This window comes from Myotis nattereri (assembly GCF_964212035.1).
Source record: "Myotis nattereri genome assembly, chromosome: 11".
NCBI lineage: Eukaryota > Metazoa > Chordata > Mammalia > Chiroptera > Vespertilionidae > Myotis > Myotis nattereri.
In genome coordinates, this window is record NC_138086.1 from 8,978,463 (window position 1) to 9,050,551 (window position 72,089).

Genomic DNA, 72,089 nt, shown 5'->3' on the forward strand with positions numbered 1-72,089 from the left:
TACAGAAGTATACTTAAAATAAACCGTCCTGGACTCTAACGTCCCTGGGTAGATTCAGTCACAAAATCCATTAGGTTATTGCATAGTTTTCAAATTGGACATTCACATTTTAGAGAATTTGTGAGACTTCATACTACACATGCCAATATTAGCAGGCATTTGGACAACGGCTTTATTAATGCCATAAAGCTATTGAAAGAAACATGGCTGACCCCTTGTAATTTCACTAGTTCAGGTTGCAATGAAAGGTTGTTTTTTTTTGTCCATGAACACTTGGCAGATCTTACCTAACAACAACAAAAAAGAAGGATGTACATTTTCCTACAGAATTAATGTATGAACAGTGTGTCACTGCTCTTGGATGTAAAAATGTATATGAAATCATTTCATTCACTTGATTACATTTCTGAAGTATAAATAAAAATCTAATTCGTTTTGACCTATTTACAACCCCTAGGATTTTATTTTTTCAGAGACACCATTCTTCACTACCAGAGCCAACTCATATATTTGTGTGCACATGTCCCACATTTGTTTAAATCATTTTCTTAGGAATTGTGGATTCATAAACCAATACTCCCATTAAGTCAATAAAAGTAGGGGTTGCTTGTCAAATACATTCCATTAAAACAGGGGTGGGGAACCTTTATTCTGCCAAGGGCCATTTGGATATGTATAACATCATTCATGGGCCATACAAAATTATCAACTTAAAAAAATTAGCCTGCTATATTTGGTCAAACATTTCATTAACTCACCCCTAATGCCTTGGCAGGGCCAGACCAAATGATCTTGCTGATGCTATACGGGCCCATGGGCTGGACATTCCCCACCCCTGCATTAGAAACTATTTTCAGGTTCAAAATTGGCATGCTCACATAATCATTTCATGTTTTCATGCTTTTATCCTAATAGAAATTGACACCATACATCTGATCCTAAAAAAAACAGAACAAAATAAAACACACACAAGGGAAAACATGATTACTCTATTTAACTTTATGATTTTTCTTTATCTTTTTTTTTTTTTTTTTTTTTTTTGCCTCCAAATATCAGTTACACCCATGGCATTCTGCTATGGTTTAGGAGGACGTGCAGGGAACAGGGATGAGGAAATAGCTCTCTAAGTTAATGCTTCTTTGCCTATACCAACCAATCCTAAACCATTATTAGTATCCAAAACAGGCCAGATGGGGACTCTGCACAAGAAAACTTCACCTTTTGAACTTCAGTATACATTCCAAAATTTGTCATGATTAGAAATAAAAGGAAAATGAATATGTTGAGTAGAGATTTATTCTATGCATAGTTTAAAGTTTTATGTCACGCTAGTGAAAAACTACCTTGATTAAAAAGGTTTCCACAGAATAATAAATTATTTTAAAAGAAGCATGAACATGAAATTAATTTTCTTGGACCTTAGAATTCATTTTTCATTATTAATTAGTTGAAAGTAAATGAATGCCAACTGATCCCCACCCAGTGTGTTTATTTGGTTAACTTATCAAAGGCTGTATAACAAGATGTGAATACAATCCTCTCACACACTATGCTCTAATATAGGAAGAATAATTTAGAGATTAAAACTAACAATGTAAGAAATTTGGCAAATGTTTTGTACTTATACCTAAGATCAAGCTTATGTCACTCTGTAGTTTAAAATACTGTGTTGCTCAGATACATTGTGTTGGGTCAAGGAAGGTTTCAACTGCTTTGTAAAAAGCTGGTTACTAAATTATTTTAAATTAAAAAATTAAAACCAACATGGCGACTTAAAATTTAACTAGCTAGACTAAAAGTACAGATGGGAAATCACATTCTAACCATTTCTTCAGGCAGGAGTAATGAAAGTTAAGTATGCAACTCTACTGTTGCAAATATTTCACAAAATGAGATTCAGACAACTTCTATCATTTAAATGCTGATGAAGGAAAAGAACGTAAACTCTATCTTTTCATTATTAATCAGTTTTTGAATTGCATACAAAACTTTTAAACGGCAAAGCATAAGATTACTGCATGAGAATGTGTAACTTGAGAAAATCGTGTGGCTTCACCCATCGTTTGGCACATTATTTCCTCTACTAGCTCTTCCTCTATGCTCAGTCGCCATCACGCAGACTAAAAGGAGCCATGTGATACCTGAATAACTGGAAAGATGAGTAGTTGTCAGTAAAAAGTTTACAATTTTCTGGGGAATTTGAATCTTACATGTGAGAGGATATAGAAATAAGAAAGGCCTTAAGGGTAGGGTCCATGGGAAAGGAATGCGTACCTGCAGGGGCGGAGCCAGCACCAAAGCAACAGAATGCTTCTCTCACAAACACGGAGAGCAGCAGAACGTTGTGGGAGGAGGCGGGTGGGGGTGGGGGTGGGGGTGGGGGTGGGGGTGGGGGTGGGGGTGGGGCTGGGGCTGGGGCTGGGGGTGGGGCTGGGGCTGGGGCTGGGGCTGGGGCTGGGGCTGGGGCTGGGGCTGGGGCTGGGGCTGGGGCTGGGGCGCCAGGTATGCTTTCAGACTTTGAAACTGGTACCAGGCAGGGAAGGGGGAAATCGCCCAATTAGGAAAAAACACGAGGGGACATAAAAAGAGGAAGGATCCAATTAGAGAGTAGCATGTACAGACCAAGAAGCTGCCAGCATTTATAAACCCTTAGACAAAGAGACTTCACTGGTTACCCATTTGGGAGCCTTCCCCAGGCGGGAGTTTGTAACGGCTTGCAATAAATGTCCACGCTTTTGCTTAAAATCTTCCAGTCCACGATTTTTATTCTTCAAACTTCGTAGAACAAGAACCCGGAATAAGAACTCCACCTTGCCAAACCGGTTTGGCTCAGTGGATAGAGCATTGGCCTGTGGACTGAAAGGTCCCAGGTTCGATTCCGGTCAAGGGCATGTACCTGGGTTGCGGGCACATCCCCAGAGGGGGATGTGCAGGAGGCAGCTGGTTGGTGTTTCTCTCTCATCGATGTTTATAACTCTCTATCCCTCTCCCTTCCTCTCTGTCAAAAATCAATAAAATTATATATATATATATATATATATATATATATATATATATGAACGCCACCTTGCCATCTGGTTAACACATTGATTCTAATGCATTACTTCAGCCAATATATGTGTGTGTGTGTGTACATGAATCTGATAAAACACACATACTTCAAAAATAAAAGAAAATCATACCTTTAAACCTTAAATATATATTGTTGATTTAACACTTTGCTGTGAAGGTTTACTTGATAGCCTTTGAAATAAACATCAGCCAATCCATTTCCTAAAGTTGAAGCTGATCTTATCCCTTAAATTCATGGTTCTGTTTTCACTTCTCCTGTGGAAAATACAAACATCTACATATTAAAAATGATCATCTCTCTCTTTTTATTTGAGGATTATTGAGATTAAAAGTTTTGACAATAAACACATGCAGAGGTGAGTGAGGATGAGTAAAAAGTAGAAAAAAAAAGAAGAGTTATTAAAATGTGTGGGCTATGACCAGACATGAATGTATTTTTTTCAACACTTCATGCCATTATTAAAAAACTGAAGAGGTAATGCTTATAATACTGGAAAGGTAAAGTCAATTATCTATCTATGCTAATAAAAGGGTAACATGCTAATTAGACCAGACGTCTTCTGGATGACCTTCCAGACAAATCCATGGTGTCAGGGCTGAGTCAGAGGTGGTTCGGGGCGATCAGGCCAGCAGGGGAGAGCAGTTAGGAGGATCAAGCTGGCAGGGGAGAGCAGTTAGGGGGATCAGGCCTGCAGGCAGGTGAGAGTGGTTAGGAGCCAGTGGTCCAGGATTGTGAGAGGGATGTTCAACTGCCGGTTTAGGCCTGATTCCTGCAGCAGTTGGACATCCCCCGAGGGGTCCTGGATTGGAGAAGGTGCAGGCCTGGCTGAGGGACACTCTCCTTCTCCCCTGACCCCTTCCCCACCCCGTGCACAAATTGTGTGCACTGGGCCTCTAGTATGATTATAATACAGAAAAGGTAAACTCAACTATATGATTCTCTTCTCAATCACTTTCAGTGTAGATCCCCCTTGTGTTCAATAACAAGTTGCTATTGCCCTGGGAGATGGTGCAGAGCAGGTTCCCATAGCACCCATTCAGGGATGTTGATATGAGGCAAAGCTCCTAAGCCATTCTCTTCATCCCTTGAGCGGCAGCCCAAAGTTCTTGGGGCATTGGACATGCAGGGGGGAACACCTGACTGACCTGCCCTGCTTAATTCTCCTTTACATGTACTTATATAGTTTCTCCTTTAAATCTATTTAAATGATATTATAGAAAATGCAACATCTAAAATTTACCAATCCTCTTTGACCAAAAAAATTACAAGTCTCAGGGGAAACTTATAAAATTTTAAAATGACATTTCTCCCAGTATAGAGTTACTATGATCATGTATTCATTCACATATCTTCCATTAGCCAAACAATTAAGCTTTTCAGAAAAAGCCAAAAAATTAAGCTTTTCAGAAAAAAAAAAAAAACTTAGAAAAATTTGTGTGAGCACCAAGCTGGAAGTCCTTGTAATTAAACTCTACACCAACATTTAAGTGTTTTATTTAGTGCCTTTCCTAGGAGAGAGAGCTTTGGACAGCTAATCTACAAGAAACCAAATCAACAGAACCGCAACAGAAATGTTTCAACCAGAGACAATAAACTTAGATATTAAAAGTCTTGTCATAACATCAAAAGCTTGCAACCAATGCCACACATTTATTTACAGTTTTGGCCTCTTTGGTCATAGAGATTAGGCCAGCATTAATAAAAAAAGAATAAGATTTCAAAAAAATTAAACAAATGCATCAAATTAGTCTCTCCTTAGCCATGATAATCTGTGTGAGATTTATAAAATAATCCAACATTTTGGTTGTCTCTAGTCTCTGACTCCTGATGATTCTCACATACAATCTCCTTATATGGCACATTGGAATGTTGATTTAATACTCATTATGATGCATAATCAGTTATGCCTGTTATTCGATGGTATTTATTCCACATTTAATTTTCCCACCATCTTAGAAATAATTTTATAGTAACCTCCACCACAAAATGGAAAAATGTCATTAATTTTCTTCTCTGCATAAATTTAAAGCTGTTATTGAATAACATGTGCATTAGTAGTTGTCATTTTGCTAAAGGAGCAGTCTTAGGCAGATAAGCATTACTCTCCTAATTTTCCATGGGGGACATACTAGCCCTACAATTGTTATTTCCATCATTTAGAAAAATTATTGGGTCGCCTGAAGAGCACATATAATGCATAAAATTTGAGAGATAGTCAGACATTGAGACCAAGTATCTAAAAAGAAGATTCAAGCCCCTTGACAGAAGTTAAGTGATGTACCAGGGTATATTTCTAAGAAACCTAATCAAAACCAGGAGGAAAATGTTTCTATATTTTGTGCCAAAGAACTCAGAAATGATGGCTTGAACAAAAGAGAATTTACTGTGTATAACTCAGATCTCGCATGAGCAACGGTATTGAAACCCATCAGAAGAATAATACGTAGTAACTTCATCTTTAGTGATCACTTCAACTCTATTCAAAGGATGGATATCGCGTCAATAGCTTTACTCTTCCACGGGGCCACAAAACTATTCGCTTACCTATTGACTTTTAGGAAAACGCTGGTGATACTGTATAATCCAAAATTTTCTTGAGTGAGCTATCATAGAGCCCTTATTAGGGCAAGGGGCTTCCAGTTCCAAGCCATTAGAAAGAGAAGGCATTGATCGGCGCTAACCAGCTGACAGGTATTGCCCCTTACCCTGTGGAAGGGGCTGGGACTGAATGTAGTTTCTGGGCTTGAAACGGAAAACAGCTGCATGTGATTTGACAACTCTGATTGATTCACAGTGGCTATTGGAATGGCTGGCACAATGTACAGGTTTAATACATACCTGATGATGGATTATAAGGCCATTTCTTCACTTTATAAGAAAATGTATCATCATCTACTAGTGACTTCGCCATGAGAACAGGAAAGGGAGTAGGACATAAGGTCCACTACTTTCCAATGTGTGTTTGGTCCCTCAATGGCAATGAGATCTGAGAAGTATTCATACTGTGGTCCCAAATTGGCAGGGTTATCAGTGGATGAGAGCTATGAGTTGAGAATAATTTCAAATTGAGGTGTTTGATTTTAAATCAGGATAAGTGGAAAGTATAACTGGTGAGACTATTACATTGGATAAATTCCTGTTAGACATAAAACCCTAAACATTGATAACTATGCTTAGTAGGCACTCAGGGACTATTCAAAATGATTCCCATGCCTTGGGAGTTGAGATCCATGCTCACTTTCACATGAGAGAGGCTTTCACAGAAGACTGAAATTTGGCCTTTTGGGGTTGCAAGACAATTTCCTTATTCTCTCATCTCTAACCAAGCTCTGAAATCTATGTTTGCCCTATAGACGTGAGTTTTTGTATAAAGCTGTAATCTTTCTCAAAATCCACAACGTAATAGTTCTAACTCAAACGACAGAAGACCTACAGGCATGAAGACCCCTGAAGCCCCACTTTAATGAAAGGTCTCAGTTGGAACGTGGCCGTGTTTCTCAGACTCCGTCTGGATGGAAATGCAGTTTGACATGAGTCCATGTCTTACCAGTGACCTCTGGAAACAATCCCTGCTATTCCAGTCTTTGCAATTCTGGGTCCTGAGGCCCTAGCTCTTGCATCAAGTCAATTCCCCAGAAGGCCTGAATCTCACTCTGGCAACTGCCCCATCAGTAGTTGAGTCTGCCTTTATTTCTGAAGTTCCCTGCCTTTGCCCCACGTTGTGGCTGTCCTTACATCTGCAGTAACCTTATTGGTGGTTTTCATCCTTGGCTGTAGTTTTCCCACCATGCCTCTGGTTGTGGGAGGAGGTCTTGCCTCTGCTTTCCCTACAAATGAGCTTCTGGGCTCCAGATTACCCTCTAGACCAGGGGTGGGCAAACTTTTTGACTCGAGGGCCACAATGGGTTCTTAAAGTGGACCGGAGGGCCGGAACAAAAGCATGGATGGAGTGTTTGTGTGAACTAATATAAATTCAAAGTAAACATCATTACATAAAAGGGTACGGTCTTTTTGTTTTTTAGTTTTATTCATTTCAAGCGGGCCGTAGTTTGCCCACGGCTGCCCTAGACCAGTGGTTCTCAACCTTGGCTGCACATTAGAATCACCTGGGAATCTTTTTAAAATCCTGATTTCTGGGCCTCAGGCTCCGGAAATTCTGTTTCTTTGTTACTAATGTTGTGGCCTCACCCCCTAACAAAGAAACAGAATTTCTGGAGGGTGAGGCCCAGAAGTCAGGATTTTAAAAAGATTCCCAGGTGATTCTAATGTGCAGCCAAGGTTGAGAACCACTGCTCTAGACTCATAGTAGCTGTCCATAACTAGATCCCCAGCCACTAGACAGGTCACCTGTCAGCCCCTGGTGTATCCTGGGCCTCTACCGCTGGATAGTCCCCATAAAACCCAAAATGCCTCTGCCCAAGCCCTGATGATCCCTCTCATTGCTTTGACTCAAAAGGAAAGAGCATGATATGAGAAGGCCACCAAGAAAATCACCTGCAGTTTGTGGCATTGGAAATAAGAAATAAGTCTACATGAGCACTTACTCTGGTGATTATATGTGGCAAAATTTATGGGTGATTCCCAGGAGACTGAGAACACTGTAGAGGTTAAGAATTTGGTGTTAATTTTTATGACCAATAACTGACTATGCTGAGGAGAATTTCAGAAAAAGTAAAACATCTAAGCTCATTGGATGAGTTCATTTGCAAATTGTGACAGTGAATGTTAAATGTTATATTATTCTTTTCTTCATTACTTCAAACTTCAACGTTATGCATATATAAAAAGTGTCAGGATGGTCATACAAAGTCAAGTAAGGGGACATCATCAGTTCTCAATAAGGTAGTTCTCAAACTACCCTTTACAATGCTGACACCAGAGGAATTAAGAATACAATCCTCTTGCCCAGCTGGTGCTGCTCAGTGGTTAAGCATTGACTCATGAACCAAGAGATCAGGGTTGGGTTCTTGGTCAGGGCACATGCCCGGGTTGCAGGCTTGATCCCCAGTAGGGTACATGTAGGAGGCAGCTACACTGATTCTCTCTCATCATTGCTGTTTCTATCTCTCTCACCCTCTCCCTTACTCTCTGAAAGCAATAAAAATATATGTAGGAAAAAAAAAAGAATTCCATTATCTTTATGAAGAGACAAAAATCTCCTTGGCAGTGTTTACAAATATATTTTTAAAATCTCACTATCAGAACTGATTTCAACTCTTTCAATAAAGCCAACAGATAAAACTCACAAACGGTGGCACCTGCAGACTGGAGCAAGACAAGGTGATAGTAGAAGATGGTGCCCACCATCCTTCCTCCCAGAGAACACTCAGCAGGCCTCCAGGTGCCGGCCAAACAAGACGCGTGCATCTCTGGTGCTTCTACTCGGGGCCCTGGGCCAGACCAGACTGCAAGCAGGGCACCAGCCCGTCAAGGCCATCCCAGTGTGCCATAGCCCGTAGGACTCCAGTAGCTGTTGGTTTTCGAAGCTAGATGTTTTGAGTGATTATCTTTCAGGTGCAGGCCTTAAAAGATTCTCTCTATGCCCCGGTACTGCCCTATGAAAATTCTCACATGTCATCTTATTTGAGGCAAATAACCATTCTATGACATGAGGCATTTCCCCAGGTACCAGATGGGAAAACTGAGAGTTGGCAATAGTTATGGTGACCTCACTAAGGCCACAGAGTGAGCAAAGAACTGGGGTGTAAATGTAGGGCACCTATTTTCCCACAACTGCTTACATGTGAAGTGCGAGTTTGATTTTGTACATGGATACATCTTAATGATGGAAGGTTAAGTAAATTCGCATTGAAGGTGAAATTCTGAAGCACGAAATCTACCTGAATTACAGAACCTTTGTGTGCAATATCTGTAGGAAGTGGTTCCAAGAACTAGTGGCTCTACAGACTTAAATTTCATGTTTCCGTGACAGATGTGGTAGCAGTTTTTAAATTTATTTCTCTGTGGTCTGTTTAATTTCCCAGATGGTTTGAGGCAACATCATGACTGCTGTTTTTAGGGCCCCCAGTGAGGCAATGCATATTATTTTTTAAATTAACTAGCAACATAATGTGTTAGGTGCTCTATGGAAATTTTATTGGAGGCTGTGATAGGACTGGTTATTGGAAAGCAAAATATTCAAAGGCGATGGTCTATAGTTATCGTTCTTTTGGAAATGAAGTGTCTTATCTCATGAAACTTCAGAATCAGATATTGAGCCAACCTCTGCCAAAGGCCTATTTGAAGAGATGTTTCTTGAAGACAGGAACCACATGTTTTCCTCGTTCACAATACTTAGAACTAACTCGGTGGCTAGTACAGAGAAGAACTCAATATATTTAATCCCATTTAAATGATTGGTTTAATGCAAATAAGTAGGTTTTTTTTCATCACAAGTTGTTTTATTGCTAAAACAACTTTTATTATCTACTGTCTCTTTTTCTCTTTGCTATCTATTTTATGTGGTGTCAGGAGGTATAATAAACCGTGCATCAGTTGGCCAGCTTAATTGAAAAATGTTTTGAAAGTTAAAAAGCAAACCAAACCACATTGAAAATCATTTCCATATCAGTTTCTTTACTCTGTTAGTTCAGTTGTAAGGAATGGAGAACAAAAGCATTATCAACCAAGGCTTTTAGAGGAAACTTAATTGCTTACACATCCAAATACATCAACCGAGTTTGCAACAAGCGATTAGGCAGCCAATTGTGTTGGAAATGTACTTGCTCATTCAGAAGAGACCACTCCCCAGGGCTCACCCACTTCTCTTCAATCCTGAAGTTCAGTTAGCACCAGTCCATTTACATTAGCCAGTTGTTGAAAATATAATGAGGCCACAGGTAGTAAGAATGTGTCTTCAAAACACCCCACACTCGTCAAGCCAAGAATATGTTTCTGCAGAATTTTTCTAATAACCCTAGTAGTCTTTTTATCCAAGAACTAGAGGCCCAGTGCACGAATTCATGCACTGGTAGGGTCTGGCCGGCCCAGCCCCAATCGGCGAATTGGGGCCGGACCTATGCGGAGGAGGAGACAGTGGGAGGTTGGCTGGTTGGCCCACCCCTTCCCCCGCCATCAGGCTGGTTCGCTGGCCGGAGTGGGCGTCATAGTGACTGGCTTTCTATATATATAGATGATGGTAATTAATGAATAGTTATGTTCTAAGTGCTGTGAACAGTATATTATTTAAAACATAATGTCACATCCTAACTTTTTTGGTGTACATGTTACATGAACAGTCACTCAATTTAAAAGAATAGCAGGGTTGCCCAGCCATTGTGTTTCAGTGGTTGAGCTTCAACCTATGAACCAGGAGGTCACAGTTTGATTCCTAGTCAGGGCACATGCCTGAATTGTGCCCTTGTTCCCTAGTAGGGGGCATGAAGGAGGCACCCGGTCAATGATTCTCTCTCAATCACTGATGTTTTTCTCTCTCTCTCTCTCTCTCTCTCTCTCTCTCTCTCTCTCTCTTCCTTCCTCTCTGAAATCTATGAAATCATATTTTTAAAAAAGCAGGGTCATATTGTGTATTTAGTTTCAGATAACTGTCCTCATTCTCTTTTCTCCACCTGAAGTTAATTTAGTTTTCAAATCTCAGGTGAATGTGATAGAAACCAAATGTTCCATGTCCTGGATTTATTTTCTAATTATACTACTGATTTTTTGAATGACTTTGCATGTGGCACAAGTACTGTCCATTCCTCAGTCTCATCCTAAATATCAAAGTAAAACAGGACCATATTTTTTCCCCTGGGAGCACAGAGAGAAATATTTTGCAACAGCTGGACTTCAAGTATTCAGAAAACACAAGTACCATCCTTTGGTCAAATAGTCTTTTACTATATGGCTGATTACTTAACACGTCATCCTTCAGGATCAACCCTGCAGGGTTGGTTTCAACTATGTATTGGAAATTAGTTCCCCTGGGATAGTAAGTGCTAAATGTTGTGCACCTTCCAGCAGGCTACCACATATAGTACAGGTGATGAAACGAGGATGCTAGCTAGTCAACCCAGCAGAAAGAGTGGTGTGCCTTACATTTAAGCAACAAATTTAGTTTCTTTTCCCTAAATGTTGATTTCCTGGCAATCCTCACCATAGACACAGCTTAATGCAAAATTTACACATTTACATGTCAAGCTGACTGTTGAACTCTGTATTAGTTTCCCATGGTTGCTCCAATAAATTATCACCAACTCAGTGGCTTAAAACAACACGAATTTGTTACTTAGATTTGTTCATCACAGGTCTCAGTGAAATAAAATCAAGGTGTCCACAGTGTGGCCTTCTCTCCTGGGGGCATTAGGGGAGAGTCCAGTTGCTAGCCTGTACCAGCTTGTAGAGCCCCCCCCCCCCCAATCTTTGGCTCCTGGAAGATGGAGAAGATCCCTCCATCTTCAAAGCTAGAACAATGGGTCAAGTCCTTCTTACATCACTGATTTTCTTCTGCCTCCTTCTTTCACTTCTAAGAGCCCTTGTGATCATATTGTGCCCATGACAATAATCCAGGATAATCTCTCTATTTTAGATATAGTTGATTACCAACCTTAATTTTATTTGCATCCTTAATTTCCTTTTGCCATGTAACCAAACATACTCAGAGGTTCTTGGGATTAGGATGTAGACATATTGGGGGCGGGGGTGTCGTCATTCTGCTTACCACAGACTCACTTTCATTTTGACTGATAAAGATAAAAAGTGTTATTCAAACAGAATTTCCAAAAGCTACCCGTGGACAGCAAACAGGAAAACATACAGTCTTTGCTCTTTGCTTTGACCAATAACTTTAACTGCAGATTTTAAGATTCTACAGTCGCTTGTTCCATATTGTCTCTATTCTAACTTCACTGAGCCCATCCCGCCCCACTCGCCTTTGTGTGGGCAGTTAAGCTCTGCTCTCAGTAACGAGTCCTTCCGCCACACAGCCGACCTTTTGAAGAGTACCTACTTTTCATCATGCCAAAATATGAGTTCACACACGTTCACACTTGCCTTTGTTCCCTCCAGGACTCCCTAGCTCATGAGTTACCTCTTTGCATTCCGGGGGAATCAAGGTAGCAGACCTCAACAGCATCCTGTTTCAGGGGTTGAGGAGAGGCAGCAGAGAGGGGGAGTTGGGCTATAGCCAATGACCACTGCTTTCCTGGGTTTGCCCTCTCAGCAGCTGGAGGGCTTAGAGGTGCTGAGCCCTCTGATTTAGAACTACACAAGTCTGAAGGCTGAGCATTTTCTATGATGGGCCTTCATCTTTGGAATTCCCTCTCTAAGATATTGACCTGCATGGCCTAAAGTAAATTCTATCTCACTAGTAAAGTCGATTGCACAGTTAATATGGCCAAATGGAATTGGATTATTTATTTTCAATATCAACCACTGTTTTAGAACTTTCAGATAGGTGCAGGAATTGAATGCGTCTTTAGAAATCTCCGGAACAAATAGCACGCCCTGAGACAGGAGAGGGTTTGGTAATAATCTTGTTTTTGTATCACCATTGACTTGCTCTAATACTGAATTATAGACTGTGCTCCATGGCTATTTCTTCCACGTTGTTTTGTGTCAAGCTAACCTTCTTGACCTGTTTCTGTGTTTGATTACTGAGGGTGTCTCTCTCTATATCTTGATAGCAAATGACTGACAAAAAATAAATGTAAATAAAGAGCACAATATTCCTGCATATCGAGTCAGCTGCACTAGCCTGTGTGGGGGGATTGGAGTAAGGCAAGCATGAAGGAAGTTATTAGCTCTCCAGCAGGGGAAAAGAGAAAAGGCAGTTCTGTCAAAAGTGAATGTTGAAACAAAAGAAAATAACCCTGTCCCAAATGTTCTGGGATGAATCGGCCTTCCTGTGGTCTTATTCTGGTTCAGACATAGCTCTGCCCTTGAAGTACTCTCTGTTGAGTGACACTAGTCCATGGTATCAAGGAGTGTTTAAAATACCTAGATTAAAAAAGCCCTCTCTATTTAATGTCTCAGCTCCAACAGGTATATACACCAAAATGGACTTGCAAATTTCATTGAAGCTTTATTCTCTAGCCCAGGCTAGTCCCTAATGTCACAATTCCCACGTTCCTGACAAAGAATCGTTTACTCTAACCAAGTTCCCGTTCACAGTCGGCAGCTGGCCCATCCAGCAGGGGAAGGTGACTTCAGTAGTGTCCTCACTCTTGCAGGGGTGGAGGTTAACATCCTCCTTGGGTAGTGAAGGGACTAATATTCTGTTCTTTGTTCAAAGCTCTGAAGAATCAATGTGTGAGATGTGATAACCGAGCTGATGCTGTTCTTGTCCTGAAAGCATTAACTCCACTTCCCTTCCCAGTAGAAGGGGTGAGAGGATGTGACTCTTGGTTTAGCACTGCCCAAGTAAATACTTTTTAATCAAATGTCAGCCTGATATGTATTGCTTTTTCGATTAGAACAGATAGATAACAGATATTAGATATTCATACTAATGCAAAATAGGCTAGGTATGGATTTCAAGTACATTCACATTCAGACTAAACAGTGTAGCTATTTTTATAAACCCAAGGACTGTTCAATTAAGCATGGCCAATGTATCCCTTAGCCTGGACGCCATCTCGTGGGAGCCCATGTCTAGTCTAGCTGCTCTTGAAAATGCCCCAGAAAATCTTGCATCTGTAGCAGAATTTCTGCACTTAAGGGATGATATACTTACAGACCTCCATAATCCCTACCTACAGAGTAATGTTGGAAACATTGTTTCATTAGGTTTTTGACACAAGAAAAAGAAGTAATGGTATGAGTACACAGCTATATTCCTTTCTCCTAAGCCTTTTCATTAGTAAAAGGTGTGTCTAAGAGCATGATTGTGGGTGATGCAGTCAGAGAAGGATGAACTCAGAAGCAGGTGCAGGTTGGGCCTGCTGAAACAAATGAATCCGCTCAAGGACTAGCAGTGAGTCGGAAGTCCTCCTCTTGGTGAACAATTCTCTTCTTCATTTTAGCATATCCCAAGTCCTGAGAAACTTAATAATTGATGATTGCCTTGTGGGTTTTTTCCCAAGCTTTATTGAGATATAATTAACAAATAACACTGTAGTCCCATTTGTTTACTTTCTCAATAGTTTCCTTTGCCGTAGGAGATGTGTCAGTAAACATATTGCTACCAGGGATGTGTGAGATTTTGCTGACTATGGTTTCTCCTAAGATATTTATGGTTTTATAACTTTCATTTAGATTTTTTTTTTTATCCATTTTGAGTTTATTCTTGTGTATGGTGTAAGTTGGTGATCTACTTTCATTTTTTTGTGTGTACCTGTCCAATTTTCCCAACACCATTTATTGAAGAGACTATCATTCCTCCATTATATGCTCTTGTCAAATATTAATTGAGCATAATAGCATGGGTCAATTTCTGGGTTCTCTGCTCTGTTCCGTTGATCTATATGCCAGTTTATGTGTTTTGAGCATAGTGGCTTTGTAGTATAACTTAATATCTAGTATTGTGATTCCTCCAACTTTGTTTTTCTTTCTTTCAAGATTGCTGTGACTATTCAACATCTTTTTTTTTTTGTTCCATATAAATGTTTGGAGTGTTTGTTCTAGATCTGTGAAATATGCCATTGGAATTTTAATAGGGATTGCATTGAATCTATAGGTTGCATTGGGTAGTATGGACATTTTAATGATGTTGAACTCTACCTATCCATGAACACGGTACATTCTTCCACTTGCATATATCTTCCTCCATCTCTTTTTTTCAAGGTTCTGTGGTTTTCTGAGTATAGGACTTTTACCTGCTTGGTTAGGTTTATTCCTAAATATCTATTTTATGTATTTTTTTTGGTGCAATGGTAAATGGCATTACTTTTTTATTTTCTTTTCTTGAGAGTTCATTATTGGTACAAAAAATGCCATCAATATCTGGGTATTAATTTTGTATCCTGCTAGGTTGTCAAATTCACTTATTAAATCTAGTAGTTTTTTGCCGAAACCGGTTTGGCTCAGTGGATAGAGCGTCAGCCTGCGGACTGAAAGGCCCCAGGTTCGATTCCGGTCAAAGCCATGTACCTGGGTTGTGGGCACATCCCCAGTAGGAGATGTGCAGGAGGCAGCTGATCGATGTTTCTCTCTCATCGATGTTTCTAACTATCTCTCTCCCTTCCTCTCTGTAAAAAGTCAATAAAATATATTAAAAAAAAAATCTAGTAGTTTTTTAATGGAGTCTTTAGGATTTTTTATGTACAATATCATGTTGTTTGAGAATAATGACAATTTTACTTTTTCCTTTCCAGTGTAGATGACTTTTATTTCTACTTTTTATCTTATTGCCATGGTTAGCACTTATAGTAGTATCTATAATAATAAAAGCATGATATGCTAATTAGACCAGACATCTTTCTGGACGATGTTCAGGACAAAGCCGCAATGGTGGAGGGCCGAGGCAGAGGCAGCCACCATGGCGGCAGGGGCCGAGACGGCTGCAAAGCGGCGGGGGCCAAGCCCCTTGCACGAATTTTTTGCATCGGGCCTCTAGTATTGAATAATGGTGAAAGCAGACATCCCAGACTTGTACCTCTTCTTAAGGGAAATGGTTTTAATTTTTGCCCATTGAGAATGATGTTGACTGTAGGTTTATAATATACTAGAGCAGTGATGGTGAACCTTTTGAGCTCGGTGTGTCAGCATTTTGAAAAACCCTAACTTAACTCTGGTGCCATGTCACATATAGAAATTTTTTGATATTTGCAACCATAGTAAAACGAAGATTTATATTTTTGATATTTGTTTTGTATATTTAAATGCCATTTAACAAAGAAAAATCAACCAAAAAAATGAGTTCGCGTGTCACCTCTGACACACATGTCATAGGTTCGCTATCACTGTATTAGAGGCCCAATGCATGAATTCGTGCACCAGTGGAGTCCCTCGGCCTGGCCTTCAGGATTGGGCCAAAACTGGCTCTCCGACATCCCCTGAGGGGTCCCAGATTGCCAGAGGGTGCAGGCCAGGACAAGGGACCCCACCGGTGCACAATCAGGGACAGGGAGAAACAGGAGAGGTTGGCCAGTGGGAGAGGGATCACGGGAGGGGTCCAGGGTGTGTCCAGCCCATCTCATTCAGTCCTGATCAGCAGGACCCCAGCAGCAAGCTAACCTACCAGTTGGAGGGTCTGTCCCCGGTGGTCAGTGCACGTCATAGCAAGCTGTTGATCAGCCTTAACATATCATTAGCATATTATGCTTTGATTGGTTGAATGGCCAACCGGTTGACCAGACACTTAGCATATTCGGCTTTTATTATATAGGATGACCTTTATTATGTTGAGGTATGATCCCTCTGTTCCCACTTTGCTGAAAGTTTTTATTAGAAACAGGTGGTGAGTTTTGTCGAATGCTTTTTCTTCATTAATTGATATGATCATGTGATTTTTGTCTTGCAATTTGTTAATGTGCTGTATCACATTTATTGATTTACAGATATTGTACCAGCCTTGCATCCCCAGAATAAATCCCACTTTGGTCATGTATAATCCTTTTAATGTATTGCTGCATCCGATTTTCTAAAATTTTTTTGAGGAATTTAGCATCTATGTCATCAGGGATATTGGCTTGTAATTCTCTTTCTTTTAATGTCTTTATCTGGTTTTGGCATTATGATAATGTTGGCCTCATAGAAAGAGCTTAGAAGAGTTCCTTCCTCTTGAATTTTTTGGAATAATTTGAGGAGGATAGGTGTTAGTTCTTCTTTGAATGTTTAGTAAAACTCCCCTATGAAGCCATCTGGACCAGGGCTTTTGTTTGCTGGAAGATTTTTATTGTTTTTGTTTGTTTGTTTGTTTGCTTGTTTTTTGTTTTGTTTTGTTTTGTTTTTTATTACTGCCTCAATTTTATCAGTAGTTATTAGCCTTTTCAAGTTTTCTGATTCTTCCTGATTAAGTTTTGGAATATTGTATTTTTCTAGGAATATGTCCATTTCATCATTGTCCAATTTGTTGGAATAGAGTTGTTCCAACATATATAGTCTTTTTTATGATCCTTTGTATTTATATGGGTTCAGTTATTACTTCACCTCTTTTGTTTCTCTTTTTGTTTATTTGGGTCCTCTCTCTTTGTTTCTTGGTAAGTCTGTCTATAGGTTGATCAATCTTGTTTATCCTTTCAATGAACCAACTCTTGGTTTTATTGATCTTGTGTATGGTTGTTTTGGTCTCTATGTCATTTATTTCCATTCTGATATATATTATTTCATTCCTCCCACTTACTCTGGGCTTTTCTTGTTGCTCTCTTTCTAATTATTTAAGTTGTCGGGTTATATAACTTATTACAAGTTTTTCTTATTTCTTGAAGTAGGCAACGTTGCAATGAACTTCCCTCTCAGGATTGCTTTCACTGTGTCCCATAGATTTTGGATTGTTGTATTTTCATTGTCATTTGTTTGCAGGATTTTTTTTTTTTATTTCTTCTTTAATCTCCTTGGTGACCTGTTCATTTTTTAATAGCATGCTTTAGATTCCATTTATTTGATTGTTTTTTATTGCATTACTATCCATCTCCCCCTTGAAATCCTCCAGAATTTTTTTATATATATATTAGGGGCCCGGTGCACGAAATTAGTGCACTTGGTGTGTGTGTGTGTGGGGGGGGGGGAGTGTCCCTCAGCCCAGCCTGCCCCCTCTCACATACTGGGAGCCCTCAGGCATTGACCCCAGCCCAGGCCTGACGCCTGGGCCAGAGGCATCAGGCCTGGGCTGGGGGCAGAACCAGTGATGGGGGGAAATGAGGGTCCCCTGCTGGGCGGGAGAGCAGGTTGGGGGCGAGTCGCCCTGCCGGCCCGTGTGATCGGGTCCTGGGTGACCACCGGCACTCACACCCCCAAGCCGCTCTCCCGGGTTGAGGGCATGAGTGCAGGCAGACGCCGCAACCGCCCCGCCAGCTTGCGTCTTGGTTTGCCAGCCGGATCGGGTCCTGGGCGACCACCAGCACTCACGCCCCCAAGCCGCTCTCCCGGGTTGAGGGCGTGAGTGCGGGCGGACGCCGCAGCTGCCCTGCCGGCTCACGTCCAAGTCTGCCGGCCGGATCGGGTCCCGGGCGACCGCTGCAGCCGCCCCGCAAGCCCACGTGATCGGGTCCCGGGCGACCACCGGCACTCACACCCTCAACCCACTCTCTGATGGCGCTGTACCATCCTGCCTGCAATATGCAAATTAGCTGCCATCTTTTTTGGCGGTTAACTAAGATTGGCAGTTAATTTGCATATCTCACTGATTAGCCGATGAAAAAGGTATCGGTCGTACGCCAATTACCATTTTTCTTTTTTATTAGTATAGGATTTGGATGGTCCTGTATTGGGTACATATATGTTTATCAGAGTTATATCCTCTCATTGTATTGATCCCTTTAATATTGCAAAGTAGCCTTCATTGTCTCTTGTTATGGCCTTAACTTTGAAGTCTATTGTGTCAGCTTTTTTTCATTTCCATTTGCCTGGAAAATGTATTTCTATCTCTTCACTTTCATTCTATAGTCTTTTGTTGTGAGGTGTATTTATTGTAGATGGCATATATATGGGTCATGTTTTCTTATCCATTCAGCTACTCAATGCCTTTTGGTCAAAGCATTTATGCCATTTACATTTAAGGTTATTATTGATAGGTACTTATTTGTTGCCATTCTTACTCTTTATGCCTTTGTTCTTCTCTTTCTCTCTATTTTCTTCCTCTTATAACAGTCCCTTTAGCAAAATACAATACAACAAAATGTGAAACAAAAGAAAGAAACAAACAAAAAAAACCACATACAAGTCTACTACAGCAATAACAGGAGCAACTTCCGGAGGAAAGAGAATTAGGAAAGAGAAAACCGAGAAAGAATAAATATGAGGAGAAAAATAAAACAACCAACCAAAGAACAAGAACAACAACAAAAATCCACTAAAACAAAAAAACAAAACAAAAAAATACCAAAAAAGAAAAATGGGGCCGGGGGAGGGGAGGAAAATGAATATATGGGGGCAGAGCTCAAAGAAAGAAAATAAAAATAAAGAATTAGAGGAATAGGGGAAGAAAAATGGTTTAAAGTAAAGGATGAAGAAGAGAAAATTTAGAAAAAAAATTTAAAAGATAAATGGAGGAGAAACCAGATAGACCTAAAGTAAGAAAAGGAAAAAAGATGAGATGAAAAGGAAAAGAGTGAAAGAAAAACAAAATGATTGTGTAGGAAAAGGGAAGAGGAAAACTACATATATGAAGGAAACAATGGAGACTAGAATAATTAATTAATTAAGCATATAGATAAAGAAGATAAATTAAAAAAAGGAAAGATAAAATAACAAAAAAAGGAGAATAAAAGGAAAAAGAGAAGAAAAAAATGTAGTGCACTTTTAAGCTGAGTTTAATGCCCCATGGGAGCTCCCTTTGGATCCTACTCTCCTGACGGCTGTGGCTGACTATTCTCTCTGCCAATTCTGGGTTTTCCTTGAGGTCTTTAGATGCCGCCCACTGTCAGAAACTGTCCTCCTTTGGCTTTCAGCAACCTGCTTGAAGCTCCAATGATCGTAGTTTGTGTTTGTCTTCATAGGACTTGGCTGTATGCAGGAGGGGCCAATCTGCCCTCTAAAGCAGGATTGTTAGCGTGGGCCCAGGGCTGGGTCAGCTAACTTCCCCTGGTTCTCCGGGCTCCGCCTCTGCCCGCCTTTGCCTGCAAGGCAGCTGTCAATCTTAATCACTCAAAATTCAGTTTCTGAAAGGGCTTTAGGCAGGGGAAGTGTGGTTCAGATTTCAGGGAATATGGCTGGCGTGTTTCCCTGTCCCAGAGCTACTCTGCAAGTGGCCCAGAATATTACTGCACCCTCTGCTGGGCAGAGGTCCTTGTATGCAGTCCAGTGGGATTGGCTGGAAACCTGGCGTTTCTATTAGTTCTCCAGTGGGGGAAAGTCCAAGAGTAGACTGGTGGCCAGGATAGTTGGGTGGACAGTCCCTGCCCCAATCCAGTCACTGGGGGTTCCTCACTGTTCAATCCTGTAGGCTTGGCCTCTGCTTTTGTTTCCTCTGAAAAGGTCAAAATGCAGGGTGTATCACCTAGAGCAGGGTATTTTCTTAACCTGCCCTGTGGCAGCTGGGAGAGGCCAGCTCCTTTCAGGAAAATGGCCGTTCTGGTTTGGGGGCTTATGATAGACCAAATGCAGGACTGCTGGCTACTGCTTTTCCATGTCTCCCTGCCCTGTCTCCCACCCCAGCCTCTCTTTAGGCACTTTAAGTCCGTGGTTCCCTCCCTGCACCAAAACCGCAGGTGAGCAGCTGCAAATGAAAACTCCTGTGCTCTGGGTTTAGAGAAACAAACAAACAAACAAACAAAAGCACCCCAAACTGTGGCTTTCTCTCCTACCGGCTCCAATATGCTGGCTCCAGACTCCGCTGTGGCCGGCAGCCCTGCCGCCTTTCAGGGCTGGATGTGACATGGGCCGCGGTCTCGGCTCTGGAGCTCCGGGCTGTGGAGCCCAGCCTGGGCTCTGGGCTTCTGTCCTCTGAGGGAACAGACCCTCCTGTGGCCCAGAGCTCGCCCTCTCAGCCTGCCAGTCTGCCACCCCTGGGAGCTGGCTTAGCTCCTCTGGTGACCTCACACTTTCTACTGGTCTCGGTGCTTTCTGTCCTTCCTTGCGGTCCTTCTCAGCTGGACCTCAATTGGTGATTCTAGGTGAATATTCTCCAATTTAGTTGTATTTCTTGTCTGGCCCTGGGACGAGGTGCATGACAGGTCTGCCTATTCGACCACCATCCTCCCCTGCACCCGTCTCCCCAGATATATTCTTATTTATTTTTAAATTACATATCTGTATGAACATTATAACCTATTATGTACATTATAAAACATAAAATAGAAATTTTTTAAAAGGATGAGAAAAAAAGTCCAAATAGAAATTCTCATGCAGTCTTCTTTCAATGAACATTAGAACACAGCTCTGAAAAATTTGATGTGAGTAGATCTCCCTATTTAACTGAGAATCATTATAATGTGTCAACCCAAAATTCCCAACCAATTTCCTAAACTGTAACCAAAACATAGTAAACACTTAAAATGTAAAATGCTGAAATTCTCACTCACTGCTATCTGGAAACTCTAGTTACTAACAAATAGGTGCTTTGAGAACATAACATGTACTGTGAGCTTCAGTGTAGATACACATCCCTTTTGTTGACACTGTAAGGTCTTTAAAAACGTCTATCTGTGATTCTAAGATATTACCAATTTTATTTAAACTAGAGGCCCAATGCACAGAAATCATGCAAGAGTAGGCCTGCCTGCCCCCAACTACCAGCACTGGCTTCCCTCTGGCATCTGGGACCCTGGCTTCCCTCGCATCCCCGGCTTCATCTGCAAGGTAGTCTGGAAGGACGTCCGGTCTAATTAGCATATGATGCTTTTATTATTATAGATGTTTCTCAGGATATTTTTCATCATTTGGTTTACAATGTATTGAGTGTTGAGAATTTAAATGTATTTTTTCTGTAAAATATTAGCCAAAAAAGTTGGATTGAGTGATTGTTGGTTGTAAGTTCTTCCTTGCCCCTGCTTGCTGCACCAATTGTGGGAGTATGCACTCCTTCATCCTGCCTGACTGTGCCAACTGTCGGGTATGAGTCCCTCTTGCAGGGACTGGACCTCCTTGGATGCAGGGTGTTAGATGGAGAAGACATGAGGAGTCGCGGGCATAAGCCCAAGTGACCATTGCTAACAAGGACAATGCAGTTCTTCAAATCGGTCCCATAAAGTAGACAGCTGCACACGGGCTGGTGAATAATACATCTTTCCTACAAAAGTAGCCTCCAACATAAGAGCTATACCAATGTAGGAGCCCGACCAAGCAGGCACACACCGACTGGTCAGTAACATACATTGCTGTGTCCTTGCTTTTGCACTTGCCTCTGGGAAATTGGCCTTGGCCTGGAGCATCCGGCGTACTCTGATCAGGGTTCCCACAGTGATATAAATATTCTTTGAAGATTGGATACTGAAAACCAAGAGGCTTCTTACTGGGAAAATACTAATCAGTAAGACTTTCCTCAGTGGTGTGCCCATATTTTCTTCCATTACCCCAACAAAACAACTTGTGTACTCTGCGGTGAAATGATCACCTTTGGCAGCTGTGGAGAGCGTGGAGTTGGCATGACTTGCCTGGCTCCATCCTGAAGCTGACATGCCCGACTTCATCTTTACAGCTACCAGGTGCCAAGTGCAGCCACTGCGACTGCCTGGGAAGGCTGCCTAAACATCTCGTCAGACGAACACAGAAGCTGAAGGGTGTGGGCCCTTGCAGCAGATGTTGACAAATATTTACAAGTTACAAGTTTGTTTGTCAGATTCACTGTGACAGGTTGTCACAGGCAGGCAAGGGCCCTACAAAAGCTGACAGCAGAGCAAGCAAGCTGCTACTCGCCCTCCCGTGAATGCGCCATGCTGGCTGCTCCTGTGTCTGCCTTGGTGGCCGCTGAGTATTCTGGGCCTTGCTGCTCAGCAGTTTTCCTTGTGAGACGTGGACCCCCCGGGATGCCGAGGCTTCTGTGACTCGCCCATTGGGATGACTCCAAGCGACCAGCGATCGCCACTCTGTGAGCAGCTGGCCTTGGAGGACATCTGAGACACTTGGACTTTCCGTTTGTTAACCACCAATGCTTGTGTGTGTACTCTGATGTGTTTGTGATTTGGTTTAATCCTGCAAGTAATCAAAGCTATGTTGGCAGTATAGTCACCTGTGTTGGTTCACTGTTGTTCCTCGGTGTCAGGAACTTAGAGCGCCAAGTGACTACCTCGGGTCCTGGCCTCGATCAGGCTCCCCTGATACTATCCTAGGTCAGGACATCGAGTGACTATAGGAAAGACAATGCTCACACCCAGGGTGCTCTAGATATAAGCTACTGTTTTCTAAAGACAGCAAGTGGCCTACCAAAGAGGCCAGTGTTAGAATTGGCATCTTAGGTCTGGGTCTCCCTCATATTAGCAATAGCTACACCCTCAGGTGAAGTCCGCAGGTTCCCACACCTTGCCTGTGCACCCAGAACTGGCAGTCATTTCTTTCTTTCAGGGAAGAGCTTGAGTCAGACATAGAAACCCTGTGACAATAACTTAGCTTGTCATCCACTTCTTCATTCAGGTGTATGAAGGCAAAACAACGTTTTAGAAATTACTTGAGGACAATTGGCAGCATAAAAAGGAAAAATATAGATGAATAAGCAGAAACAACAGTCACTCAAAAATGGTTAATTTAGGAAAGAAAATGTAGTCTTTTAAAAAATTACTATTGTACAGTATCCATATAACAAGAACAGACTGCTTAAAAAAAAGGATGAATCTGAGAATAAGAAAGAGTTGATGAAAATTTAAAACACAAATTGCAAAAACAAATCAGCAAAAAGGTGAAAATAAAAAGTTGAACAAATCACCCAGAACAAAGACAAGAGAGAGAGACAGATAAAGATGCGTAAAATGTAAAGAAATAAAATAAAATAAATCAAGGTCATAGAAAGTAATCCAAGACTTGTATATTAACTTGTAAATTAAAGTGACAATATAAAATTACTCAGAAGATGAAATAATAGTTTAGAACTGGTTTTTTGTTTGTTTAAACCAGGAGGGGAAGAAAAGTTTCCTTTTCTTAAGATGATAAATCTTCCAGGACAAAACCCTAAGGATCTTTATAATTGACATTTAAATGTTGGAGGAGAAATTAGGAAAGAAAACAAACAGCTTTCCACTCTTTCCATTGTTTCTATACCTGCTGTCCACCCTCACGTTAGTGAGCAATTCTCTGACTAACTTTTGGAGAAAGTTATCCCCTTTCAGAGTAGGAGGAATGAAGAGAGCTCTTAAGGAAAAACCTAGCAACCTGTGCAGGAATTTCATTTGCTGCTAAGAAACAAAGATTTATTGGCCCCGGTGAAAGCCAAAGGCATTTTATGGTGGATATATGTAATCACACTGTTCTCACTAACGTTCCAGGTGCCCATTTGACTCTAGGCATGATCACCTTGCCATCTCAGTCTTAAATCTCTATTATTCAGGAAGGATGGGTTAGCTATCTGAATGGAAAAACAAAACAGAACAAAACAAAACAAATTAAAACTCTCTGGCTTTGACAAAACCGGGTAGGGTCTGCAGGAAGTGTTCTGCAAAAAACGGGTGGTGGGGGGGGTGGTGGTGTGGAGTTATCAGCTCCAAAAGCCTGGTGCAATGAGAAATTTGAGGGAAGTCAAGCGGGAGAGAGGCGGAGGAGTCTGTACTCTTTCAGAACAGTTGCAGGCAGGCAGCCAGAGCTGGATCTTGTCCAGGAAGGAGGAGTGTCACAGGGGAGGCCCGATCAATCCTGGGACAGGCCTGGGAGTGTTAGTGGGCAGGACGCCACCCAATGTTGTTTATACTCATTGCAAATCACGGGTAGCTCCAATTTAATCTGAGCCCCCCACCCTGCCCCCTTCCCCAATAAAGCCACACCTGACTGAGCGTCAGTAGTCCACAGGGAAAGGCAATGTTCACCTATGGCTACATATCATCGATTTCAGAAGCTCTGCCACCTTATTTCTTCAGTTTTCACAACATCCCAGGAAGTGAAATACACATTGGAATAAAAAATTGTTAAGTATTTATACTCTGGTCATGAGTATATTCATACACGTTATAATGAATTAATAAAAGGTACCAGTTTTTCCACATAAACAGTGTCCTACATTGTGCTGCCTAGGTTTGCTGGTGTTTTATGATTTGTCACACAATGATGAGATTTTATCACCCTTATAATGGCAATGTTTAACATTTTAAGTAAACAACATAGCATTTGGAACTAATTTTTGGTTTTAAAGCAACAGGTCTTATCAAAACATTCTAACACCATAGTCTACTTACTCTGTAATTCATAAATATAATGCTATACAGAAAATAGAGGTCATATTAGAACACTTCCCTGAGTATGTAAAGATGAAAACATACAAGAATGGCATGAAATAGATTGAACTGAGAAAAAAAATATATTCTGAACACTACTTAATTAAAAGAAATTTATAACAGATTAGCTTTGCCATTACTTTCAGTAATTTTCAAAAACTACATTAGTGCTTGATGCTCTCCTTTATCTTCAAATACATTACTTTGTTAATTACTTTACATAAATCAGTGGAAAACAGCTTAATTTGTCTAAGCATGGTGGAATTTTTAAGCCTACAAAGAACCCCTCCCTAGGTTTATTTAATTTATCTGTGGCTCCTAAAAACAATTTCACCAATAAAACCAATACAGAAAAAAATACATATTTTTATTTAGCAGGACAATGCCCAAATAAAAGGAAGTTTTCAGATACATAGCTTCTGAGTACAGTCGGAGCAAAAAATCATGTTTATAAATAAGAAAAACTATCAAAAATAGATTTTTGTCTCAGATCTGAATTAAGTTATGCCAATGTCAGGTCCATACTTGTTTATTAATTACCATTTGCATACTCTTACACAAGATAATTTTAGGTCATCTAAAAATAATACATTTATATTACATATGCACGAAAATATTTTAGGGGCTGATTTTCACCTGAGGTAAAATTTTAAACTCATTTTAAATTCTGAGGCTGTTATAGTAACTCAACAGTGTTATTCTCTATATTAATCCCCACCCCCCACCCCCAGAACCTCAAAATGTAACCTTATTTGGAAATAGTGTCGTTGCAAATACAATTAGATAATTTAAGATAAGGTTATACTGATTTAGGATGGACTCTAAATCCAGTAACTTGTGTCCTTATTATTGAGTCATATCTGAGGTACTGAACATAAGTGCTTTGACATATAAATTTTGGGGAACACAATTCAACCAATAACACTATTTTAGCATTAATGACCAATCACATATTGACACTTGGAAAAAAAGATGAACATTTTCTCTCATGAGTTAAGACTAACAATGACTATCACTAGCAACAGCATCCCTATTTCTTCAGGACTACCTGCACTAAAGCCCTGTCTTATCTCCTCATTTCTCCTCTGCCCAATCCCTCTAGAGCTTTCCACCACTGATTCCTGTATCAGAAAGCTGCTCCACTTTATTATCACACAGAAGCCTTCCACAACCTACATCATTGCTAAATGCTGGAATCTCCCCTGATCGATAAACTCTGCTGATATGGAATTCTACTCACAGACATTTTAATTGCTATGAGGAAGAGTTGTAAGAGTACCGCAGGTGATTCCAATTAGAGCAAAGTTTGTGAACCACTGTATAGAGCAGTGGTTCTCAACCTTGGCTGCACATTAGAATCACCTGGGAATCTTTTTAAAATCCTGATTTCTGAGCCTCATCCTCAGGAAATTCTTTTTCTTTGTTACTAATGTTGTGGCCCCACCCCATAACAAAGAAACAGAATTTCCGGAGGATGAGGCCCAGAAATCAGGATTTTTAAAAAGATTGCCACGTGATTCTAATGTGCAGCCAAGGTTGAGAACCACTGGTATAGAGGAAAGGAAAAGCTACCTTACCTTCTAGGGACAGTGATTTGGGTGTGAATGTAATGAGTTTACAACCAATGTGCTGGTCCTAATAGAGTATATTTTATAATCCTAAGAAATAAGTCTACTCAAATAAATAGCATTGAACCAAAGGAGATAGTTCAGAATATCTGACATTCAAAAGGCACCAAGTATATGCTGTTACTTTCTTCCTTTTTTAAAACTTGTTTCGTTTAATCTTTATCATTGAGAGTATTACAGACGTCCCTCTTTTTTCCCTCCATTGCTCCCCTTCACCTGGTTTCCCCCACCCCAGGCTTTCACCATCCTATTGCTTGTGTCCATAGGTAATGTGTATCCTATATTATAAAAATCCTGTGATCGTGATGCCCTCACGCCATAATGACCGATTACCATAAGGCTGCGTTCGCGGTAGGCACATATGTGTGGGCAGGGACTTGATGCTGCATCCCCACGGGCTCCAGCAGGGACTTGACACTGTGCCCCCGCAGGTGCCAGCAGGGACTTGACCAGAAGGTGCATCAGGTGAGTACCACAGCGCCGTCCAAAGGGCAGGACTCACAGGAGTCCCCTGCAGTGCCAGTCCCATGGGGTGGGACTCCAGGACTCGGGGGAGTCCTGCATGGCTCTGGTGGGGGTTTGACACTGCTTCCCCACGGGGGCGCCAGCCCAGGCTCTAACAGGAGGGAGGAGGGGGCTGGATACCCATACCCAGGACTTGACTCTGGGTCTCAAGGCGCCAAGGGGACTTGACACTGCATACCTGTGGAAGATAAATTTACATAATATTTTCATATACATTTTACTAATTTTCTTTCATCTCTGAAATTTCTATTATAGAGAAAGGGCAAATAGCAATATTAAAATATTCCCTCTAATTAATTCCCTTTGAATGTGCATGAATTTCATGCACCAGGCCAATAGTACGTATATAAGATCTTTGGTTAACTTATTCATGCTCTTCCACCCCCTTGCCTCTGAGATTTGCTAGTCTGTTCCATGTTTGCATGCCTCTGATTCTATTTTACTCACCAGTATATTTTGTTCCTTAGATTTCTTGTTCATTTATTTTGATTTATAGATTCAATTGTTAATAGATATGTATTTATTGCCATTTTATTGTTCATATTTTTCTTCTCCTCCCCTTCCTCCTCCTCCTCCTTTTCCTTTAAGAATACCCTCAACATTTCATGTAATACTGGTTTGGTGATGGTGACCTTTTTCTTGTCTGTGAAGCTCTTTATCTGACCTTCACTTCTAAATGATAGCTTTACTGTGCAGAGTAATCTTGGTTGTAGATCCTTGCTATTCATCACTTTGAATATTTCTCACCATTCCCTCTGGCCTGCAAAGTTTCTGCTGAGAAATAAGCTCACAGTCATATGGGTACTCCCTTGTAGGTAACTAACTGCTTTTCTTTTGCTGCTTTTAAGATTCTCTCTTTGTCTTTAACCCTTGGCATTTTAATTATTATGTGTCTTGGTGTGGTCCTCTTTGGGTTCCTCTTGTTTGGGACTCTCTGTGCTTTCAAGATTTGTAAGTCTTTTTTCTTTCACAAGGTAGGGGAAGTTATCTGTCATTATTTCTTCAAATAGGTTTTCAATATCTTGCTCTCTCTTCTCTTTCTGGCACACCATAATGGGGGTGTTGGTATGCTTAAGTTATCCCTGAGGCTCCTTATTGGTGTTTTTTATTCTTTTTTTTTTTCTCTTCTGATTGGGTGTTTTTTGCTTCCTCATATTTCAAATCGTTGATTTGATTCTCAGAATCCTCTACTCTATTGTTGAAACCCTGTAAATTATTCTTTATTTAAGTTAATGTATGCTTAATTTCTGACTGGTCCTTTTTCACGTCTTTGACACTCTCACTAAGATCCTTGGAAGTCTCACTAAGTCCTTTGAAGGTCTCATAAAGATCCCTGAGTAACCTTATAATTGTGGTTTTGAACTTTGTATCCAGTAGTTCGCTTTCTTGAATTTATTTTATTTGTGACAAGCTTGTTTGTCTCCCCAGTTTGGCTGCTTCCCTGTGTTTGTTTCTATGTATTGGGTAGAGCTGCTTTGTCTCATGGAGTTGGTAGAGTGGCCTTGTGTAATAGGTGTCCTGTAGGGTCCAGTGGCTTAGCCTCCCCAGCCACCTGAGCTTGGCACTTTAGATGCCTCCCTGTGTGGGCTGTGTGCACAATCTTGTAATTGAGCCTTGATTGCTGTTGGCATCACTGGGAGGAGTTGAATTCCAGGTCAATTGGCAGGGAGGATCAGCTGTGACTACAATGGGAGCTGCTGTGCATGAGACACTCCTATGGAGCAGAACTTGCTTCAGTGGGCCTTTGGTGCTCACTGAGTCTGCCCCTTGAATGTGTCACTAGTGGATGTGTAGAGTTGTAATCTGCTATGGTCTGAAGCTGTCCACTGGGTGCACTGGCTCTAGAGCAGGGGTGGGAAAACTTTTTGACTCGAGGGCCACAATGGGTTCTTAAACTGGACTGTAGGGCCGAAACAAAAGCATGGATGGAGTGTTTGTGTGAACTAATATAAATTCAAAGTAAACATCATTACATAAAAGGGTACGGTCTTTTTTTTTTTTAGTTTTATTCATTTCAAACGGGCCTGATCCGGCCTGTGGGCCGTAGTTTGCCCACGGATGCTCTAGAGTCTCCAGGGAGACGCAAAGTCAGCCACTACCTGGGGCCACTTGGCAGGAGTTACAGAAATATCTGCAGATGCCTTCTATTTGTATTGGGTTTAGAAGTTCCCAGGCAAGGCCCGGCTGTGAAGCAAGGCAGGCTGGTGCTAGTGCCAGTATTGGGCTTTTTATTGATAGGTTTGGGGCTGCTAACACCAGCTGATACATTTTTTGAGAGATTTTAGCAAAGTGTGAAGCCTGAGCCAGGACAAGCCATTCGTATGGAAAAGCTACTGCACACAGTTTGGGTGGGGCTGCACATTGGATGGGGTGAACTTCAGGGAATCACCAGGGCCAGGGAAGATGGAGCAAACAGTGTGAGCCAGGTGGATGGAGACTCAGATATGGCTGCCATATTGTCTGTATCCATGGGTTATGCATACACGCATATGCCATATATATATATATTGCTAATATGCAAAGTGCCCCCTTGGGAGTTTGACTGGGAGAATGGGAGTTCAATAACTCACTATGATGTGCACTGACCACCAGGGGGTGGCACAGAACATGGTGGGTGGCGAGCAGCAGTGGCGGGTTGCTGAGGGAGTGAGGGAAGGAGGAGGCAGGGAGGCAGGGTGGTGGGGAACCTGATCGGCCCTGATCACTAGCCAGGCCTAGAGACTCTACTGGTGCACAAATTTCATGCACCAGGCCTCTAGTAGAGAATAATATAGGACAAATAGACTTCTTGGTCATAGTACTCAATTAATGGAAACATAGTCACAATGCTAGCTATACTTAGTTAAAACTAAGTACATGTTTTTAAGTACTTTTTTTTTTTACTGTTAATCCTCACCCGACGATATTTCTCCATTGATTTTCAAGGACAGTTGAAGGGAGAGGGAGAGACAGAGAGAAACATTGATGTGAGAGAGACACATTGATTGGTTGCCTCCCACAGGGGCCTTGATCAGGGTCAGGGATCGAGCCTACAGCTGAGGTATGTGCGCTTGACTGGAATCGAACCCGGGACCCTTCAGTCCACAGGCTCTATCCACTGAGCCAAACTGGCTGGGCTTAAGTACACTTTTTACAAGCGCTTTAATAAGTTTCAAGGAATTCTGCTATGATGTAGGTAATAAAGGACCAATATTAAGAATTAAAAAGAAGCAGTACTATTGGTGAGACTATTTCTGTCACATGTACCTTTGATCACAATAGACTGCTCAAGTAAACCTGAGTATCTATGTGTACTAAAAGGAAAAAAAATGGAAAAAAATATATTTTAATTTATTTATAAAGCTGGTAAATATTGTCAGCCTTCACTTTGCCTCTTTCCCTAATTTCCAAACTAAAGGTATATTTTGTATGTCTGGTATTCAAGAAACTTAAAGAAACCTGGCAAAAATATCAGATATATCAATTAGTAAGGTATTAGTAATACAGAGGGGGAAAAAAGGAAGATTATTATAAAATGGAAATCTATGAAGTCATGATGACAAACACACCATTCTAATCATATTCTTAATTTTATATTTGTTATGCACTAAGTTGCTGGGGCCATATTGCTATATTATAAGGGAAAACTCTTCCTGAGCTCGTGTTTATCATAATTTTTTTCCTAGGAAATATCTGACACTTCTATTCAAGTAGGAATATACATAAGTGCACAGGTTGGTCATTACGTTGAAAATCCTCAATTCAAAGTCATAACCACAAATTTATCTTTGAGGTTTACTTAGTATTTTTAGATGTTTTACCTGGAATTACATTTCTGCCTGGTCCACTCATTCAGGAAGAAGCCCTTGCCTTCATCTCCAACACTCAGAACTGTCCACCTTACTGGTGATTGATGCCTCAGACCTGTACAACCACCATTCGTTTCCACCTTGAATTTCTAGGGCTATAATGTGCTATCCGCAGATCAAACTCCTCCAAGACCTCACAACGCTCTGAATCTTCCCATTCCAGTCTTTATCTTCCTCTGACTCAGTGCCTCATATGTTGCACTTTAAAGACGGTTATCATTTGTCCTCCTGTGGTATGACCCTTGACACATTATTCATTTGTTCTTAACATGGTTTTCTTCATTTTCCCTAAATTCACAGGTTCTCCTTCCTATTATAATTCAAACACCCTTCCTAGAAAAGCAGATTTGACAATTCACAGCAAAGCCTTCATCTCACACCTTCTCAGAAGGAGAGGCCAGCGCTGAACACATCACTTTCTCTGAATAGTAAAAGAGTTCAGATTTTCTGCTGCTAGTCTTTGTTTCATCTCCGGAGAAATGTTATACATCCACATTAAGACATCCAGTATAAATGGCTCTAGCTGCCCCTGGCAACTATAGATTGTGGTATCACTACATTAACCTTGAACCCTGCCCAAGTATCAGGAATTAGCCTGCATCTGAAGATAGCACCTGTTAGATATTAGGTACTAAGAATCTCTTACTAATCAATACATTCTGTTTTGAAGTGAGTTTAAAAATTTCTAAATAACCTGCTAGGTGCTTTTTTTTCATGAATTCATTTATAATAAAAGTGCTATTAGATTACACAGTAAATGTATTATCTGGCCAAATTAATTTCCAGTTAAGTAAGCTAAATGGTAATCCAGTATTGCTTCCACCACAATGCTGAATGTAGCTCTGAAACTGCTTTTATATTTACTTCCCTGTCTTAGTTGCCTTTGAATTAGAAAACATCAAGTTATTCCTTGATGATGAAAGCTATTTCAGCAACAGATCATTTCCTTCAATCTCTCATTTTATTTTGCTCTATCTTGCAAACTCTTACCATAATTCAAGTGCCATGTGAACTTTCACTTGATTCCATCCTTGACTGAGTCTACAGGAAATATGAACTCTTTGTTTTTCTGTCCATATATAGTAGTTATCTCTGCATTCACATATTACATTACAAGTTTTCATTGTTATGATTTTGCTCTCTAGATCATGAGATTAGGAAGGGTTCTTCAGTGATAGTAAATAAACCCCCAAATCTCAGTGGCTTAACACAACAAATGTTTCTTTTACCTCACAGTCTAATGAAGGTGGGATAAGCCTCCTCCGTTCTGTAGTTCTACTCTTTGAAATATGTGGACCCCCAAGAAAAAAGGGAGAGCTGAAAGGATTTTAAGGGTCAGGACTAGAAGCTGGTCACATCACTACTGCCTACATTGTATTGGCCAAAGCTCAGTCCCGCGGCCAGATGGAACTGTGTGGAAGCCTGAGAAATGTCATTCTTCCTGTGTGCTCAGAGTAAATGGTATATGAATAAATAGCATGTTTTGTGACACAATATTCTTTTTATAAAATTTATCTTTATTGTTGAAAGTATTACAGATGCCCTCTTTGTTTGTGTGTGTGTGTGTTTTTCCCATTGACATCCTCCCCCCCCCCCCCAAGCCTTTATCACACTATTGTCTGTCTCCATGGGCCATGCATATATGCATATAAATTCCCTGGTTAATCTCTCTCTCTCCCATCCTCCACCCTCCCCCGTCCCCTCTGAAGAGTTCATCATCCTCTTTAGTTTCTATGATTGTATTTGACACAGAATGAGTACTCAATACATGTTTATGAGAAAAGTATTTTTAAAAAAAATCTTTTTGAGGGAATACCATTTGGCAGTGTCCTACCAGTGTTGGGGAAAATGTGATTAATTGGTATTTCCTGTTAGTTGATATCTGAGGATGTAATGTTGCTTCAGTTTGATGTCATTCTCTTCGAATAAAAATGTAATTTCCATTACAGTAAAAAGAAGTCAGTTTAGGACTTTTTCTTTCTCTCTTCCTTTTTTTTTTTTTTTTTTTTTTTAACACCGAGTTTATTTAGGTCAACAAGAAAGGGTCGGATAGTGTGTATATAATATGCTACTTGGCCTCTCTTTCCCTGTGGGTGAATTTATGTTGAATCCAAATCATAATATCCTCTTTATTTTTTTACTAATCTTATTAGTTTGGTGTGAAATCTTAATTTCTCTCATTACAGACAAAATGATCATTCCTGAAATTACAAATTCGTATGTTATACTTAGTAAATGAATAGAAAATGGCATTTAATCATGAAAAAGAAGCAATAGTTTTTAAAATACTTTTTTTTCTCCTATAATACCACATGTATTTTACTCAATTTAAAAGAAAAATATATGTTTAGAGAGGAAGGGAGAGAAAGAGACATCAATGTGAGATACAAACATCTATTGGTTGCCTCCTCTACACACCCTGACTGGGGACTGAGCCTGTAACCTAGGTATGTGCCCTGACTGGGAATCGAACCCACAACCTTTTGGTTTATGGGATGATGATCCCACTAACTGAGACACCCATCCAGGGATATATATATATATATATATATATATATATATATATATATATATATATATTCAATTGTTTATATAGTTCCAAATATATCTTAAACTTAAAATTTCTCTCTTGGATCTCACAGGTCTCATATAAATTCTCCTCTGACTACAACTTCTTAGTTCAAATCCTCAAGAAGTAAATATGATTGGACTCAGCATGAGCCAAAAGTTCATTGAAGTAAGAGAAGGGAGGAGAATGTAGAAGGTGGGTGATGGGGAAAGATTGCTACCTTATCTAGAGTTATTGGTAAATGGCTCTTTCTATCTACTTTATGCTTCAACTTACTCTGGCTCTTTTGTCATTTGTGATGGTCTCCTCTTCTTGTATATTTTTAAATTCCTCTTCTTCCTTCTTCTGTTCTGGATTTTTAATAGTTGGATGATATTCCCAAACTTATCCCCACTTTCTTCCCATTCCACCTCTCTCCCCAACTATCAAGAAAGTACTTGAGCCCTAGCTGGTTTGGCTCAGTGGATAGCCTGTTGGCCTGTGGAGTGAAGGGGTCCTGAGTTTGATTCCTGTCAAGGGCACATGCCCAGGTTGTGGGTTTGATCCCCAGTAGGGGGCATGCAGGAGGTAGCCAATCAATGATTCTCTCTCATCATAGATGTTTCTATCTCTCTTTCCCTCTCCCTTCCTCTCTGAAATCAATATATCATATATATATATATATATTTGAGAGCTTTTACCTTGGCACCTCCAGACAAGCAGGCCAGGTGAAAGCATTAAACAAAATTGAAGTAAACCCTACAGCGTCAGGAAAGGGTTCGAATTGTACTCAAGAGGTCACTCTAGGACAGGTTTATTTTTTAGATGAAATGCAGTAGATTTTTTTATGTTTCTTATCTTGCTAAATATGAGTAAAATGAAAATTGGGGGCAGGTAGAAAATGTTTCATAGTAAAAAGCCTAAGCATTTACTGATCTCAAAAATGGCTTTTGAAGACCACTGGCAAGACAGCAAGTGGTTGAAGACATTGCCCTTTTCTTTAAGCTGTGTTGATGTTTGACTTCTCTTTGTCAGTGTTGACTTTCTTCTCTTCTTTTTTTGTTTTCTGTTCACTCCTGTCTGCCTTCCTACTCAAATTCCCAAACTGGCCATTGTTCAGAGGTAGTCTTGCAGAAATAAAATGACGGCCCTCTAAAAGGCATTAGCAATTCTTCACTGCAACTTTATAGCGATCTCTATGCAAAATCTCTTGTTCTTTCCTCCTGGAGTGGTTTTTGGGTAGAAATGTTTGTGTACCTGAAAGGTATGAAGCCACAGCTCATCTGTAGAATGGGCTTTAGAAACAAGGCTTTAGCTGGGTCCAAAGTCACTATTTTGTGTAGGTTTGTTTTGCTTTTTAGAAGGTTAAAATGCTTAGAACAGTTTGAAGGGTAAGTATAAAAAAGAAGCTAGAACAGTGTTGCAGGATGAACAGAACCTGCGATAGCTCGATACTCCTCAAAATGCTCTTTCAGTAATATTGATAGAAACACTGCTGAGCTTCCGTTAGAGTCAGAAACTGAATCTGTTGAACCTGAGAAAGGACATTCAAGAGGCATAACTCTTCCAGCAAAGGTAGACGCAAGGAAAGTGAGTGATTGACCGAAAAGTTACGGTTGGCCATACTTTTCTGGGGCTTAAAACCCTCCAGTGGCTGCTCATCAATTTTAAAATAAAGTCTGATTTGCTTAGCATGATACATACAAGGCCCTCTGAGATTTCCACTGACAGCTACTTTTTCCTTGATCTGTTGCCCTGTGTGATATTAAGGTCATGGAGTACTTACTTTTGTAGTAGCCATCCCTGCCAGTTGCCTTCCCCAGTATCTCTACAATACACACCATTCAAATTCAGGGCCATGAATCCTTGGTCATATTTTTCCTCTGCCTGCAGTGCCCTTTTCAACTTGCTCTGTCACCACCTATGTTGGTCTAGCACAGCCTTTTTCCTCCAGCACGCCTTATTATTCAAATGGTCTACTACTGGTCTTCCCATAGCACCGGGCATACCACTCTTGGCCCTTAACATACTATAGTGAAGAATCACCACATGCCCATCTTCTACACCAACCTGTGCAGATAAAGAATGAAGACTTACTGGATAAAATTTAACTAACAGAAAAACCCCAGGGTTTTCTAATAAGGTTGTTAGAATGTTGGTGTTATTTCCTGTATAGAACCCCCCAGTCTCCTTGAATGACATCCATTTTCCACATAGGTTTCTTCAAGAGGTTTATTTCATTAAACCACCAGGATATATCATTTGTAAAAATCAAATTGATGACAACAAATAGGCAAAGCCTGTCTTGGTAATGCTTTCTCAAAAAGGTAAATTATAAGAGTTTTCTGCTACAACTTTAGAAATGGAAGCTCACAGTCAGAAAATACTATTTACCCTTTCCATAATTACCCAGCCAGGACCTGTGTGTGTGTTTTCCAGAATGATACACTGAACAAATTACACATAATACATACAAACATTCGGAAAATGCTACATATTTGGAACAGAAACACATTTTTGTCTCAGAGTGATGCCAACCAGTTCTATGGTGTTTTTTGTTAAGTATAATTGCATTTCTTCACAAAGACCCCGAAGAAGGAGAACAAATCCATGGCATATTTCTTTTGGTCTCGCAGCATGTGCATAATTTACTTGTTTTTGCCACTGAGAAGCACTGTGTTTTTCCTGCTGGGCACCAAGGCAATGTGTTAGGTACTACAATTTCGGTCGCATTTTCTTATATTCAGGCTCCTGGTTGTAGGAGGTTGAAGTCGTAGTTGAGAGTTGGCGCTGTTTCATCGTTCCCCAGGTCCCGTTCTAACAGTGCCCCATTGCAACTTGTCATAAAGAAGACTTCTTCACACAAAGGCCGGTGACACAATCAACTCACGCATGGGGAGCGCCTGCGTAAGAATTGCTCCAAAGCAAATGAAGTTGTGAAGATGAGGGTAGTGCTTTTTTATTTTTCCAAAAAGAAGGAAGGGATTTTAAGCTTTGAGAGCTCTCTTGAATCATATATTATAAGCTATACTTTATGAATATGCATTACGTTACCTCTTTTGAACTTCCTTGAAACAAATTCTCATAAATAAACAAGGAATGTACCACGCTGACAGAGTCATTTAAACTGGATGTATTGTGCTAATGGAGTGAAAAGAATTAAAAATTTTCAAGAGCTTTAACCCTCAATTTTAATAAATTTCATGGAAATCGGATCAAGCCCTAATTGCTAATTCATCTAAAATTATTAAAAAGAGATTTCAATTACTACCACCATTGAATTTTGATGTAGCAAATTAAATTAGGATACTAGATTGTATCTTTTCTTAAATCCAGACCTATTTAAAAACCTTTTTTCTGTAAATTCTGAAAGGGAACTTTGTGTTCAGTTATGTTGCTGAAAAAAAAATCGAGCATAGTACAAAATAGTAGGTTAAATCTCTCAGTGAAGATTTTTAATGACATTTTAGTGTTCCTCTTATAATTACTCTTCATCTAAGATATCCTATAATGATGTTGGACACTCTTGGTTCAGGCTCACTGGCTTGCTTCATTAGCATGTCATTCCCATTCCACATCACAAGATTTAATTGTAATGCCGGATATGCACAGCTCTCCACAGAAGTCTAATCAAAGTGGATTCACTTGTATTATTAATATCAAAAATCAGTCCACTTGCTATTTTTATAAATAAAAGAATCCAGATACATAAATCAGCTGTCATTTATTAGCATGTACTGGCATATCTGCCAGACATATGAGCAGCCCTATCACAGTTCCTTAGGATTATTTTCATCAAGATTAAAACCCTTCTACATTAAATATACATACTAATTCCTCCATAAAGTAATCAGATTACAGAGCAGGTGACACTGTGTGTTGGAATTCAAATGATTTGCAGTAATGAGCTGGAAAGGTGTGCTTGGAGTCAGGCAGAGAAAAGGAAAGAGGAAAGACAAGGGGAGAAGGAAGACTGGTTTAAATATGGACTTGCACGTCTGTTGTTTTATTGTTTTGCTAACTTTACTTATTTATTTTTAATAAGTAAAGGACTGAGACAAGCATCCATGATACTTAGAAATCCATGGTGTCAATCATTTACACTATCAAATGCTACATGCTTCTGGTTTATTAGCTTACCTTTCCTTTGTCCACATACCATCTAAAGACAGGGCTGGGGAGGATTCTCTGCATTTGAGTGGTGCTCATAGATCCATGCCTATGGACATCTCTGCTGTCCAATGGGAATGTTTTATCTCTTCACATTATTGACCTTTCTTTTTTTAAATTTTCATTCCTTATGAAAATTCAATAAAACATGAATCATAGTATAGCTACTCTCACATTTTTAAAAGGATTATAAGATAATAGTTTGAAATTGGAAATAAAATAGCCACAGATTGGCTCAAAACATGTTTTTAACCTCCCATCGCACTGTGGAAACATCAGCTTGAAAACCCCTTTATGGTCTCAGAGATAAAAATGCAAAAGCATGTGGACAACACCTTTATTTTCCACTTCATTTCAAAATATTTTTATTGGCATATTTGCAAAAAAAAAGAATCTCCAGATTGTTTTACACACAGACAGACAGACACACACACACACACATACACACACACACCACACATACACACACACACCACACACACACACACACACACACACCATACATACCTCAACAAGTAACCAACAATTTGGATGGAAACTAAACATTTGGTGCTACACTACCCTAGAGTTTGGAAATACACTCAGTCTGCTTGAAACCTTGGATTGTTGTCCTTGTGTGTGATTTTAAAAATAATTCTCATACTAGGCTACTTTTATTCCATTACAAAGTAGAAAAAAACATATTTGCTTTATGATTTTTATTTCAAATACCTTTTATACATAGCCACAAACACTATATATACCAGCCGTGGGCAAACTACCGCCTGCGGGCTGGATCCGGCCCGTTTGAAATGAATAAAACTAAAAAAAAAAAAAGACCGTACCCTTTTACGTAATGATGTTTACTTTGAATTTATATTAGTTCACACAAACACTCCATCTATGCTTTTGTTCTGGTCCTCTGGTCCAGTTTAAGAACCCATTGTGGCCCTTGAGTCAAAAAGTTTGCCCATCCCTGATATATACACATATATATGTGTAAATATACATATATATACACATATATATATATATATAAATTCTTATGTTACTCTTATTTTATTACAAAATAGATGCTTTCATTAGGTCAATTTTTAGTGTAAAAATTACATTTGAATATGCATTGTTCTATCTGAAAATGATAAGAATAAACTGATACTATATCTGAGAAGAACTTTTTGAAGTGTAAAGATCATAACAAGTAATATTGTGATGAGTACAGTAAAAATCTGTTCTCTTTTATATATCATTTGTGACCTGTTTAAGCAGAACCTCTTTACCATGTTTTGATGTTAAATGGAACAGCTTTAGAATAACCCATCTTAAATAGTCAGCCAATTAAATTGCTTCTTGTATTGCTGGCAAGTTAGCATACGTGTACACATATATGCTACTGCATGCAGCGTTAGGGCTTCAGTTTATTACTTAGCAAGAATACATTTTACCTCAGCTTGTTGATGACTCTTTTCTCAGAAACTATATTCCTCAGTGAGGCTAATCAAACTGTGTAACAGTTCATTTGGAATAATTTCTCATCTAATTCTTTTAACTGTTTGGAGACAGCAAGTGGGCCTGTCCTTTGTAGAATAAAACGCAAATAGCAGCTCTCATTGTATGATAAGCAAACAGAAAGGCTAACAGCTAATATGCTGATTCAATAACCCTTTTTATATTATCTTTTTAACTTACAGACATCCTCAGTATATCTTAAATTATTTCTATCACAGCTTCAGACGTGGCTCAGCAGAGGAATAGGAAAAGGAAATTAAGAAACAACTTTGCTATTATTTATGAAGAGTGAATTATCTTATGCTGGTTCTCTATAAATGACCTAGAGTTTAAGAGGGTATGTTGATGGCGATTTTAGCAGCTCTATAAAAGATGTGAAAACTTGACAGGGGAAGAAGGGGCATAGAAAAGACAGTCAACCAGTACCTTCTATGCTAATCCTACATTTATATGTGGGAGCAGACATCAACCTTATCATAGAAGTGGATGGCCACCTCTACAAAAGACATATCAGAACATCCATGCCCATACTCATCTTGGCTTAGTTCAACATCTCTGATGGAAATTTAAAAAAGAGCCATTTTTGGTTTTGTTATTGCCTTTTAAAGAATCATTTTTTGTTGTCTCTCAAGAATTAAAATTCTGTGGGCAGTGTATACTAAGCAATATACTTCTGTGACAATATACTGGATGTAAACTGAGTTTTGTATTTTACCAGAGGGTGTTTGTCAGTATATCCCACATGTGAAATTGTCCATCATCCTTGGTTACATTCTGGGAGCAGAAATGAGAAGGAAAAGTGAGTGGAATATCAGGCTGAGGCAATGCAGCGTTTTTATCACGAGGGTTACTGGATGGTGCAGGAGCACAGTGCCTGCTGAGATTCAGCATTTTCGGGATATGCTCTTATCCCCAGCGGTGAGATCTGCTGAGCATATAGATTTATTCTCTCTATTTCTGTTTACTACATTCCCCAAAAAATAAAATGTGGGAGAATTAATTTCTGAGTAACCCAAAACATTTAAACAATTATCACCACCAAGGCTGCTCTGAACCTTATACTGCAACTCTGGGCATGTTAGCAAACTGTGCCCCCATCCCCTGGAAACACAGCTATGCCCCTGCACCTCTGGCAACCAGATGGCCTATGGTGAAGAAAAATAAACCTCTACTTCCTGGTGAGGGGAGTTTCACAGCCCCAAATTGGACAGCCCTGGAATTAACTCACTTTAAGAGACAGTGAACGTATATGTGAAATCATAAGGTTCTTGACTTTTTTGGTCTAATTTCACTTAGCATGATATCCTCAACTTCCAATCATCTTGTCACAAATGGCAGCATTTCATCTTTTCTTATGGCTGAGTAGTATTCCATTTTATATATGTACCATATCTTTTTTAGCCAATCGTCTACTGAGGGACACTTCGGTTGTCACGTATGTGTGAAGTATAAAACTGAAAGCAACAAATGAACAAACAAGAGAAAGAAAGAAAAACTCCTAGACACAGAGAACAGTATGGTGGTTACTAGAGGAAAGTGATGTAGGAGGTACCAAAGTGTAAAGAGAGTCAAATATATCGTGACTGAAAAATACTTGACTTTGGGTGGTGGGCTCACAATGCAATATACAGATGAAGGATCATAGAATTGTATCAACCAAAGTCACCCCAATGGATTTAATTTAAAAAGAAGAAACAATGAACAGCTATTTCAAGTGGAAGTTTAGATGCCATGTGTTCTGTAAAACCTTGGGATCTATAAAATCTCACCCTCAAGATGAAGAGGATTGTGGGAAAACTAGGGTGAGGGCAAATATCAATTCATATACTTTATAACCAGAACACTAATAGCATAAGCAAAATGAAATAATCCTAATAAAAATTGGCATAATTGAATCTCTCTTAGCATTTATACCAAGCATCATAGTCAGTCAGGTCTTTGCACTCTTCTCCAGGAAATATGTCTCTTAGAGGATATTTGCTTTTTTTATTATTAAAAATTTTTTAATGTTGAAATTATTGCAGACTTCCCCCATTCCCTCTCTTTGTCCACCTCCTGCTACCCTTGCCCTCCTCATCTCTTGGCCTACAACACATTATTGTCTGTGTCCATCACATTTGCTTTGAAGAGAGACTATTTGCATTAAACTATGATTTAGGGTGTGGGCTTCTTCTAATCTCATTATTTTAGTACAGGAAAGAAGGCTTAAAGCTTTATTACCTCCATTGTACCTTTGCCAGTAGCTTAAAGTGGTAGAGAGTGTCAAAATTCTTGAAGCCATTAAGCCAACAACTACTCCCATTAAAGGTGACCGCATATGTAGTTTTTCAGCTTTTTTTTCTTAAAATCTTTACAAATCACTAACACATTTTATTTGTAGTATCAAAATTCATTCATGATTGCAGCAAACCATTGTGCTGGGGAAAATGTACCAACATGCTTTCTGAGCTATGGTTCTGTTCCTCTATTTATCATTTGTGCTGGAAGTAATCCACACAATTTCACAAATTCATATAATTCTCGCTAATTGTCCCTAGACCATCCATTCCTGACACAATGCAGTATTTAGCTGATTTAAGTCAATGCCCACCCTTTTGGGGGGCATTTGTTCAAATACTTTAACATTACAATTTGTCCTATGTGTCAATTAATGTAGTGATTATTTAACTCAGGGTGTTTTGGAAAACAGTTAAAAGTTCAGAAACATGTTATTAAGTTCCTTATTCTGTTATAAATATTCTGATAAATGTTAAGAATATTTTCTTTAGCGTTTTAATAGTAAATAACTCTTCAAATTGCATAAAACCTTCTAGTTAACTCAGGATAATGCATTTTCAAGAGCTGTTTAAGTTGTATTTTTTTTTCTGTGGGAAAGGAACCTTGAATTTTGTCTCTCCACATTGTGACAGAATCAACAAAGTAGTGCAGCTGTTTATCAGGGGAACTTTCTCAATTAGTCAAACTGAGGTGATTACTTCACCATTTACTTCCCTTCCTTATGAGAGTTAACTTAGACATCAGTCCATCAGGAATTCTAAGACAAAAATTAGGAATGGATGTTAGCCCACCCCCCACCCCTAAGTTTCTTCCTGGTTCTATCAAACTGTATTGACTCTGGGTCCCTAACACGTGCATGTCCAACGTGCTCTGAACTCCACCCAGGACCTATGAGCTGGAGCGTCCCACCTGCGAGCCTTCTGTCTTATGTTACTAGAAAATTTGCTTTCAGAGACAGTGATATTAGGAAGTGATTAAACCCCAGTACTGGAGGTTGAAAACAATAAAAAATAATTATTTTCAAGTAGCCAATTATCCTCTAATAATTTCTAATTTTTAAATTTCAAAAACTGTTTTTTCTTGTACTTTGTGCTAAATTGGAAACATTTTAATATTCAGCCCAAATGAGATGAACCACTTAGAGTCTTGAAAGGGATTGTTTTTGTAGTAGTAACTATTCATTGGTTGGTTCATTAAATCATTTTCCAAATATTTGGGACTCCAAATATCTATTCACTTGAGAGTCCCCCACAAGGAGTTATAGGCCCTTAGCCCCTGCCCTAGCCTTTCCCTGGGGTGCTACAAACAGGTATATCAAATGTGAGCAAAAGACAAAGTTCAGTTATAGGTACTAAATTTCCTTTCTCTTATTTTTTCTACCACTCCATTTCTCCCTTTTCTACAAATGCTGCCAAAAATATACTCGTGGAGAAGACTTGCTGGTGCCGTAAGAAATGGATGCTTCTGCCAAGAATGTGGTCAGCTTATGCTCCTTGGGTTTCCAGTCATTTCAGCTCCAGTGAGATCTGACTGTGCAGAGCTTAAGAAAAGGGTGTCCTCTCAACTCAGAACCAGGGGACCCCAGAAGCAGCAGTCCTTACTCTAAGACTCTCAGTAGGCCCTCTTGGGGAGTCCCATTTGCTTCTGAATCTGAAACTTTTTCGCAAGGAAGGTCAAAATTTGTCCATATGTACTTGGAGATGGTAATGCCTTTGCATCTCCCTCTACTTGTACTTTTCATCACACCCACTGCAGCAAATTTATTCTTTCCTTCTAGAATTGAAAATAGATCCTTTTCATGAAAACAGGGATAAAAATACTCAGGCTATGAGTGGTGATAGTGGTGGTGAGGTATTGTATACACTAGCAACAGAGTACTGTGAGATGCATTGTTTATCTATAATCTATGATCTGTTAAAGGCACATTATTCTCCCAATGCCAAAAATTACTAACAAATCAAGAAAAATGATGACAGATGCTCATTTCTTTACCCTACACTATTTGCAGTAAAAGAGTCCAAGTGTCATGAATAGGATAATGATAGCTCTGATTTTCCATGGCTTACCCAACAAAGACAGAATATTCTCTTGTAAGCATGAGGAAGTAGAGAAATATTATGCTCAGTATTTAGTATCCTGTAAACATTATTTTTCCCCTGATCTACTTTAATAACTGTGGCCTTTTTTTTCATTCCTCACTTTCTTATCTTTCAGCTATAACTTCCTATTCTGAGAAGCTAGAGATAGAGAAAAAAGTACAAATTTAAGATATGATAGAGATGGCCTTTCAAAACATTGTGGAAAAGATGTATTGTTCAATAAAGGGTACTGGGACAACTGGCTAGCCATTTGGAAAAAAATGAAATGGGAGCTTTATCTCACTCCTTACTCAAAATGAATTCTAGTTGGTTCAAAAATTTGAGCATAAAAATTAAATTATTAAAGGTTTGGAATAAGCTTGGTGATTAAAAAAAAAGAGTTTGGTGACTTAAGCATGATATAACCAAGAAGCTGTAGATAATGTATGAACAGATTAGACTAAATAAAAAATAAGGAATATCTTCATAGACCAAAACATTTTAAATGAAGTAAAATGAGGAATAAAAGCCTGTGAAGATATTTGTAAATCAGAGGGTAAAGAAAATAATTTCTATAAATAATTTAGTAAAAGACTAGCAACCCATTAAAAGTGATCATGAACAGGTAATTTACCAATTTTTTTTTTAAAAAAACAACTCAAAAGGGCAATAAACATATAAAAAACATGCTTTTTAATTAATAAAAGGTAGTGATTTAAAAAATCAAATAGTATAGTACCGAAATGACATTTTTAAAAATCTATCAGTTTGAAAAAAAAAATTAAATAAAATGTAAGTTTGATCTGACCCGATATTAAGGAAGGTTTGGGGAAGCAGGCATTGCTCTGTGGGCTGGTGTGGGAAAATGTGTTCCCCACCATTTAAAAAACAATCCTACTTCAAGAATTTATTCTAAATATATAATTGCAAAAATATTTACTGTTATGTGTTTAAGTTTTAATTTAAAGGTTTAGGACTCCTAGTCACAATGGCAGGTTAGGTAAATGCTGTGCTTGCCTCTTCCCATGATCATATCAAAATTACAACTAAATTATAGAACAACAACCCTTGAGAACCACCAGAACACTAGCTGATCGGAACTACTGTAACTAGCAATATGTAGAAGCAGCCACATTGAGACAGGTAAGAGACATGGAATGAGCTGTTCCCACCCAGGTGTGGTGGTTGAGAATTGGGAGGAATATTGTGGGTTTTCCCTTAGGAGGGAGGGAGGCCAGCCCCACACTGGGCTCACCAGCCCAGAGCTCCAGTGCTGAGCAGAGGACTCCCAACAACGGCTTGCTGGAAAATCACCAGTGACTCAGTCTGGGTGAGCCTGAGAGCTGCCAGAGACACAGGTCTCCTCTTAAAGCACCCAAGCACAGTCTCACTCATTCAAAACACTTACCCTAAGATCCAGCAAAGGGACAACTGCTCAAAAAGTACTGCTCAGGACATGTGTGGTGGAACTGAATTGTCTGCCTTCAGGACTAAGGCTTATAGGGGCAGCTCTCTCAAGGACTAAGGTGCCTGAAAGCACATGGTTCCATTGTTGAGACCCTCCCCCATCCCCATCCAGCCTGTAGGTGTAGGCAGACATCAAGTCTGAGTCTCCTTAACCAGGCAAACCACTCTCACCCCAAACCTAGTGATTTTCTGGTACCTTGACTGGACTGAACCTCTTTCAGAGTCTAATCCACACGAGCTGCCAGCCTGGGTCCAGGCTGTGAACTTTCTTAAAATCTCTCAAAGGTCCACAAACACCACACAAAGCAGCAGCTGGCCTCAGCAGGTCCTGCACCTCTTGCTAAGTGGCTGCAAATCTGACACTAGTGACAGCCAACCTCAGCTCACAGCACACCCACTCCCAGGTACCTCCAAGACCAGCACAGGCAGCTAACAATCTCAAATCACTTTGTAACTCCTACCAGGTGGCTCTGGTCTGGACAAGGCATTAGCTAAACTTGGTCTGCTCTGGAACCCCTCCCAAGAAGCCCCAGAACCAACATAACAGTTGGCCAACTTCAGACCACACCAGAGCACCAATTAGTGCCATAGTCGACATACCCAAAGATGGGGTTAGTAGGCACCAGGATTTGTGAAAGCAAATCTTATTCTGGGAGGACAGTGCCCACACAATAGCTTGTCCACTATAGTTATGTCCAGCCATCAAAGCCAGTCAGCCTGAGGGTCAGTCTCACCCATTGACATTTCAACAGCAATCTAGGCTCAACTACAAAGAAGAGGACACACACAAACCACACAAGAGGCATCCTTGGATCACCCTGTTCAGGTTATAATGGAGACTGTACCACTGGGCCTCACAGGAGATCTGCCACATAAGCTACTCTACCAGGACTGGGAAAAGTAGCAGAACTTTCCAATACATGGAAACAAACAAAGGGAGGCAGTCAAAATTAGAAGACAAAGAAATATCTATCTATCTCTATCTCTATCATCTCTATCTATCTCTATCTCTATCTCTATCTCTATCTCTATCTCTATCTCTATCTCTATCTCTATCTCTATTTCTATCTATCTATGCCTAAGTGACATTTCGATGGAATGACCAGAACGACCAGTTGCTATGACATCCACTGACCACCAGGGGGCAGAATATCAATGCAGGAGCTGCCTTCTGGTGGTCAGAGCACTACCACAGTGGAAGCACTGCTCAGCCAGAAGACAGGCTTATAGCTGGCAAGCGCAGCAGTGGTGGTGGGAGCCTCTCCTGTCTCCACAGTAGCACTAAGAAGCTAAGGAGCAAGTGGCGAGCAGTTAGGAATGCTGAGCACTGAGCCAGGCTCAGGCTCCTCCCCAGCCACCTGCCGCTTTGCAGTGGGATGTCGGGCTGCCTGCCGGGATCGGGCCGAAACCGGCAGTCTGACATCCCCCACGGGATCCCAGATTGCGAGAGGGTGCAGTCCAGGCTGAGGGACCCCAACTAGTGCACGGATCTTTGCACTGGGCCCCTAGGGTCTCAAATGAAAGAATGGCACAAAACACCAACCTAAGAACTGAGAAAAATGGAAACAAGCAATCTACCAGGTGCAGAGTTCAAAATATTGCTTATAAAGATGCTTAATTTGCTCAGAAGAAGGCTAGATAATCTCAGTGAGAACTTTAACAAAGAGAGGAGATATAGGAGAAGGCTAGGTAATCCCAGTGAGAACTTCAACAAAGAAAGGAAATACTAAAAGGATTTAGAAACCATAAAAAAAAGACTCAGTCAAGAATGAAGAATTCAATAATTGAAATAAAGATTACAGTAGAGGGAATAAACATCAGATTGGATCAAGCAGAGGATCAAATCAGTGATTTGGAGGACAAAGTAGCAGAAAACACCCAATCAGAACAGCAAAAAGAAAAAAAAAAATCAACAAAATGAGTATAGTATAAGGGACTTCTGAGACAACATTAAGCATAAGAACCCACACTTGAAACCTATATGTTTATGTTAACCAATGTCACTCTAATCAAATTAATATAAAATATGAAGAAAAACATAAGCAAGAGAAAAAAGCAGTTGGTTACATACAAGGGAGCTCCCACAAGTTGCCAGCCGATTTTTCACCAGAAACTTCAGGCCAAAAAGAATTGGCACAATATATTCAAAGTGATGAAATGCAAAAACATACAAACAAGATTACCCAGCAAAGCTATTATTTAAAATTGATTGAGAGTTAAAGAATTTCCAGACAAGAAAAAGCTGAAGGAGTTCATCACCACCAAACCAATATTACAAGAAATATTCAAGAGACTTCTTTAAGAAGAAAACGAAAACATATGCATAAGAAAATATGGAAAAGAATAAATTCTCACTGACACAAGCAAGCACATAATGAAATCAAAGGATCAACCCACATTAAGATTAGTACAAAAGTTAAAAGACAAATGTAAAATGACAACAGTTAATTAAGGGACACGCACACACACACAAAAGAAGTTAAAAATGACAAAAACATGAATGTAGAGAGTAAAATGTTAGTGATGTAGTTATAGAATGTGTTCAAACTTAAGCTACCATCAACTTAAAATAGGCTACTATACTATAAATATAGCCTGGTATATATGAAACACATGGTATCCACAAAACAAAAATCTACAAAGAATATGCAAAAAATAAAAAGAAAGGAATCCAAACACAAAACTACAGATAGTCACCAATACACAAGAGAAGAGAGCAAGATAATAAGAAAGAAGCAGCCGAAACTGGTTTGGCTCAGTGGATAGAGCGTCAGCCTGCAGACTGAGAAGTCCCCGGTTCGATTCCGGTCAAGGGCGTGTACCTGGGTTGTGGGCACATCCCCGGTGGGGGATGTGCAGGAGGCAGCTGATTGATGTTTCTCTCTCATCGATGTTTCTAACTCTCCCTATCTCTCTCCCTTCCTCTCTGTGAAAAATCAATAAAATATATTTTTTTAAAAAAGAAAGAAGCAGAGAACTACCAAAACAATAAAAAACAATTCATGAAATGGCAATAACTAAATACCTTTCAATAATTACTTTAAATTTAATGGATTAGCCCTAACCGGTTTGGCTCAGTGGATAGAGCGTCGGCCTGCGGACTGAAGGGTCCCAGGTTCGATTCCGGTCAAGGGCATGTACCTTGGTTGCAGGCACATCCCCAGTAGGGGGTGTGCAGGAGGCAGCTGGAGGCCAGCAGAAGGGGCTGGGTGGGGGCGTGAAGGATGGACTGAGACCCGCCCCTGTGCCCACCACAGCCTCACAGCCCACAATTCCTTTCAGACTCACACAGACTGAAAGTGAAGGGATGCAAAAATATCTTTCAGGCAAATGGAAATGAAAAAAAAAAAAAGCTGGGATAGCAATACTTGTATCTGACAAAATAGACCTCAAAGTGATGGTCTATCTAACCACTCTGCTATACACCTGAGACTAATATAATATTGAATGTCAACTGCAATTAAAAAATAAAAGTTTTAGAAAAGGCTATTTTATATTAATACAAAATCTGGACACTTTCTATATTTCCTTGGATGGTAAAATGATTAAAGTATTATAGAACACCTATAAGCTGGAATATGATGCAGGATATACAAAACTATAAATAGTGCTTCTCTGAGGTGGGGCTACAGAGGCTAGAGAAGGATCCTGCCATGCTACATCTGCTCTTTCACTTCTGTGATGCAGGATCCTGAGAATAGAGAGTGTGCCTGAGATACTCATAGGGGTTATTACTGTGCTCTTTGTGGTATTTAAGAAATGAAGGTTAAGAGCTTGAGTTGTCTTGAAATTGCTTTTTGCTCAACTCTCTTTTATTGGGATAACTTTTTTCAACTGCACTCTGTGTGTACATTTATCAGAGTTACATGAAATTCAAATTGCTGACAGGAAATGAGAAAAAACAGAGATGCACATCCTTATTGTAAATATAAGACATTTTAGGCCCAAGGCTTTCAGAGATTTGACCAAATTTAAGAGCAGAGTTGGGAGTAGAAACAAAACCCTTGTACCCTTGTACCTTTACTCACCACCATTATCATTGTCCACTGCAAGCTCTGTGGAGAATTAGCCAAACTCTGAAATTTAGAGATTCTGTATCTTACAAAGGACTGTAACTTTCAAATTAATATACATATATTTTTATTGTTAAAATATAAAAGTAAAGCATTTATCCATCTCCTTATCAACTTAAACACAACAGAAGGTGATCATATTGTCTAGAAGGTGATCATATCAAAAATTAGAAAGTTAGTATTTGGATCAATTAATCAGAAAATACTGTTTGCATAGGAAACCAAACATTAAAAAACTAAAAATAAAAATATAGTTCATGCAAAACCCAGAAATATTGTTTAAATATTTTGCTTATGGCCACAGATCTTCAGCTTTTAGATTCTTAAAAGTTTTGAGGAAACCAGCCCTAGCTGGGTAGCTCAGTTGGTTAGAGCACTATCATAATATACCAAGGTTTCATGTTCAATCCCCCATCAGGGCAAGAATCAACCAATGAATGCAAAAATAAGTGGAAAAACAAGTTGATGTTTCTCTCTCTGTGTCGCTCTTCTTCTTCCTCTCTGTAAAATACTAATAAGAAAAAAAGTTTTGAGGACACCAAACAGCTTCTGTTTATGTGGGTAATATTCAATAGGTTTTACCATAAAAGAAATTAAAAGCATGCATCTTTTTATTTTTTGGCATTTATATTTTTTATTTTTGTGTGTGTTTTTATCTTTAAAATTTTTTATTTTATTTTGCAATTATAGTTGACACTCAGTATTATTTTCTATTTGTTTCAGGTGTACAGCATAGTGGTTAGACAATTATATAATTTACAACGTGATCCTCCTGGTTATTTAAGTACCCATCTGGCATCATACAGTTATTATAATATTATAGACTATATTCTCAATGCAGTACTTCATATCCTCTTGAATATTTTGTAACTACCAATTGGTATTTCTTAATAAAAGCAGGTATATTTTATTATGAGTTTAGTTAAAAATAATAATTTTACTTTATGTATACAATATTAACATTTTCTATGAAAAAAAAACTGCATTGAAAAATTTAGTGAGAATAGCTAAATTCAATGAGAATTTTTTGTAATTCTTTTTTTATGGCTATCTAAATAAAAAACATCCTCATATATGCTTCTGCATTGAAACTGTTGCAATAAGTTGCACTGTTTGAATCAAATGAAGAAAATTCAGCTTTTCACAGCTTTGTAATTGAAAAAGAGTAAAGTATTTTGTTAAACTTTTCAGAAGATAATTGTGAATATTCTTCTTTGACATTGCACTAAAACTAGACAAGTGACAGTTTCTTAAAGAAACTAGATCATAGTTGCAGTGTGTCACCTGAAAAAAATGTCAATGAAATTTTCAGACTCTGCCACATTGAAATCCACTAGTTTATTTTATATTTCAATTGGGTCTTTTACCTATATATAATTTTGTGACATCCTATGCTGGTCATTTGGGAAATGTTGATTCACTGAGTTATATAGAACTTCCAAACACTGATACTCCTCATTGCATGAGAGATTTGAAAAAAATCACATCATCAGTGACAATTCGTGGTGACAAATCTCTTCAGAAAAAACATTAAATATTGGGAAACTATCAAGTTTACAGTAGTAAATGCAAACTTTCCAAAATTCTAATTTTTACTTGAAATGCATCATTGGCAACAGATACTGTCAGATGTTTTCCTTACAGCGAAAGCTTCATTTGGGGTATTTTTGATAAAATACTTGCCAATATCCGCAGCTCAATAACCATACTCAGTCTGACAGTTGTTCTTGTAAGTAAAAAATGTTCCATAGAAAGGTAGCTGGTTAGGCTCACAAGTCACGTTGTTTGAGATTCACATGGTACCTCAGTATACAGCGGAAGTTCCCTATGTGAATTTCCCGTTTCATCACACATAATGTTAAAAAGCCATGTATTCAAAGTATCATTTTATAAAGTTAATCGCTTAACTTAATACGGATTTAATTAGATTGATGATAGTTACCGCTTCATCAAGGTTCTCCTTCAGTGAAACTGTCTTTTGTTTGTGTGATTTCCTGGGGGCGCGCGATGGTAAAGAACGCGGTGATTATTGGTATGGTCTGGCGCCACTACCTTGATCTGCGCTAATGCGCCGGCAGTTTTACTCATCATCGGTACTTTGGCACCATCAGTGCAAATGTCAGCACAGTGAAAAAGGCCAAAAAAAGAAAATTAGTATTATTATAGAAATAGTTTTGACCTTGCCTTTGATACCCTGAACGAGGCTCAAGAAGGGATCCCAGGCTGCAATTTGAGAATCACAGGTTTATGGTAACAGTAAGTGCTGAAGGTGAGAAAGTGATAAGAAGTCCTGTTTTAATAAAGTGGTGGTAAAAGAAAGGTCATTACTCAAATGCAAAAGCTGGAATTAACCAAAGTCTACATTTGCTCAGTGGTGTTTAACTCAGAGCCGTACAAAAGTTCCCTTTACATTTGAAACCATGTACTTTACAACATGATATTTTACTTCTTTGAAATTATTTTTATATACTTTAACTTTTGATAAGTCAAGATTTCTTCACATGCAATTATTACTGCAGCGGGTGCACACATGTTGGCGTCATCACTAATAACTGTTGGCATCATCAGCGTTCCTGCATCGACCATCCCCTCGCTCTCCTGTGACGATGAAGCAAATAGGCCCCACATCAGAGATCAGTGTGAAGTCTGAAGCAAGTGGTACCCCCATCAATATCAAGCCTGAATCTCATCATTCCCCCACATTCTTAGTTATTTATCTTTTACTGTAATTGTCTTCTTCTTGTAGCATCAATCTTCCTACACGGGAACATTCCCACCAACATATAAACATTCTTTTCTATCTTCTAGCTTAAAAAACAACAACAACGATAACAATATAAAAAAAACCTCTACCTTCTCATTATTTTCTCTGCAATTCAAGTTCCTCATTCTCGAGACTCTATTCGATGCTCTCGAATGTGGTACCCATCCTGGCATGCTACTGAAACCCCTCTGGTCAAGGACATCAGAGGCTTCCATGCTGCCAAAACCAATGAACAGCTTTCTGTCTTCATTCTTCTTGAGCTCTAAGAATCACTCAACATACGAGACAACATCTTCTTCGTGTTTCCTTTTTGGAACTTATCAGCCTTACTCTCTAGTGGCTTCACTCCTCATTCACGGGGGACGGGGGAGGGGGGGGGGCTTTCCAATCAACCTCTAAATATGGGTTCTTTGCGGCCTGGTACACTTTTTCTCTCGGTCCTCTCTCCTCAGATGATCTACTTCCACTCCTTGCTGGTAACTACCATATTTATATTTATATCCCAGTTTTCCCCTCTGACTACCATTCTCATGTTTTTCTTAATCCTCAGCCAAGAATATTTCTTCACTGATCTTTAGCAATAGAGGAAAGATGAGGAGAGAGAGAGAGAGAGAGAGAGAGAGGGAGAGAGAGAGAGAGAGAGAGAGAAACATCAATGTGGGAGAGAATCATCCATCGGTTGCCTCCCACACATGCCCTGACTGAAGATGGAGCCTGCAGCCTAAGTATGTGCCCTGACCTGACCAGAATTGAAACCATGGCCGTCTGGTGAATGGGATGATGCTCCAACCAACTGAGCCCCTGTGCCAGAGCCGCTATTCTCATGGTTTCAAAAGCCTTCATGACATCACTATTTGAACCTGACTGACTTTTAGGTGTCTCAAAATAGTATGTCCAAAATGTAATTTTTTATTTCTTCACCCCCAAACCCATGCCCGTCTCCCATCTTCTTCATTCCAAGTGAATGACGCCCTTTTCTACATGTTGTTCCAACCAGACATGTAGGCATCACCCTACATTCTCCACGTCCCTTAGGTCCAGACCTTCAATATTTTTAAATTTTGCACATTCCGTTACTATCTAGTTAAGAATGTCAAGTTTTGTACTACATGTGCCCTGTGGTATAAACAATCTTTACATATTCTTTGTATGTTTATTTACTAGACCCTTGGGACTGTGAGAGTTTAAAAATGCAGACTTTAGATCATAATTCACAGAACTAGTGCTGCAGATACAAGTCTTGCTTTACAAAGGGACCACCTTCCAGAGTTCTGCTTCCTAAAATGAACTGATTGTGCTATTACATTTATTTTTATAAGAAACAAAATGGAATGATTTGATGCTTTTTCAATATTCTGGTGATTTAAAATTTCTTACATACACAAGTGAGAATATTATAAAATAATGTTACATAGTAATCTTCATAGTCAATGCTTCAAAACTCCTACTTATCTCAGACAAACCACTTTTATAACAAATTGCTACACTCTCTATTAAGCATAGTGAAAGCTGTGAAACATCGGGTAACCTTCTAGAACTAATAAATGATACCATTTGTGCCTCTTCTCTCTTGCACTGCACTGCCCTTGGTCTTTAAACAATTGACACTCTTTATTCTTCTCACAATAGCTAATGTTCCCCTCTAAAGTTTTGTTTCAACATTGATATTCCCACAGTTTGTCTTAGAGTACAAAGCTGCAGATGATATAAATAACCTCACATGGATTTTTTGGATCAATCTCAAAAAAAAAATCTTCCAAAACTTTTAAAGTGCTGACTTCTTTTATTTGGTCTTCAGATGCTAATGGATGAATCATAAATGTATTTAAAAAATATTTTTTTAGCCCTAGCTTGTTTGGCTCAGAGGATAGAGCATCAGCCTGCAGACTGAAGGGTCCCAGGTTCGATTCCAGTCAAGGGCACATGCCTGGGTTGTGGGCTCAATCCCCAGTGTAGGGCATGCAGGAGGCAGCCGATCAATGATTCTCTCAATCATTGATGTTTCTATCTTGCTCTCCTTTTCCCTTTCTCTCTGAAATCAATAAAAAAAAATTTTAAAAATACTTTTTAGCTTTCATATACACTCATTGATAGTAAAATAAGTAAAGTTATATTCACAGTGAGTATAGAAAATAAGGGAGGGCTAACTATAGGTTGGCATATCTCTATTTCTGGGTATATTAATCATTGTTGGTACATACTTTCTTCTAACAATGTTTTTCACTCTCTGAGTCTGAACTGCTTATTCAGTCTTCCACTGCAAAGCCAAAGAAAATTTACTCTTGCTACTTCTAAACAAATAAACATTCAAAATTTTGGTGAAGTCATAAGAATACTGATTAAAAATTCCCTCTCTGTGAATCAGAAGCAGTTTTTTTTTTTCTAAAAAAAAAAATACAACTACCATTATAATTAGAGGATACAAATAATATCATATAATGATGATTAACAGATGTGTGACTTTATATGACATCTGTATCAAATAAAATACCTTCTTTATTTTTCAAAATGTGATTTTAAAAGCCTACAAAGTACATTGGAAAAAGATGACAATAAGACTACTGTAGCTAGATACTTTGGAATTGCTTGGTTGAACTTCATGGGAATCTTGAATCATAATCATTAATTAAACAATTTTTCCCTAATATTTGTAGTATGCCTGATGAGTAAAAAGAAAAATTAGCTCATCTAAATTGATTTCAAAAGCAGCTATCAGTCAAAACCAAGTAGCCTAATCAGCTTAAAGGTTTGTTTTCTATCATTCCAGGAGTCAGTCACAATGGAAAACTTGGTAACTGCGTATGCATAGACTTTTAATTACACAGTACATTTGTACCTATACACAGAAAACAAGCTAAAGGGATGTTTCAAGATACATATCATGTGGCCCAATAGTGAGACAAGTCTTAAATACCCATACACCAAATTATGGAATTTCTATTGTGCTTTGGTGTGTTTATATGTGGAGGACAGATTGGGCAGATGGTCAGCTAGTAATTCAGAGAAAATTACCGTCTAAGTGGCTGGACACTGGAGAAAAAATGTGGATGAAAATTATGGTCAGTCACCCTGGTGCAATCCACCAGCCAGATCTCATCAGCTCATTTAGATATATAGGCCCCTAAAGCAAAGCTTCCTCAAGCAATCTGGTATTTTATTTATCTTGAAACAGGAAGGTCTCTCACTGCTCTATGAGGGAAACTCCTCACACGCTGATGAAAAGGCGCTGGACTCAGCATGCCCAGCGTTCCCAGGCAGAGAGGCCGCCAAAAGCAATATAAAATAGAATCCCTCCTTGCTCCTTTTTATCTCCCTTTTGTGTCGTCTATTTGACTTTGCTATTGGCGTGGCTTACAATGTTCTGAGTGCAGTGAACAATAATTCTGTGAATCTGTGCTCAATATCTAAAGGGAGCGCCAAACCAACAAATATAAAGGATATGTCCCCTCTCTCCTGTTGTAATTGTCTGGAAGATATGCGTAGACTGTAGAATGACTGTAAGAAGGGATATGTGTAAAGAAACATCCCGGTCCAGTGTTCTGCACTTGGCTATTTGCCTACGGCAATGGACAGTCCAGAGATAAAGGGGGGCGGGGAGCCTAAAATGCATCATCCCAGAAATCTCTTGTAAGTAGTAACCAAGAGCAGAAGAGCATGCAGCCAGCTGATAAACACGCGGGCTCCCTTGCAAGTGTACGGTCTAATTCTCTTCACGCATCTCTAGCGAGAAACCAAACAATTTTTTATTCACGAGCTTCTTGTGGCAGAGCCTGTTGAAAACTTATTATTTTCAAATAGGATTACATTCTGTTAATATGAGAACATGCATATTACCATATCTGGTAAAAATCAAAAGTTCCAATTTGCTCACTACATGTAAATCCAATTCAAAATATTTCCATAACATATATCTGCTGGGTGTTACACTGTTTGTGTGTCACTCTGCAATGGATTAACTGCATGACAGGCGAGGCTCCGTTTTTCTCCACTTGGTGTTTTTAAACAGTTTATGTTTGTTATCATATCAAAGACAGGCTTGCCGTTTTCAAAAGGAGGAAGAGAACACAGGGCCCAAGGCTTCTCCAGCATTACATTTCTTATTCCATTTTATCTTTCATGGTTTTGACTAATGTCAGTAACAGCTACTGGTAATAAACTGCTTGGTACAGCCTGCTGTTGCCTTGAAGCCCCGCTTTGATACATTGTCAGCCAATCGGAAGCATTTCCTGATTACATTTCCAAATTGCTTGTTTATTGATCGAGAGTTAATAAAGCAAAAGACAACTTCAGGAGTTAAATTAAATGAAAGTTTCCTTTGATGTTTAAATTATCCAATTAACCAACATGCAGTGAAATGTAAGCATTTGGAAGTTTTATCTGAAAGGGAAAAAATATGTATGAGATAAATGGATCTTTGCATAGACATGGTGGCTAACTGCTAATGAAAAATAAGTGCAACTTAGCATACTGTGATTCCATTTATTTCTCAGGCAAAGGAAATGATGTTGCTATTCAATCCACCCCACTGCCCAAAACTGGACAAGAAAAAACTATTCTAGGAAGTGTTGTCACTTTGTTAACAATAATTTCTTAAAATTGTAACCATCTATAATCATAAAAGCATAATATGCTAATTAGACTGGATGTCCTCCCGGACCTTCCGGATGAGGCTGAGGCTGTGAGGGAAGCCCAGGTCCCCGGTGCCAGAGGGAAGCCGGGGCCGGCAGCTGGGGGAAGGAGGGCCTACTCTTGCACAAATTTCATGCATCAGGCCTCTAGTTTTATTAAGTAAAATGAAGTGTATATAACTTCATGGATTTATTGAAGTTCTAATAGTTGGAGGTGGTAATACAATTTAGGTGATCTCTTTGGAATATTACAGCGTAGCTGTTTGGATGACATATATGATCAGCTCAACTGTGTAAAAGAAATCAGCCTCTTTGAAATTGTGAGTAGCTTTTCACATCCACTTCCCAAGGAGAAAGCAACCTCTTGTAGGCATAAGGGGGGATCAAACATTTCTGTCCATGATGGATATAAAGAAATATTCAAATGGCTTGCCAATGTCAGGACTCACTTCAGCATATGCTATCTAGAATATTTGGTTAGAGAGACAAAAAGGGTTTCCTGGCATTTTGGAGAAATTCATAGAAAGACAGATTTTATTTCCAATGATTGTGCTATAGCCTTAAGTGAAAAGAGAAGTAAATAAATTTTTTAAATATATTTTTTATTGATTAAGATATTACATATGTGTCCTTATCCCCATGTTACCCCCGAACCCCCCCGCTTATGCCCTAACCCCCCCTCCCCCCGTTGTCCGTGTCCATTGGTTAGGCCTATATGCTTGCATATAAGTCCTTTGTTTGATCTTTCCCCTTACCCCCACCCTCCCCTACCTTCCCTCCAAGGCCTGACAGTCCAATCAATGCCTCTCTGTCTCTGGATAAGTCCTTGTTCATCAGTTTATGTTGTTCATTATATTCCACAAATGAGTGAGATCATGTGGTATTTATCAGCTCTCCAGTTCCATCCATGCTGTGGCAAATGGTAAGAGTTCCTTTTTCTTCTTCCTCTTCTTAAAGAATACCTTTCAGCATTTCATATAATGCTGGTTTGGTGGTGATGAACTCCTTTAGCTTTTTCTTATCTGTGAAGCTCTTTATCTGACCTTCAATTCTGAATGATAGCTTTGCTGGATAAAGTAATCTTGGTTGTAGGTTCTTGCTATTCATCACTTTGAATATTTCTTGCCACTCTCTTCTGGCCTGCATGGTTTCTGTTGAGAAATCAGCTGACAGTCGTATGGGTATTCCCTTGTAGGTAACTGACTTTCTTTCTCTTGCTGCTTTTAAGATTTTCTCTTTGTCTTTTGCTCTTGGCATTTTAATTATGATGTGTCTTGGTGTGGTCCTCTTTGGGTTCCTTTTGTTTGGGGTTCTCTGCGTTTCCTGGACTTGTAAGTCTATTTCTTTCACCAGGTAGGGGAAGTTTTCTGTCATTATTTCTTCAAATAGGTTTTCAATATCTTGCCCTCTCTCTTCTTCTGGTATCCCTATAATTCTGATGTTGGTATGCTTGAAGTTGTCCCAGAGGCTCCTTACACTATCTTCATATTTTTGAAATCTTTTTTTCTTTTTTCTTTTTCGGTTGGGTATTTTTTGTTTCTTTGTATTTCAAATCTTTGACTTGATTCTTGGGATCCTCTTGTCTGCTGTTGGATCTTTGTATATTATTCTTTATTTCAGTCAGTGTATGCTTAATTTCTAGTTGGTCCTTTTTCATATCCTCGAGGGTCTCACTAGATTTCTTAAGGGTCTCACTAAATTAATCGGCGGTTTCCATAAAATTCTTGAAAAACCTTATAAACGTGGTTTTGAACTCTATATCCAGTCATTTGCTTTCCTCCATTTCTGTCATTTGTGACCTGTTTCTTTGTCTCCGCATTTTTTTTTATGCTTCCCTGTGTTGGTAGAGTGGTTTTGTGTGCTAGGTGTCCTGTAGGGCCCAGTGGCTCAGCCTCCCCTGTTACCTGAGGTGGACACTCTTGGTGCACCCTCTTGTGGGCTTTGTGCACAGTCTTGTTGTAGTTATGCCTTGATTGTTGTAGGATCACTGGGAGGAATTGACCTCCAGGCCAATTGGCAGTGAGAATCGGCTGTGTCTGCAGTGGGAGAACTTCTGTGCTGAAGACACCCTTCTGGGGCAAGACTTGCTTCAGTGGGGCTTTGGTGCTCACTGAGTCTGCCCCCTGGGTGTGTCCCTTATGGATCTGAGGAGTTGTAATCCGGATGGTCCCCCTCTGACCACTGGGTACACTGGCTCTTGGAGGTTACCCAGCAGGAGCTATGAAGAGAACTGCAGATTCCCCTTCCTTTTTTGGAGTTTGGAGGTGCCCTGATGAGGCCCAGCTGTGAAGCAATGCAAGCTGCTGTGGGGCCTTGGGCCTTCTCTTGGAAGTTCTGGGTCTGTGGCCCAGCTGCAGTTTGTTAGGTAATTTTCAGGTTGCAAAGGGCCAGGGCATTCATATGCAAAAGCCTCTGCAGCAGCCTGGGTGGGGCAGGGTCTCAGGGAATCAAAGGGAGGAGCAAGGAACTATGGCAGATTCTCAGCCCTGCCCTAAGGGGCTGCGCGTGTCTCAGTGTCCTGATAATTTAATTGCTGCAAGCACCTCTGAGGGAAAGCCGCCCTCGAGTTCCGAGTTCTGCCCGCTGCCAGACAGCCTAGTTTCTCCCCGTATGAGTCCTGGGTCCCCAGAGACTTCCCGGAACCGGGGTTCAGAGCAGTCGGGAGCTTGTGACTTCCTCCTGATTCAAAAAGACAGCCGCGTCCTCAGGTACCAGCCCCTTTCCGCGCACTCTCGAGCCTCCGTACCTTTGCACTTTACTTCCGCAGCTCCTGACCCTCAATGTGCTTTTCTCCTTCCTTCTAGTTGTAGAATTTCCACTCCACCAGCCTTCCTGTAAGTTCTGGATGATGTCCGTTTTATCTTTTTATTGTGTTTTGAAGTTGTTGTAGGAGGCAGCAATTTCGGTGTTTCCCTATGCTGCCATCTTAGTTTCTCTCAGAAGTAAATAAATTTTATAAATACTACTAGAGGCCTGGCGCCACTTGGCATGGCCTGTGGCGATCAGGCCAAAACTGATAGTCCAACGACTCCTGCTGCTCCTGCCTACCACTCCCGCTCATCCTGGACCTGCTGCAACTGCCACGGGCTCAAACCCAGCCGGTCCCGATCAAGAGAGGCTCATGCCACCATGGGCCAGGAGTCAGGTGCCTGTTGGTCAGCTGAACGGTGCTCCTGCTGTGGGAGCACACTGACCACCAGGGGGCAACTCCTGCATTGAGTGTCTGCCCCCGGTGGTCAGTGTGTGTCATAGTGACTGGTCAACTGGTCGTTCGGTCATTAGGTTGCTTAGGATTTTATATATATAGACCAGGGGCCCAATGCATGAATCTATGCACCTTGAAAGGAACTGTGGGCTGCAAGGCTGCAGGAGGCAAGGGGTGGGTCTTGGCCCATCCTCTGTGCCGGTGCCCAGCCCTTCCCACTGAGGCCCCCAGTACCCTGTCTGCTGGCAGCTCTGCTCCTGCCACCGCCACTCCTATGTGCTGATGGTGCCGGCCCTATTTGCACCCACTGACAGCACAGAGCATTTGGGGCTGGTGCCAGCACTGTCAGCAGGTGCGAGGAGCGGGAGGTGGAGAAGCCCTCAGGAGAGATTGGGGCCAGTAGCAGCCACTCACACCTGCTGACAGTGCCAAGCAATCAGGACCGGTGCCTGCTCCAGCGGTAGGTGCTAGCAGTGGCTCCGGTGCCAGCAGCAGGTGAAAGGGGAGCCATCGCCGACATCGGGTGCAAGTGGTGGCTGCCAGCACCAATCGCCCCGCAGGAGCAGGGGGAGGTTGAGAAGCCCTGAGGGGCAATCAGGGCTGGCAGCCACTGCTCACACCTGCTGATGGCAATGAGCAATTGGGGCCAGCACCCAGCACTGGCAGCAGGTGTGAGCGGGGCCAGCGCTGTCAGTGGGTGTATGTGCTAGTCGGGACCGCGGCGCGTGGGAGCAAAGAATTTTTAGTAAAAACCAGAGGCTCACCCTAATGACAGCAACCGGCACTCCACCTTGGTCTGGTGCCCCCACTCACCTGCTCCACCATCCTGCTTCAGCAGATGCCCACCATGTTCCATGTGCACCCTGGTGGTAAGTGCACATCATAGCAACTGGTTCGGTTGTTCCACTGTTTGGTCTATTTGAATATTAAGGTTTTATATATACTAGAGGCCCGGTGCACAAAAATTTGTGCACTTGGCGCGGGGGGCCCTTCAGCCTGGCATGTGCCCTCTCACAGTCTGAGACCCCTCGGGGGATGACCACCTGCTGGCTTAGGCCTGCTCCCTGGGGGATTGGGCCTAAGCTGGCAATCAGACATCCCTCTGGCAGCCCAGCAGCCCTCGGGGGATGTCCACTCACCAGCAGGGAGCAGACCTAAGCTGCAGTCAGACATCCTTAGTGCTGCTGAGGAGGCAGGAGAGGCTCCCACCACCACTGCTGTGCCGGCAGCCATCAGCCTGGCTTGTGGCTGAGCAGAGATCCCCCATGTGGGAGCACACTGACCACCAGAAGGTAGTTCCTGCATTGAGCGTCTGCCCCCTGGTGGTCAGTGTGTGTCATAGTGACCAGTCATTCCCAGTCTTTCTGCTGTTAGGGTCAGTTTGCATATTACGCTTTTACTATATATGATAGAGGCCTGGTGCATGGGTGGGGGCCAGCTGGTTTGCTTTGAAGGGTGTCCCAGATCAGGGTGGGGGTCCCCACTGGGGTGCCTGGCCAGTCTGGGTGAGGGGCTGAGGGCCGTTTTCAGGCTGGCCTGAGACTGAAGCTCCCAGCCTCTCCTTTTTTCCTTTTCTTTTTTTTTTTTATTCTGGGTTTATTTACCTTCTATAATTGAAATTCTGTTGCCTTCAATGGCTCTCCCAGCTCTGAGGCCCCAGCTGGCTGAAAGCAGGTATCTGGGGTTTGTTTAGCTTCTATAATTGAAACTTTGTTGCTTTTGGAGCTGTTATTTTCGGAGCTCAGAGCCGGGCCATGGCAGGCTGGGAACCTTGGCTTCCTCCATCACTGGAGCAAGCAAACCTCCTGCTCACTTCAGCTGTGTGGCTCCTGGCCGCCATCTTTGTTGGCAGTTAATTTGCATGTCTTGCTGATTAGCCAATGGGAAGCGTAGCGGAGGTACGGCAATTACCCTTTTTGTCTTTTATTAGCTAGGACTAGAGGCCCGGTGCACAAAAATTTGTGCACTCAGGGGGAGTCCCTCAGCCTGGCCTATGACCTCTTGCAGTCTGGGACTCCTCGGAAGATGTTCACCTGCTGGCTTAGGCCCGCTCCCTGGGGGATCGGGCCCAAGCTGGCAGTCAGACATCCCTCTGGCAGCTTGGCATCCCTCGGGGGATGTCCACTTACCATCAGGGTGCAGACCTAAGCTGCAGTCAGACATCCTTAGCACTGCTGAGGAGTCAGGAGAGGCTCCCACCACCACTGCTGTGCTGGCAGCCATCAGCCTGGCTTGTGGCTGAGCAGAACTCACCCTGTGGGAGAGCACTGATCACCAGGGGACAGCTCCTACATTGAGCGTTGCCCCCTAGTGGTCAGTGTGTGTGTCATAGTGACCAGTCATTCCCAGTCTTTCTGCTGTTAGGGTCAATTTGCATATTACCCTTTTATTATATAGGATAGAGGCCTGGTGCACAGGTGGGGGCTGGCTGGTTTTCCCTGAAGGGTGTCCCGGATCAGGGTGGGGGTCCTGCTGGTGTGCCTGGCCAGCCTGGGTGAGGGGCTGATGGCTGTTTGCAGCTGATCACACCCCCTTCAGGTGGGGGTCCCCACTGGGATGCCTGGCCAGCCTGGGTGAGAGGCTGATGGCTGTTTGCAGGCTGGTGAAGCCCCCCCAGTGGGGACCCTCACCCCATGGAGGTTTGGCCAGCCTGGGTGAGGGACTGATGGCTTTTTGGAGGTTGGCCACACCCCCTTTAGGGTGGGGGTCTCCACTGGGGTGCCTGGCTAGTCTGGGTGAGGGGCTGAGGGCCGTTTTCAGGCTGGCCATGCCTTCTGGCAACAGAAGCTCCCAGCTTCTCCTTTTTTTCTTGTTTTTTTTTTTTTTTTTTTTTTTTTTTTTTTTTTTTTTTTTTATTCTGGGATTTATTTACCTTCTATAATTGAAACTTTGTAGCCTTGAGTGGAGCTCAGAGCCGGCCAGGGAGGGTGGGAATCTTGGCTTCCTCCATCACTGGGGCAACCCAAGCCTACTGGCCGCTCCAGCTCCGTGGCCACTGCTGGCTAAAAGCAGGTATCTGGGGTTTGTTTATCTTCTATAATTGAAATTTTGTTGCCTTGAGTGGAGCTCAGAGCCGGCCAAGGTGGGCGGGTATCTTGGCTTCCTCCATCACTGGAGCAACCAAGCCTCCTGCTCGCTCCAGCACTGTGGCTGCTCGACGCCATCTTGGTTGAGTTAATTTGCATATAGTCGCTCTAATTGGCTGGTGGGAATGGCTTAAGGCGTAGCGAAAGTATGGTCAATTTGCATGTTTGTCTTTTATTAGTGTAGATACATGATAAAAAGAAGGAAGGAGGAGGATGAAAAAGAAAGCTTAGTAAAAAGTGTGCCAGAAAATATAATAAAATATTAACAGAGGCTACTTTGGGAAAACACTAAAAGCATTTTTTTTTCTATTTGCTTTCTTCATTTCCTAAATTTTAAAATAATAAACATGCATTACACTTACACTGGGAAAGAACACATTAATTTAAAATGAAAGCTAACAAAAATAGCTGTTTCTTAGCTGTTTCTTTGACAATAAAATTATGAAAAGTTTATTCTGGGATTAGAGATGGTGGGAAGCCTCACATACATTACTGGATTTCTGAAATTACATGCCAAATATTTGACCTTCTACTCTTATCCCCCCCTCCTCCCCTTCAAAGCTCTCCAAAGACAATTATTCAGATTCTGTTAGGTTTCTAGATCTGGTAATTAGTTTCAAAGAGACTGTGATTCAGGTGTCACCCGTTAGCTGGTTTCTCTCCTCCAGCGGGTCTTTTCCCACCAGTAGGCAGGCTTCTCTCTTCAAGGTGCACTCTCCTCATGCCCGCCTGCTTTACACCCTGCAGAGGTCTCTGCCTACAAGTCCTGCCTTCCTGCGTGCAGCCCACCTCTCAGCGGCATCCCCGGCACCGACGGGCCCCTCTGCTCCAGCAGCAAGGTTTCTATGGGGTCTTCTCATTACATGAACTGACTTTGGCCAAGTCCACACCTTCAGCACTTCACTCAAGAATGTCTCCCTCAGGGCAGCCCACCCTGACTTTCTGTCCACATCAGGGTCCATTGTCATCTGCTGTCATCGAGCCTTTTGCTTCCTTAGCAGGGACACTATATGACTCACATATCTGCTTAACACAATGCCTGGTACAAAGTAAGCACTAAATAAATATGTGTTAAAGGAGTAAATGAAAAATAAACAAGAGAACAGATTAACTAGTTGTTAACCAGTCACCCTGTATTCCTCTAGATAGTTTTTTTTTTTTTTTAATTGACTTTGGGAGAGAGAAGGAGAGAGAGATTTGTTGTTCCACTTATTTATACATTCACTGGTTGATTCTTGTCTGTGCCCTGACAGAACGTGTAACCGTGGCACATCGGGACAAGGCTCTAACCAACTGAGCTACCCAGCCAGGGCTAGGTGATTTTCTTAAATATCTAGGATAATTCACATAAAAGCCTCATTCCGTTTTTATTCATTCATGCATCCAGTATTTTCTTGAGCATTTACTATGCACATTTAAGCACTGCCGGAGATGAAAGCTTGAATTTGACATGGACTTTGTTCTGAGTTCATAGTGTTAGTCAGCATTTCTCTTTGTAGAGGTTGGCTGCTCCTTGATCAAAGCATGAATAGACACTTGAAAGTGGACCTGTGCTTACAGTTCAATAATTATATCTATATTACTATGCACCAGTTTCAGGCCAAGTCCACGAGTTGTTCCTTATTTTTCTCTAGCCCTCAATCCCACCTCCCTTCTTCCCCCTCAGAAAACCTTTAGCAAACCCTGGCCACTTTCCTCCAGCATGTATGTGAATCCATCTTATCTCCTCTGCTTTCCTGCAACCACTGGGTCTAAGCAACTGCCCTCTCTGTGTCCCTCCTCGTCTCCCCTCTTCCGTTTTGCTCTCCTGTGTTCTCTTTGCCACAAGAGAGCCTTACTGATCTCTTTACAACATGATTATCCCAAAGGCATTTGCCTCTTTATTGTCTACATAGCTCCCCCTTGCTCTTGCAATCAAATGCAAACTCTTTCCCTGACCTGCAGTGCCCTATCTTACTCACCTTGCCTAAAGCCATGGCTAAATGTCACCCTATTTCTTGATCGTTACTGCCAGCCACAGACCAAATTTGCCCCTGCACCAGGGCCCTGCCTTCACTAGTCCACTTGCTCTAAATCAGCTGTGGGCAAACTACTGCCCGCTGGCTGGATCCGGCCCGTCTGAAATGAATAAAACTAAAAAAAAAAAAAAAAAAAAAGACCGTACCCTTTATGTAATGATGTTTACTTTGAATTTATATTAGTTCACACAAACACTCCACCCATGCTTTTGTTCTGGCCCTCCGGTCCAGTTTAAGAACCCATTGTGGCCCTCGAGTCAAAAAGTTTGCCCACTCCTGCTCTAAATGCTTCCAAGATCCTATCATGCGTGGCTGCTTCTTTTCATTCAGGTGAGAACTCACAGGCCAGCTCTTCAGGAAGCTGCTGGGTAACCACCTTCCAGCCGCTCACCAGTGCATCACCCTTTTGGATTTCCTTCAGAGCACTTAGCACTGTCTGAAAACACCCAGTTTATTTGTTGTTGTTGTTGTTTTTTACTTTTTAAATTATGCTCCCCCCACTCTCCCACCCCCACTGGAATGTAAGCTAAATGGGGATAAGATCTGGGCAGCCTGTTTGCTGGTGTGACTCAGTGCCTAAGCAGTGCCTGGTAATGTCACTAGACAGGTACCTGCCCAGAGCGAGTCTGCCTCAGGCCGGGAGTGTGTGCCTCTTGAATTCCTGTAGGAAAGATTTCACAGTTCAAACCCAGATGGTTTGGAGAGTAAGTTTATCAAAGCTGGGGACAGAGAAACAAAGGAAGGACCTAGGGTAGAAGAAACAACAGGGGAGAGCCCAGGCGGTCTGTGCTTTGGCCTCTAGAAACGTTACAGCAAAGAAGTGGGCCAAGGCTGGGCTGCTGGTAGCTCACTGGGAAGTCAGGAAGAGAGGGGCCTTGGCGACAGGATCAGGTGTGAGCCTGGGTTGAGCTGCCACTGCTGCCCACTGCTCCCCTTTGCAAGTCTCTTGGTGACCCTTAGAGTTTAGGAAGAAATAAAAAAATCTTGCCCAGGGAGGGGTATGGGTGTACGCTAGTCTAGAACGAGCCCATATTTAATCTTTGTTCTGAGGGCTTTTTATCTCCCCATTCCCCTTTTTTTTCTGCAGGTGAGAATCTTAGGGGTGGGTTTCAGTAGAATATTTATCAGCTTTCCAGGTGTGTTTTTAATATGCTGATTCATCCAGATGAGTGTATAGGCGAGCTTTGGATGATTCTTTGGTCTGTTTTACTGTTATCTTAGGTCTGTCTGTCTTTAATGGGGTTTTTGTTATTTGTAACCCAACTTCACCTGTCCTTGGGTTCAGCTGGCACAAACTGAGTCTTTGTTCTCTTTCCCAGGCCAGGGTGATTAAGCTATGCATTCTCTGGTTAGGGAGGTTAGGCATAAACCATTTGCTCTCAGGTATCCTTGGTTAGGAAAGATAAGGTCCTGCAATTCACCTGCTGGCTGCAAGCTGCCCAAAGTGTTTGGCCTTGGGGTTTTTTGTTTTGTTTTGTTTTGTTTTGTTTTGTTTTGTCTCAGCTTCCCCATCCCACTTGCCCAGGAATTTTCCTTGTTTCTCACTATCCTGCCACATTATGGGTCATGTATTCTATAGATGTTTGTTGAATGAGTGAGACAGTGCATTCATGAATGAAGAGCTTTCACATCCCTTGAAATGGTGAGTTCTCAGCAGGTGTCTCCTGGCTGGTATTTGATCTTCAGCTGTCACATGACTCCACTTCTTACAGAATCCCACCCTACCATCAAGTCCCACTGCAAATCCACTGGTTCTGTGGAACTGTTGCTAGCAGCCTCGTCCATAGACATCACCCCTTTTTCTGATGGGTTGTCCATAATTCATTGTCCAGCCCTGGGTATATCTGAGAGTGAAAGGAGGCGCCATTTATACTGATGCCGGGGCCTCAGACATGCCCTGGGACTGTCCTGGTAGAACTGCATGGTCCCTGGTCAAGGGTGTGCCACCTTTTCCCTTATTATTGCATGCATGCTTAGTTAATTTCATTAAGCGTAGTGTACCACTTGTCCTAGGAGGTGCTAATGAAATGTTTATTGTGACTGTGTTGTCAGTAGCAGCAAACCCCTCCTTTTCTCTGTTGCAATTATGTAATTGACTTATTTTCTGGAAGTTGTTTTAAAGGAGATCATTTTATGCATCATACTGGGTCTGATGTCTAAGAGAGTACTTTATAGTTCTTATAAATTCAGTAAGAACCTCTAGGCTGCGACTGTCCTATAAAATTTCATACACAGATCTCACTGCACTCCCGACACTATGCTCCGTGGACCTGGAGCACCGTCTTCCTCACTCCCTCCCTCCCTCCCTCCCCATCTTTTTCCAACTAGACTCACTGCTGCACAATCTACAGACCTCAGTCCCTCCTCCCCAAGATGTGAAGTGTTGCTTAAGCTCCCCAGCTCCCCACAGTATTGGCCCCACTGGGCCATATCACACTCTTGATAATATGGAAACTCTTCCTTTCTGTCTCCACATGGGGCTGAGGTAATTGCCATATATCTTTTTAAATTTATTTATATATTTTTCTTTTTTTATTAAGGCATTACATATGTGTCCTTATCCCCCCATTAGCCCCCCTATCCCCCCCCACCCTGCTCATGCCTTCACCCCCTGTTGTCTGTGTCCACCCTCCCCTACCTTCCCTCTGAGGTTTGATGGTCTGATTGATGCTTCTCTGTCTCTGGATCTGTTTTTGTTCATCAGTTTATGTTGCTCATTATATTCCATAAATGAGTGAGATCATGTGATATTTATCTTTCTCTGACTGACTTATTTCGCTTAGCGTAATGCTCTCCAGGTCCATCCATGCTATTTGCCTTATCTCTTTAGGTCACTTTTCTGTCCTGTGGGCTTCGTACAATGCCTGTCTCCGAGTACACCCTCATAAGATACTTGTTGAATAAGTGAATACATGAAGGGGTTTGCCTCTCTTAGGCTTCTGGTGTAAGAAGAGAAAAATGTATCTATTATCAGACAATTTCACAGAGCAGAAGATTATGTTTTTGAATAATATCTTAGTCCATGCCTTGGAATAAATCAGTCAGTTTGGCAGCTATACTCTAATCAATTGACTTTGTGCACATGGGCAAGCCATTTTTAGTTAATTGGATGCTAAAAATTAATGTATTATTTTTTAAATTTTCATTGTTTTGGATATGAAAGAAGTATTCATTGTGATCATTTAACTACCAAAGTTATAATTGTTAATAATTTTCTAGTGGCAGAGTTGCAAATAAAGTAGACGCATGGGAATGTATTTGTGAAAGTGTATATTTAGTGTTATAGCAGGGAGTGGTAACAGTTGTGGCATTGGATACCCCATAAACCATTTTTGAAGATGAATCTGGAAATAAGTTCACTCACTCTTGCTTCTTAATCATGCATAAAGAAATGCAGCAATAAAAATTTACTTAGAAGTACTTTGAAAACAATCAATTATTTTTAAATAAAAAGATTTCTGAAGGTCTTGTTAATACTTTCAAAAGAAAAATCTCATAGGAAATATAAGTTAAGGTGTTAGAACTTTATATATATATATGTATATATATATTCTCTGATGACTTTGAAACCCTATAAAGGCATTTCTTAATAAAAGAATAGTTCTAGTTATTAGTTGGTATGTTTGAATGATTTTAACGTCCATTGCCTCTGTTTCTATAAAGAATCAGAAAAGCTGACATCAGAATTATGAAAATTCAGGCACATCCCATGTTAATGTCATATCATTCAGTCTCTATAGAGTCAATACAATAATAAATATAATTATAGCTAATGCTATTGAGAACTAACACTTCCATTACACAATCTTTCGATTGATTATTTTAAAGCCACAAAGAACTACCTGAGGTAAGTAATATTATTATCACCAGACAAGGATACCAAATCACAGAAAACTTAAATAACATTGTCAAAGGAAATTGTGCAAGTGGGAATAATATCCAGGAAGTCTGGCTCTAGAATCCATGCTCAAATACTGCCCAGGAATACAGAACCTGACTGTGTGTCTATTACAGTTTTGTGTGAAAACTTCACCCCTGAGTGTATCTTTTCTAAACTAGACTCTTCTTTTCCCTGTGCTCTGATGTCTTCACTAAGAAGAGGGAGGAGGGGATGTTTGATTGTACTACGAAGTATCACGTTATCTTCTTCAGGGATCAAGACAGCATAAAATATGTAAATACCTGGGTGAATAGGATACAAGAATTCATCATTTTAAGAACCAGTTCCTGCCCAGCCAGCATTGCTCAGTGGTTGAGTGTTGACCTATGAACCAGGAAGTCACATGCCTCGATTGTGGGCTTGGTCCTCAGTGTGGGGCATGCAGGAGGCAGCCGGTCAATGATTCTCTCCTATGAATGATGTTTCTGTCTCTCTCTCTCCCTCTCCCTTCCCCTCTGAAATCAATAAAAATATATTTTAGAAAAAGAACAGATACCTCTATTGAGTCTGATTTACATAGCAATGCGTAAAAAAAAAAAATTGCTAAACAAATGACATTGTGAAGAGGGTGGAGACAGAAATGGGTGGGACTGGTCAGCATATTTGAAGGGAAATTAAGAGGTTTTGGTTAGATCAACTGATTTTTTTTTTCCAGACAAAATAGACACTTAAAAAATATATGTTTTTATTTATTGATTTTTTTTTAGAGAGAGAAAGGAAGAGGGAGGGGGAGAGGGAGGGGGAGAGGGAGAGGGAGAGAGAGAGAGAGAGAGAGAGAGAGAGAGAGAGAGAGAGAGAGAGAAACATCATTGTGAGAGATAAATATCAATTGGCTGCCTCCCAAATGCCCCCTACTGGGGTTTGAGCCTGAAAAATCAGGAATCAAACTAGCAGCTTTTCGTGCATGGGGTAATGCTCAGCCAGTGATCCACACTGGCCAGGGCTAGACTTACTTCATTTTTATTGTTGACATTATTACAGATGTCCCCATTTCCCCCCACTTTGTCCACCTCCACCCACCCCCTGCACCCCCCTGCCTGTGCATATGTGTTCTTTGGCTAATCCCTTCACCTCCCGTCATCCATTGTCCCCTCTCCTCTCCTCTCTGTTGCTGTCAGTCTTGCACATATCCATGCGCTGTTTATGTTTTGTTCTCCAGTTTACTTTGTTCACTAGATTCTACTTATGAGTGAGATCATACGGTATTTGTCTTTCTCTGACTTGCTTATTTCTCCAGGTCCATCCATGCTGTTGCAAATGTAAGATTTCCTAATTTTTATGGCCACATTGTATTCCATTGAGTAAAGGTACCACAGCTTTTTTATTATCCACTTGGGCTGTTTCCAGATCTTGATATTATAAATAACTAGGGGCCCAGTGCACGAAATTTGTGCACTGGGTGTGTGTGTGTGGGGGGGGGGTTGTCCCTCAGCCCAGCCTTCCCCCTCTCACATACTGGGAGCCCTCAGGCGTTGACCCCCATCACCCTCCAATCGCAGGATCGGCCCCTTGCCCAGGCCTGACGCCTCTGACAGAGGCGTCAGGCCTGGGCAGGGGACCCCCATTTCCCCCCATCACTGGTTCTGCCCTCAGACCCCTCCGATTGCTGGCTCTGCCCCTTGCCCAGGCCTGATGCCTCGGCTAGAGGCGTAGACCCCCACACCCTCCGATCACCTGATCGGCCCCTTGCCCAGGCCTGACGCCTCCGCCAGAGGTGTCAGGCTTGGACAGGGGACCCCCATCTCCCCCCGATCACTGGCTCTGGCCCCCGCCCAGGCCTGAGGCCTCTGACCCAGGAATCATGCCTGGGCAGGGGACCCCCATCTCCCTCTGATCGCTTGCTCCACCCCCTGCCCAAGCCTGATGCCTCTGACCCAGGCTTCAGGCCTGGGCAAGGGGACCATCATATCCCCCCAATCCCCGGCTCCGCCCCCCACCCAGGCCTGATGCCTCGGCCAGAGGAGTTGACCCTCATCACCCTCCGATCACCAATCACCGGATCGGCCCCTTGACCAGGCCTGAGGCCTCCGGCAGAGGTGTCAGGCCTGGGCAGGGGACCCCCAGCTCCCCGCGGTTGCAGGCTCTGCCCCTGCCCAGGCCTGACACCTCTGGCCTAGGCGTCCGGCCCGGGCAGCGGGGACCCGCAGTGGCAGCGGGGGGCGCCGCGATCATGGGCTTCGCTTTAGGCCCAGGCAAGGGACCCCTAGCTCCTGGGACTGCCAGCTTCCACCATGCCCAGCTCCCATTGCTGGCTCCACCCCTACTTCCTGCTATCACTGGCCAGGGCGGCAAAGGCACCTGATTCTCCGATCATGGCTGGGGGGCAGGGCAAAGGCGGCCCCAGGCCGCCTTTGCCCTGCCCCCCAGCTCTTAGGTCCCCCCTGGGTTTCCGATCACTGTCAGTGGCAGGGGGCTTCTTCCTACTTTCCCTTTCGCCTCCCTGCATTGTGCCTACATATGCAAATTAGCCGCCATCTTGTTGGCAGTTAACTGCCAATCTTAGTTGGCAGTTAACTGCCAATCTTAGTTGGCAGTTAATTTGCATATAGCCCTGATTAGCCAATGAAAAGGGTATCGCTGTACGCCAATTACCATTTTTCTCTTTTATTAGTGTAGATGCTGCTATGAACATAAGGGTGCATATATTCTATTGAATTGGTGTATTAGGATTCTTAGGATATATTCCTAGAAATGAGACCACTGAGTCAGAAGGCATAATTTTAGTTTTGGGGGAAACCCCTCACTGTTTTTTCACAGTGGCTGCAACAGTCTTGCATTCTCATCAGAAATTTTCTCCGCATCCTCACCAGCACTTGTTTGTTGATTTTTTTGCATGTACCTGTCCATTTTTCCAGCACCATTTAGTGAACAGAATATCTTTACTCCATTGTATGCTCTTTCCTCCTTTGTCAAATATTAATTGAGCACATACATGTAGGTTAATTTCTGGGCTCTCTGTACTATTCGATTGATTTATAGGCCTGTTCTTATGCTACAGATTGGTGGCATTTTTATACACCGATAATGAACTATCGGAAAGAGGAACTAAGAAAACAATCCCATATACTATTGCAACAACAAAAAGTAAGGTACATAGAAATGCATTTAAGAAATAACGTAAAGGAACTGTACTCAGAAAATGATAAGATATTGAAGAAAGAAATTGAGGAAGATACAAATGAACGGAAGCATATACTGTTTTCACGGACTGGAAGAATTAACATCATTAAAATGTATAGATTCAACACAATTCCTATTCATATACCAGTGGCATATTTCACAGATCTAGGACAAATATTCCAAAATTTTATATGGAACAAAAACTGACCTAAAATAGCATCAGCAATCTTGAGAAAGAAGAACACAGTTGGAGGTATCATAAT